At 34.5% G+C, this 72,089-nt stretch overlaps 1 protein-coding gene across 1 annotated transcript; it reads left to right on the top strand.

The window, feature by feature from the left end:
- The first annotated feature begins 4,806 nt into the window (after positions 1–4,806).
- LOC142350472 (uncharacterized) lies at positions 4,807–53,716 on the top strand. Its single transcript, XM_075402325.1, has 4 exons — positions 4,807–4,877; positions 20,651–20,732; positions 44,944–45,098; positions 53,432–53,716. The coding sequence occupies exons 1-4, from the start codon at positions 4,841–4,843 to the stop codon at positions 53,467–53,469; spliced, it is 312 nt and encodes a 103-aa protein (XP_075258440.1). The 5' UTR covers positions 4,807–4,840; the 3' UTR covers positions 53,470–53,716.
- Positions 53,717–72,089: the final 18,373 nt, after the last annotated feature.

The raw sequence follows: 72,089 nt of genomic DNA on the forward strand, positions 1-72,089 counted from the left end.
GGAAGCACCTTTTGCGAGATAACTGTGTCTCAGCCCAAAAAGTGTAAACTATATAACGAAAATAATAAATAATTTCAGATGCGCCTTTTTTCCAAATGCTGTGCAGTTTTCTCACTATGCTTTCCTTCAATTGGAATTGTCAATAATGCGGTAATGCGACAAGGAAACAACATGAACTCATAAATTATGCAATTATGCTCAAAAATAAATAAAATTGAAAAGGCGTAGTATCAAAATAAAGAGACCACTAGTTGAAAATATAAGTTATGGACATTTATTTACAAACCACAGGAAATTGGTTCCACATGTTTCTACTGAGACTGCGCCCGAGGTTGAGAGAAGTAAGATAAATTAAGGGCAAATTTCAAAAATTCACCGATTTTTTCTTAAAAGAAATTTATTTAAAGTCATAACAGACATTAGATAACAACTAAAGGAAGTGTCGATGTTCATTTATACCTCATAAAAAATATGTTTCTCTGACTGCGGACTAAAAGTAATTGGGCTACAAAAATAATAATAAATGAAAGCAAAATTCAAGAAGTACATAATAATTTTTACGACAATTGGTTAGAGCCATAAAAACAATGAGCTTAAACCTGAAACCGTGATATAATCTCGTTGCGGCTCGTTTTTTGTAATAAGAATCTGTAATTATTTGAGCTCTTTTTTGAAATTCTTGTAAGTAAACTGAAGTTTACATTAAAAAAATCTTTTACATAGCGGAAATATTTTGAAAAAAAATTTTCGCCCCATTAAAATATAAAACATGGTTTTGGTCTTAAGGATCCATGGCGAGATCAAGATCAACCGAGATGTGGCTGAGCGTCTAAAAAACACTCATATGTTCAAATTGTTCGAAAGAGATCAATTTTTTCACAAAAGTTTTCACAAAAGAGCTTTTTGTATAACTATCGAGTTCAAATTTGCAAAAAACTAAAAATTCAGAAAACTCTCAACGCCATTGGGTGTACAAATAGCTGGTTCGTCAGCTTAAACAGACTATGGCCGCAATTTTAAGGTACTTACGTCCAGCAAATATAAAGCAAGTCGGCTAGAAAAGCAAATTTGATCCGAATTTAGTCCTGAAAAAAGTCGAATATCGAAAAATTTCGCATAAATTCTGGCCAAAAACCTCAGATCAAACAATGCAACAACTGTCCTCTATCTTTAAAGATAATTACACTACAGGTAACAATTTGAGCAATTTTTTAGCATAATTGACGAAAATTCTGTCAAAAATACCGAAAATGTGAATGAAAACAGCTGAAATACGTCTAATATTCACAAAAATTCAAACCTCGATATTTCTCTATAAAATGCGAAATTGAAAAAATCTTTTCAATTCCGTTTTTTATGCTGGACGGGCTTTTTAATTATACCACTCACAGCTCATTACGATGATTATATCGATCGGCCAAAATTGTCCGACCAAAAAAACCCCTTTGAGTATATAGTTCCTCCCACACCAAAGTGGGTCAGAACGATTAAAACAAAATAGTTGTAGTAGCCAAGAAAGCTGTTTCTTGTAAATATATTTCAACGCAACAAATGCTTTAGTTGATCCTAGTTATTTTTGAAGGCAAAAGCAGAATTTTTGTTGTCCTGTCGTATTGTAAAAATCCAAAAAAAGACTAATTTTGAATTAGTCCCCTTTTTCAGAAAATTCAATGCTTGCAATAAAAAATTGTTTCATTTGGAACCTAAAACACTTTGATTGGTTGTTGAAATTACCGTAATGAAATTGTCAAGTTGAGCCCAAAAAGAACCATTTAATTGATATCACCAACTGAAGGCAGTTAGTTAGCACTGGTATTTTCAAAGTAAAAACTAATAGCTATAAGGTAATTCATTAGGCAGACCCAGTCTAATTTCATTACCCTACTCGAGATCTGGAATTATTAAAAGACCGACTTAATATATGGAAAGACTATCTTCGACGGATATTGGTTATGAAAAGAATTTGTCTGGACCCAATGTGATGTCCTGGACTTTGACTGGAACTAAAAACAACCGTCCTAGAATTCGTCCGGAACTAAAACATACGTCCTGGAATTCGGCTGGACAAAAGCGTGTTCTGGAATTTGGCTGGATCGATATCAGTTCTTCTGGAATTTGCTAGCTCATCTTTTGAAACACAGAAAAATTAAATTGTCGCAGAAAAACAGAATTGTCGATAGATTATTGAACTTAAGAAGGTGAGGACATGCTACAAAAAATATCATTTGGTCAATCAAAAGATTTGGTTCACCCGGGTCAAGGGGTAACCGCTAAAAATCGGTAAATGATGTAAGATAAGCGGTGAATTTGAATAAAAATTCTAAGATTTGCGCTAAATGCAAAGCATGAGATGAAAAAAAGACTTGAGAGCGGTGAATAACGTTTTTTCACCCCGTATGCGTTGACAAAATTGTTTTCACCGCTAAAAATCGCAGTTCTTACAAAAATTCACCGCTAATCTAACAAAGTTTCATCATTGGAAAAGTAGTATAAAAAACATGCAAGAATAGCGCTGAATAATCAGCAACCTCGTAATATTAAAAAAGATATAATACCTTTTATAATATTACCAGATTACAAAATGTTGAACATACTGTCAATAGAGGATCACCTTAATGGATAGATAATCAGCTTATGGATAGAAGATAAGCATAAAAACAAAAAACCAAAGATGTTTTAGTTTCAGCCATATCTGAGGACATTTGCTTTCTTACTTTTGTTACTTAGAAGTATTAAAAAACATTGATCTGAACAATAGTTTACTTTTTTCACCTGCCCTTCTGTAGGTAATTTTCAAATTTCGCTAATCTATAGAGGCTTTTGTTAGTTGTTAATAGATATATAAACAACAGACCAGAAATCAGATAGGATTTCAAGCACAAGTTGAAAAAAAGTTGTCATTATTAAACACAAATGATGACAAAAAAATCATTAGCTACAAATTGAAGCGTCCAAAGCAATCTCCAACGCCTCCAAGCAGACTGCCGAAAGAGGCTATTCAAAACATCAATTTGATGAGATCAGAAATCAATTTGATTGTTTACTGACCTCAAGTGGTTTCAAAAAATTTAAAAACAACTAATATTTTTTCAAGCAGTAAAATAAATTTGGATTTGCTCATAAGTCCTCCATTCGACTAAGCTAAAAAAACTGATGCTTTTATAAATAGCTTCAAGATACTTAAAGCCTAAAAAAAAGAAATGAATTTATTAAACAGCTTCACTGAAACAACAATGAGATCACTGGCAATTTGACGAAGAGAGAGAGAGAGAGAGAGAGAGAGAGAGAGAGAGAAAGTACAAAACGAGGACAACAAAAATGGACAAAACTTAAAACATCACAGATACTTTTTATTAACAACTAATGTCAAGTTTGGTAAAATCTCAAGATAAAAAGAGAAGTCTCAGTTTTGAGTCCTTTGTGCCACATATGAGAGCCAACAAGGGTATGAATGAGACTAAACAGAAATTTATTGATAAAATTATATACTAAGAAAACAAAAAACTTTACAAAAAGGAAAAAAAAACTGTTTTTTTTTCTGTAAAAGAAGTGGTGTCCGGGTGGCTAAAAAAATAAAATAATAATATAAATCATTCAAGTGATTCTTCTATTTGTCATCAAAGAGCCGATTGGACATTTATGAAGTAAGAGAGCAATAACAGTCACAAGAAAGGAGACCAAACTAAAAAAAATCACAATTACTTTTGAAAAATACGTAGATCAAAGGTTCTTTATAATGTCAAAATCGGATTGAAACTATTGGGCAACGGCACTCGTTCCTATTTAGAGATTCAATGAGAGCGTTCAGTACCGAGAATAAAAGACAGGATAACAAAAAGGCTGCAAAATTGGATCGTACTTAAACGTTCTCAAAAAGAGTTTTTAAAAATAGAAAAAAAATGGATAATTAGTTAATTGTCCTTAGACAAAAATTGCAACGCTAGAATACATGAAGCACCTTCTATAAGCAGTTGTGAAATTCAAGACAAAACATTGAAAAAAGTTTTGCTCAAAAGCCGAATTTTGTTTGCACATTGTTTTCTCATTCTTTGTAAAAGCAGGCTGAAAAATTCACGGCCTAAAAACTAGTTATTTTTGGTTTTCCCTCTTTTTAAAAAGGACAGCGCACCGAAACAATTCAAAAATCGAACTTTATAACAAAAAACACAAGAAGGCTGATATTAGCTCCAATAGACAAACCTTTGAAACCTTCGAAAAATGCGAAAAAATTTGTTCAAGGTAAATACGAAAAAAATGCGAATAATGCGAAAAATTTTAAGTCGAGAGTTAATTGGATAATGTTGACATATGTCTTAAGTAGCTGAAAAATAGATAACACGCAATTGAAACTGGGGGGGGGGGGGGGTTGGGGAGACTATTAATTTCCCCCTTTGCTCCCCATTACCCCCATTGCACCCCTAATCTTGCATCCCCCCATTTGACATTTCCCCCTACTCTTACATCAGTTTGTGATCAGGGGGGTTAGTTCGACACGGGTAATTATGCTTTCTTAAAACAACTAAAAGCCCTAGTAAACTCTATTAAAACCCTTTGCATGACGACTTTTGATATTCACGATCTTCAGAGAACGATAAAATTTTGTCTATTATTAGCCTATTCATTTAACCTTTATTGCTTAAGACAACCATGGAATCAGATATCCATGCTCAAGGTCGGAACACAAACAAGCTCAACACAGTTATAAACAAATAATGAATAATCTGATTTAAATAACAAATCAACACTTACTTAAAACTCAAGGGTTCTTTGTTAACAATACTGAGGTCACAAAAGTACAAAGTTACACTGTTGCTTCACAGTAAGTGTTGAGCTATCGACGATGATGCCGCAAGTTATTTTCCTCGTTTTCCTTGTAGGTAAGTCATGTTAACGTTCCCAGTGTACCATTATAGGAAATTGAATAGGAAGGTGCCAGGACAGAATACCCCAAGCTAAAATACCAGAATTATACTCAATACTTTACTCAATAGTTGAAATCATCATAACAACTATTTAGCATAATAGTACCTAAGGGAGAAAATTTTTAGCGTAATATAGTATATTTACCAATCTTTAAATGTAAGACATGTAGTTCATTTGGCTATAGCTCACGGGCCAATGAAAGGATTATTTTTGTAAGAAGCAGCCTATCTTTAGCAACTAAAGCAACATAAAGATAGACAATTAAACATACACTGAATTATGATTACTGAATGCTCTGTGGTTAGTAGTATAAAAAAGTGACTAGAACCGCACCAGGGGGGGGGGGGGACGGACACTTTTCGAAGCCTGATTTTCTCGCCCAACAACACCAGGGTGGGACACTTGAAAATTTTGAAAATCTGAATAAAATGTCCACCCTATTTTTTCGCCGAAATGCAATTTTCAAAAAAAAAATTTTTGTCCTTCATATGGGGGTGGACAAACACTTGAAAAATGGGGTGGAAAAAATTTTTGTCCATTTTTTGGTCTAAATCAATGTGAAATGTTATGAAACATGTTTTGTGAGTAAAAAAAAGCTGTCGGAAAAACTTTTTACAAGAAATGAAATTTTGGTCCTATAGAGGGAAAAGAAAATAGGGTCCTAAAAACTTCAACGCAATTTCACTTTTCATCAATATGCGAAAATGTGAAACACGATTGGTGTGATAAACACCAACATTCGTCTCACCGCCACACCTCAAACGCTCCGCTAAACATCAATCATTTACGCTCAACACATAAATAACCAAACACACACACACACACACACACACGCCACGCACCTACACCAACCACACCACCAAACCCCACTCCAGCCTTCACACACACACACATACGAACGATCCTACACCAACGAAACCTAACCACAACCCCCGAACCATAGCATACACACGCAAACAAAATTTCATACACCCTTCCGCTACTACATGCACCAAAACGCACGGGACTGTCACATAGTACAATTGATTATGAAGTTAATCGATAAAAACAACAAAATAGTCAATCTTTATGCAAATTTTGTGCATATGAACTGTCATACTCTACATTATATGAAAGAACATATGCACGAGCAAAAAAAAGAACAAAAAACTTGAAAACTTTCCTGTGGAAAAATTTGCAACCTTTGTTTCTGATAATGAACAAATATATATACACATACATGAACACACAAAAAGTAAGCACAGAACTTCAATCTTGCATCCCATAACGTATCTCGCAAAAAATGAATAAAGTAGAAGCTTGATTGTTAGACAATGAATAATTACAAATTGACATCAGAAGTCAACACTATTGCAAATGTTTGTGTTTGTCTGTTTGCTTAAATATTTGGCGAATATCGTACTAAGTTTTTTTAATCCATCGTATTTGTTTCCTGGGCAACTTGTTATACCCTGTTGTAGTGATTCTGTATTGTGATGAGGTCCGTATTGTCTCAGTGCTGCTAAAAATTCCTAGTCTTGATAGTTTTGAAAATTGATTGGAGGGTTTACTTAGAGGATGATTGGATTGGTTTGGTTTTCGCAAGCCGCAATTCAAGATTTTTGATTTGGTTAATTGACCAACCGTTACCATGTGATGAAAAGTTGTTCAATGCTAGAACCATTTGTTCGGTAATTTCATAAAAAAATTTGTTACGTAATCCAGGAAAATCTACGCGTTGAGATTTTGAATTTGCTAAGATTGTTATATGATCAGCCAAAGTTTTCGGAGATTCTTCGTCCACTGGTTTTGTAAGCTCTATTGTTGCACAGAACTGAGCTTTTTGTGGTTGCAATAGGGTGTTAAATCGAATAGCATTTTTGATTTGGTTTTGCTAACCGCGCATAAAACTCAACAGATCATTATCATTGTTGTCTACCGAAATATTGTATATTTTAAGAACACCGCCGAAAGCTTTCTCAGAAGCAACAATTTCATCTGATTCGTCAACTTTTCAGCCCGCTGTCCATACTGGTAAACCATGAACTTTATTCATGTGCTCAATGTAGGATGAGTCATCCACAAAAAAATTATTGCAAAAAAGACAACAGCGGGGTCTGAATGAGAGATGATTTTCTCTCATATGGTTCTAAAGTTCAATAACACTGCTACCTTCATAGCCACATTCATGGCATACAAAGCTATTGTTTTTGATGTACTGTTTATGAACAGTTTGTTTGTGGCGTCTAAGACTACGCTTGCTAGAAAGCTCCTTGTTGCAAACAGTACACTTATCAGTCTTCATTAATGCTGCCTAATTGACAATGAAATTCGACTGCATAATAAGAGAATCAGCAAGTTTCAAACCGTTTTTGGATTTTATTTTATTAGTAAAACCCAAAATTTTAAGAAACGTTTAATAAATGAGTAAACAAAATTCAATGTAGTCAGTGAAAAGCAATTTGGCAAATGAGAAAAAATGTTTGCGGGGATTTACTGTTGTTCTTTGTTTAATCATCCAATCAGAGAACGTTTTTGTTTTGTTTACAATTGATAAAATTACTCTGAACACATCATCAAAAATTTCTTCCGCAACTCTTATGTCAATATTGCAGCGGCTCTAATGTTTGCAAAGTTGTCTTCTCTGTGTATTAGGCAGGTGTTATAGCAACAAAATTTAACGCTTGTTTAATCAACATACTTTTTCCGTTCTGGTTATCTTTGTTTTTAACAAAAGTAGAACCTTATTACAAAATTATTAGTGGGCAGAAAAATGGATTTTCTATCATCATTCATTTCTATCATGTGTTCACTGTAGACATTTTATATTTGCCAGAAAAATTTATATAGACAAGAATTTGAAAATGTTTGCTATCATCAACATGGAGTTGGCAAAACTCGTGTTCGAAACTGATCAATAAAAAATTGCATAAATATAAAATTTGAAGCGTTACAAATATAAAACTACGAGAAATTACAGACAGTAACAAAGTGTTTTAAAGGCGAGAGAGTTTGATGGCCTTCTTTGATGGAGCGTAACAATGAGTTAGAGGTGGCGTCTCATCTTCAACTGAAAAATTGTTCGAGAGCAAGGGAAGCTGTTTTTCTGGCGTTCTTGTTGAATCGTTATACAATTGAGATGACTGATCAAAGGCCCAAATTTCTGATATCTGCTCCTCTTCTTTGAGCTGTCCGAGCTGGTTTTCCCAAACTTCGATAGAATCATGGTCATAATCTTCGAAAAGTTTTCTGGTTCTCTTCGATAAATTCTTTAGATCCTCTCCCATTTTTGTTTTAATAGGCGTAATGCAACCATAGTAACGCGGAGAATAAGGAAAATCAATAACTGTTGAGTTTTTCTCGGGCGTTTTTTTCAGCTGAAATATATCGTGCTGTTTTTTATAATCGACGATTGGTTTGATATAATTTACAGGGATAACAAAGCTGTTATCACTGCGCCATAAACCCGTGTTTTCATCGAACGTTTCCTTCACCAATGCGACATTCTTCTAATTGTGGCATGTACGAACCGGTGTCCAGTGTTCGAGTTTCAGAATCGTTGGTTTTTTTTAATTTCTAAATATTCAGCGGCCATAATTTTCAAATAAAAAACCTTTTCAGTAGTATGCGGTTTGTAACTGGAAACTAAATATCAGTTTTCGAAATAATATCTTAGCAGTGAAAAAGCAAACTGAACAACTATAACGGTGAAAAATTTTGTCAAATTGGATAGAGTTGAATTTCAGTTACAAAATTGATAAATAGGAACTGAGAAATAACGGAATGATAAGAGTTAAGAATAGAATGATTTGGTTTTTTGTTTGGAATGCAGATTCTTTGCATAATGTATAAATATAGAATTAAGTCATCTCTTATTGTAAGGTTTTCTATAAGCGCGCTGAATTTTTTTTTGATATGTATAAAACAGTTTCCATAAGCCGAACCAGCTTATCCATTGTTGATGAAAAACAACTTGCTGTTGACTTTTTTTGCGTTGGTTGGTAATTATGATAAAGTTTTTTTTAAAATATGTCTTATAATGCTTAACGCGGCGGTGTTGCATCAAAGAATAGAAGGTGCCGAACTGCCTTGAACAATTGTGACATTGAATGCGTTTGGCAGCAGGATAAACTTTCCCTAAATTTTCCTAATTTAGAAGGCTTTTTTCGGAACTTCCATCTTCACGAAAGACAAAACTAAACTGTTAAAACGAGTAAATTTTGAACCAGTTACGGCTTCCCCTGTTTTGTTTACAATTTAAAGAAAAGCTGAAGCTGCTCAACTTTTGTTTGTTCAATGTACCACTGTCCATACATGTAGGCGTCAAGCTGCGCAATTTGTTTACAACCAAGTAAACTCTGCTTAAGCAAGCCAGAATTAAACTGTTATGGTGAGCATGTATTTAACCAGTACAGCTTCTCTTGTTTTATGTAAACATAAAAAGAACGCTGACACCGCTTAACTTTTGTTTGACCAAGTTTACCACTGTCCAGACATGTAGGCGTTTGGCTGCGAAATTTGTTTACATGCAATTAATTTCGGTCCAAGAAAGGCAGAAATAAACAGTTATGGTGAGCAAGTATTTAACCAGTTACAGCTTCTCTTGTTTTATGTAAACATCAAAAGAACGCTAACACCGCTTAACTTTTGTTTGACGGAGTTTAGCGCTATCCAGACATGTAGGCGTCAGGCTGCGAAATTTGTTTACATGCAATGAAACTCGGTCCAAGAAAGGCAGAAATAAACTGTTATGGCGAGCAAGTATTTAACCAGTTACAGCTTCTCTTGTTTTATGTAAACATCAAAAGAACGCTAACACCGCTTAACTTTTGTTTGACCAAGTTTAGCGCTGTCCAGATATGTAGGCGTCAGGCTGCGAAATTTGTTTACATGCAATTAAACTCGGTCCAAGAAAGGCCGATTTAAACTGTTATGGTGAGCAAGTATTTAACCAGTTACAGCTTCTCTTGTTTTATGTAAACATCAAAAGAACGCTGGCACCGCTTTACCTTTGTTTGTTGAGGTGTAGCATTGTCCAGACATGCAGGCGTCAGGCTGAGAAATTTGTTTACATGCAATAAAACTCGGTCCAAGAAGGGCAGATTTAAACTGTTATGGTGAGCAAGTATTTAACCAGTTACAGCTTCTCTTGTTTTATGTAAACATCAAAAGAAGGCTGGCGCCGCTTTATTTTTGTTTGTTAAGGTGTAGCAATGTCCAGACATGTAGGCGTCAGATGGGGTAATTTGTTTACAAGCAATTTTCTTTTCTGTAGTCATGTCATTCTGTGCAAATGTTTCAGATCAATTAGTTCGTTATCATGGGAGCTGTTTTATCTAAAGACGCTGAATATAGCGACTTCCATTTAGAATTTTTGGTGAGCGAAAAACGACTTGTGAGGGTTGCCGTGAAAACCTACAATTCTACCGGCACTTAACTATCACTGAAAATATTCAAACGTGAGAGCGAGCTAGTTGAGTGGGAGTTCAATAAAAAAAATTACTCTGTCGGCGCGGGAGTTAATCTGATATGTTGTAGTATTGAAAAGATCAATCAATTGGTTGATACACCTGTGTGATTGATTGACTCTCTTCTAAGACCTGACTCAACTGAGGACTCAAAGCATTCGGGCAAAAGACTGGGAAAATCGTTGACACCATGTGCTAAAAAAATCAAAAACTACAATCACAGTCAACGAAGATTGCAACTAAAATGATGCTTCATTTTTGCTTATTCTCATTTTTGATTCATTAGTTAGTTAGTTCACTGGCTATAATAGCAATTATAATGGTTGAAGCTATGTATGAGAATAGTCCTGAATAATTTAAAAAGTTTCAAAACGATTCAAATATACAATTCGTGAGAACGAACCGAAACTGGAAAATTCTACTGAAGAGAATTATGCCTACGGTTATCATTCATCTTCGGCATCTGTGGAAAGATGCACTTCTGGTTCTAATCATTATCACGTTATATACAAAATTGGCGAGCAAGGTCATAGTTTGTTCGATTCTTTGTATGTTCCGGCGGCAATACATTGTCTGGTGACTTGTTTCAAGATACCTTTTTTCCTTCAAAATTTAATTTAAAGAGGTACCATTATTTCTCGACTACATGTTGCTGTGGAGTATCTGTCGAAGTCAAATCATCCTTTAATCAACAAAACAAGGGAAGAACTTCCTACATAATGCAGCGAGAGCATGATCGCAACAACAGCAATTGCTAAATCTACATCAAGCACACATTCTACAGTTCCTGATGTTACTATGGGACGGTTTTGTCAGTTAATGCTTGGCGAACATTCCGCTTCTATCTACCAATCTATAGGTATTTTACTGAGCGGGCAAGGGAGCTTCGTCCGGGATACTTCACATTATTTGCTAAAATTTCGGTTTTGTAAAAACTCAAATGTGTAAAATGTGATGGTTCTGAAAACTTAATAAACTTTCATTCCATATATTTTGAAAAATCTAGTATTTGCAGCTCATTTACATCGGGTACAAAAAACACTTTTCACTATAGAAACAATAACCAATATATATGCAACATAAACGGCAAAGTTCTGATTCTGAAGACTGCAATGGAGATTGAGTGTCTCGTCTGTGTTCCTTAATGTCTATCATCATTTCCATGTTTCTGCACATTTGTAGCCGGGAGAAAATATGCTTGTATATAGTTATTGGTAATGCCAAGGAATCTGCGAAAAACAATTTGGGATATGCATATCATTTAGAAAGCACTACACAGTGGGTTCCAATAAAGTTGGAGCGTGATGTGTTAACAATTATAAATAAATTAAAGGGCAAATTCAGGGGGTAATTATCGGCGGCGTAAACATCGTGAAACCTAAATTTCAAGTGCTTGCACTTTTTGATTCGAAGTGAAATTTTATCTTCGTCCAATACTAACCGTTAATTGGGAGAGCGTTCTTAGATGTGCTTTTTGCTGAGTCAATGTAGATAGTAGATGCTTTTTCTCCAAGAAAAAAAAATTCAACGCTGCATCAAACTTGAGTTCGAGAGACAATGATGAGTTTTTGAGCTCTGGATGAATAAAGTCATGAGTTGCCTCTTGAGTGCTGGTCAGATCAAATACCATTATATAATGGTTTGCGAACTCACTCAGAGGTATTCCTTGGCCATTTTCTATATAAGCTAATGCACTCATTGAATTGTAGTGCAACCTCTTGTTATCATTTGTTGACATTGGAGTTCTAGCCGTCGCAAAATCATTTCGATAAATTGTTATCTCTCCAACTTTTTGATAATGGAAAGGATCAGCGGTGTTGGTACCGATGAATGCTGTACCAACGCATAATGCATCAATGACTCTTCTGATTGGCTCTTTAGTGAAAATATCCTAATGTTTCCAGCTTTGTTGGCCTGTTGTAGCCAAGAAAGTTTTGGTAATTACTTCATTGTATCGGTAAATTGCCGGAGTTTTCAAAAATGTCTTCTCAATTGCACCTACAACATTATCTGACACCTTCATCTTCCTGATAAATAAATTAGCCTCATCTATTTTAACGTTGTAGTGTTTTGCTGGGACCTCACTGATGGCGGCCAGGTCATCTTGAGATCTTCTCATTGAAATGCGTAACGTAACTCCACTAACCAAATGTTTCTCACATGAAAAGAAATCAGCCGCCAACTTTCCATATAACGTTATGCGTGCGGATTGTCGCACTGTTCTTTCTCTTATATCTGATGTTGCTGCTGGAATAGTGCGGGGATTTTATTCATACTCATAGCCCTGACATTTTAGCCAGGTTTTCTTTGCGTCTGCACCGTGAGAGAATTCAGTTTCTATGAAATTTTTGTGTGCATAGTGTCCATTAGCTTTTGAAATTTTGATACCATTTGCAGAAACAGTACAGGCGTCAGAAAGCGAATCAAGCATATTATTTGCAAAGTATGGAAGATCACTTGCATTTGTGTCACCATGTGTGTAGCGCAAATCCGTTCCATCTGTTTGAAGTACTCGAAACTTGTTCTCCAGGTAAATTTTTTGCAAGTCAATAAAATTGTTGCGATCACCAACAACTTCAAATTTCAATGAGGATCCTGAAGGCGAATAAAGCGGTCCTGTTTTCTGCTCGAATGATTGATCAAATGTTACCAGTAAAGGAGGTTTTTTAAATAAGTCTAAAGAACTGTGAGTGGCTTCCGATGGCATTAGAATATTAGTTCGCATTTTTCACTCGCAAGAAAAAATTCAGACGACCTCTTTTTGGACGGGGTTTTCGAGAAATGATTCTTGTGGTTGAGATTTCTCGTTTTTAGTTTTGTCTCGTTTATTGTCGTCTTTTTCGTCTAATTTTTTTACGACCTGATGCAATACGTGATTGAAGAGATCCACCTGTTTGTTTGCGAACTGTTTTGGCTACTGTATTTTTCAGTGCTTGTTTTGCTGACTTTCTTTTGGTTGCAAGTTCTACTAACTCTGGTGCTCCCTGAACCAATAAATTACGACCAATCTTTTCTGCTGCGGGCCAAAGAAATTTGCGTGCTAATGGCAGAGCAACTCTTCAATACCTGCAGCAAGGGCTCCAAAACCGCTGCCTCTTTGTCTGTAGTGTCCGGAAAAATGCAATATTGATTGAGATGCTTGAATGCTATAGTATGCCTCCATATCAAATAGTTTTTCGAAAATTTAAACTGACTATAATTTTTCGGGTTCCAGTAAAAGGAATTAGTTTTCCAGTTTCGTTTCTCAACTCTACCTAGATGTTGTGAATGTTGTTTGATAATATTGGCTTGTAATCCAAATTTGTGTAGGACTTGTGGTGTATGCGTGTCACTGTGTTTATGCTACCGTTCCTCAAACGTCTTTCAGACTCAATGATTTTTATTACCTGAGCTGTCACGTCACCAATGTTCTGATGTTATATCAATGTGTAAAAAAATTAACTGTGATCCGCAAGTAATATCAATTGGAAAATCTCCAACATGTCTGTTCAAAGAGTTGCCTGCATTTTCTGACTTGTAACCAATATGAATTAAACCATGATTCGAAATATCTCTTATTCCTTTAAAACCAAGAATACTGGGTACTTCTTCATCTTCAAATAAAAAACCTTCGTTAAGTTCAAATTTCAAAACTAAATTTTGCGTTACAGTGTCAACATCATAGTGAAACTGTTTCAATTGAGCGATTCGAAAACTTTCTTACAGAAACTCTTCTGAACGGTTTTATATACCTTTGCAAATTCTTCGAAGTTGTCCAGTGCGATTATGTGAATCATCAAGTTCAGCGCCAGAACTGACATACGCAACTATTTCGGCTGAGTTTACATTGCCGATGTTTGATGGAAATGATACTGAAGCAAGGGCAACTTGCCAATCTCCATCTAACTGTAATGGTTGGGCGAGTAGATTTCAGAACCTTGCAATAGTATTATTGGTAAAATTTCCCATTGATGCATTCGATATCAAATCAATAGTAAATTCTTCATGAAAACTCATGTTTAGTCTTAGACAGGAAGGACGTTCACTTGGACTAATTCTGGTTCATAAAATTTACATTCAATTATAACGTTTTTTGCTGCTATAAGGTTGTATGTTGGCGGACTGAGGGTGGCAACCTTGAATACTGTGAAGACTTAGTCTGTGTAACTTTGTTTACAACCTCTCCTAAATATTCCGTCTGGCTATGCATTCCGAACCAGGTCTCCTTCTTCGTATTTTGGCTTGTACTTTTTTGTTCTAATAGCTAGGGATATTAGAGACGGGTCATGTTTTTTGAAAGTTTTTTTAGGTGCAATTTTGGTAACACGATTAACACGACTGTTTATAGTATTTACAAACTGTGAAATTCCTTTATATAAGTCCAAGTCCACTTTTCCTGGAAGTATTTGTGAACGGTGTTTTTGAGCGACCGAATATTTCTCTCAGCAAATGCCGACTTGGTTTCGTTTTCGGTTTCATGTAAATGAATCTCCTTCGCATCTTTTGCACATAAAGCCTTCTTTGGTTGCACCCTAATGTATCGCGATAAAATATCAACAGCCACCAGTAAATATTTGACTCCATTGTTGAGTTAGGCACCTTTATCCATATACGCCACATCGACAGACCAGATTTTGTTTATTCTGTGTGCAACAGCTTTCAGTCTCGGAAAATTTTTTCTGAATTGATTGTATTTTGTTTTTGGGGCTTTTGACTGAAGGTATTGAACAACTTTGGATCTTGGTAAACCGCTGGCTTTCTTCAAATTAGCAATGCTACCAAAAGCTAGACTACCTTTTGTGTATAATTTCTTCAATTGTTTAACGTGAGAGGAAGTAACTTGCCTACGAGCTAGACGGTTTGATTTTGTCTTTCGCATTTTCAAAGCTTCCTTCATCGTCGCCAGAAGTTTTTGATTCTTCTGTTCTCGAGACTCCTGATTCTTCGTTTTCTGGTTCATCCTCAAACAACTGTAACTTTTCGTTTAGTGATAAGGCAAGAATTTTTTTTGCGTATGTATTAAAGGTTAATTGTGAACTGATATCTAGTAAAATCAGGACTTTGTAATGTTCATGCGAAAGCTTAGAGGTTGTTTGTTGTAGATCGTAAAGAAAATCTATGACATGAAATCCCGTGCCTGACTTATTAACCATTAGTCTTGATGTCTGATCCAGCGATAGAGATTCTGACTCTTCTGTTTTTTCCGATATTATGCTCGCTTTTTTCATATTTTCTTTTGTCAAGGTGTTTGATATACCTCAAAACTCGCTCCTTGATTTCAAATGAAACTTTTGTATCAATTTTGTCATCTCTAGTCTCATTCAACTCATCTTTGACATTCTCCAAAATATTATCTGTCTGTTTTTGTGTGTCTTGTTGCGTGGTGGAAGGTGCTGGTGGAGACTTGCTTCTTTGCAACAGTGATATTTGTTTTGCTTTCTCTCGGACATCTTTATTGTTGAGAAATTGAGCAGTTTGAAGTTGTTCATTCGCATACATTTGGCGAGGAATTAGCACAAACTCTTCAGTGTGCATTTTGCTCCCGAAAAGCAATACAAGGTAACGCAATGAGTTTAATTAGACGGATTCCAGAATCTGATCGAAAAAATTTGATTCTCTCGCTTTTTTCTAGTCGCCTGTCCACAAAATCGAAGTTTTTTAATTCAACTTTATTGATTGGTACAACTCCAGAGAGTACGTTCATCACACAGTCACTGAAAAACCAAATGAAATCGCCCTGATGTAAGATTTCTATTTGAGCTGAGTTCTCATTCCTCTTATTTGCTCATTGCTTGAGCATAAGCAAATGTTTCTTTTTCATTTGTAATTGTTGTAATAACTGCTTCAGGGGACGAAATGTAAAAAATAGAAGGATCCGGTCCAATTAGTTGTGATGAAAAACGTAAACCCTGGCTGGTTTTTGGGTCGAGATCAATCATCAAATGCTCCGCAGTTGCTAGTTTGTATGCTTCTTTTATCAGTTGGAGACAATTCAACTGTTTTCCAGAATATTCAATTTGTTGAATGTCACGAAGCGACTTGAATAATATTATGTGTATTGTATTCAGATCAATGGTTCTGGACCATTTGCTTTGATGAAACAAATAATTCTTGACGTATATAACATGTAGTTTGCGATGACGTCCTGAGGTTGCTATTTTTACAAATTCTTTGTCGTTGAAAATTTCTTCACATGAATCCTCATAGATAAGCAGACAGTGCGATAAGTTTATTGTTATATCTAAGCCTGAGTATTTTAGAAACCCAATCACTGGTATAACTCGTTGCATATCTTTGAAAAGTGGCTAGAACTCTTTCTAAGGGTAGTAAATTTTCTCAAAACGTGGATAAAAGGTCGAACCTTTTAGCATTCAAAACAATAAATCTGTTTTACCACAACCACTTGGTCCTACAATTGACATGAATACCCTGTCATGTGTAAGAATAACTTTGTTCAAAGTTTGGGATTAGGTAAAATGTAACCAACTAATCTTGATAAGAGAGCAATCAAAATTGATTTCTCTTCACAGCTTTCTGATAATAGAAAGAGCATAGAGAAGCAACGAATGATCATTAAGACAATGATCAATACTCACTTGAACAAAAAATATTACTTCGGACCTTGGCACTGTTGAATTTGAACAACAACGCCATGGCGGCCTCTCCTGGTTGTTTACATCAAAGTCTAAATTACTGATACCAGCGTCAGCCTCGTCTCTTTGATTCATTGGAGAAAAATAATTATTTGAAAAGTGGATTGAAACAAGATTGTTAAATTTTTGAGTTACTCACTGGGCAACTGTTTCATGTACCAGAAGTCAAACAAATTGAAACCTTTAAAAGACTTTTTATCTCTAGTTTATAACAAACGGTTGATGAGTCGTTTTCCTCGAACGATGGTTGATTGAAGACTTTTTCAATTTCGAGGTGCTAAAAGACATATAACCGCAACTCATTCGGCATCTCATTAAGTGATAGCTCACGTTCTGGTGGTCTTTTTGTCAATCTAAATTGAAGAACTTTTTGTGCCCATAGCTTCCTACTTGGGATCCGCTGCTCTTTTGGGGACTGCATAGGCTTCTGGTTTGTTTTGTTCATAGCCATAATTGAACTGATACCGATGTTCTTGAGCTCTCTGTTTATTTTTTACATACAGTTGGAAGTGATAGGAAGTATCTATCACGGTCAAGAAAGCCCTAAAGCTGTCAAGCTCGTCGGGAGAAAGAGTAATGGTTGCAAAATAACGTTTTGCTGCTGCGCTATAAAGCGAGTTGTAACGAGGTTGTTGTGCTGTCTTTAGCTTATTGTTGAGATAGTTCGCTCGGTTCTGTTGATCACTTGAAAAAGTATGCTGTAATGGTGGAGAGGGATCCTGAACTCTGTTGAATATTACAATACGCTGATCGTCAAGTGGAGTCAAGCAAGTGAATATATTCAAGTTGTCTAACAGATAGGTTGTTAAAGTTGCCGTGTCTTCTCTGTGCATCACTTTGTGTCCACTGTGAAAAAATTCTTGCTTTACGTTCCGTTCAGTGATTTGTTAATTGATCGTTTGTTGAACAAAAGTTTGAATGAAGATAACAGGAGGGTACTTGTTCTTATGATATTTTCTCAATTGGGGACAATTTAGATCCTCCAGATTATAAACAGTTTTTGTAAAAACTTACTGAGGAGCTCACTACTTTCAATGCCTTTGCAAAAAAAATTTTCCAGGTGAATCGGAAACTGGAACTCAGACGGATTGCTTTCAAATCACAGTAAGGTATATCACCTTCGTCTCAATCAAGACCATGTAGGTTGTTGGTCAGCCAAATATAAGTTTGTCTATCGTCTGCAGGTAAATCAGTGAATTTAAGTGGTGTTTTGAAAAATATTGTATCGTTGTAACTCGAACACAAAATGAGTTCTTTTATAATGAATCCAAGTGACTTGAGTTTGAAACCTTCGAAAACTTGTTTTCCTGTACAACTCTGGGTTTTTTATCAATGTGTATGTATGTATGGATGTATGTATGTATGTATGTATGTATGTATGTATGTATGTATGTATGTATGTATGTATGTATGTATGTATGTATGTATGTATGTATGTATGTATGTATGTATGTATGTATGTATGTATGTATGTATGTATGTATGTATGTATGTATGTATGTATGTATGTATGTATGTATGTATGTAAGTATGTATGTATGTATGTATGTATGTATGTATGTATGTATGTATGTATGTATGTATGAATGGATGTATGTATGTATGTATGTATGTATGTATGTATGTATGTATGTATGTATGTATGTATGCATGTATGTATGTATGTATGTATGTATGTATGTATGTATGTATGTATGTATGTATGTATGTATGTATGTATGTATGTATGTATGTATGTATGTATGTATGTATGTATGTATGTATGTATGTATGTATGTATGTATGTATGTATGTATGTATGTATGTATGTATGTATGTATGTATGTATGCATGTATGTATGTATGTATGTATGTATGTATGTACATAAGTATGCGTGTTTGTAAACGCAATTATGTGGGTTTGTATGATGTAAGCATATTCCTATTTATGAGTGCACATATATACATATATATATATATATATATATATATATATATATATATATATATATATTTATATAAATATATATATATATATATATATATATATAGTTATATATATAAATATATATTTATATATATATATAAATGGATGTATGTAGATACTTATTTGTATATATATTATCGATCTTTCATTGTTTTTACGTGGTCATAATTGTAAGCTTGAATTAAAGCAGGATGGCGCAGGGGAAGCGCGCTGGGCCCATAACCCAGAGGTCGGTAGATCAAAACTATCTCCTGCTCAATCTTTTTACATACATTTAGAATTTTAGATGCATGTATGTACTGCAGTTGAAATGTTTTTTTTAAGAAAAATTGCTGGGACTTTATAAACCATTAGAGCTCTCCGATAGTTCTGGGTTTGTGTTTGGGTGTGGTTGGTGTAGGTGCGTGGCGTGTGTGTGTGTGTGTGTTTGGTTGTTTGTGTGGTGAGCGTAAATGGTTGATGTTTAGCGGAGCGTTTGGGGTGTGGAGGTGAGACGAATGTTGGTGTTTATCACACCAAACGTGTTTCACAATTCTCCTATTGATTAAAAGAGAAATAGCATTGAAATTTTTTGGACCCCATGTTCATGAAAATTTTACAAGTTCTTTTCCCTCTATAGGACCAAAATTTCAATTTTTGAAAAAGTTTTTCCGACAGCTTTTTTACTCACAAAAATTTTACAAGTGTTTTTCCACCCCCATATGAGGGACAAAAATTTGCATTTTGGCGAAAAAAAATAGGGGGGACTTTTTATTCAGATTTTCAAAATTATCAGGTGTCCCACCCCGGTGTTGTTGGGCCGATAAAATCAGGCTTCCAAAAGTGTCCCCCCCCCCCCCGGTGCGGTTCTAGTCACTTTTTTATACTACTGTGGTTGTAGAATTGAATGATAGTTTGTTAAAAGCTTTCAAAATAGTGTAAGTATTTTAGGCCTGATATATCAAGCGCATAATTTATCATTCTGTCGGTGTAGATCTACATGTTTAAGTCGATCTGGTGCAGTGTAAACAACGTTTGTTTAGCCTGGCACAGGGTTGGTCTTGGATCTGTTCGGTCTGACCCATAGAAACCAAAGTCTGTACGGTTAGCCGGTACTTGAATTTGGGTGTGTTCGGTATGAACCCCTGTCCACGATCCAAGTCCGTCTGGCCCATGTCTGTTTGGTTCGGTATCTCATTAAATTATCCACTGAAATGATCAAAAAAATATTCTTATCAGTTTTGGAATAAAAACTCAACGGAAAAAACGTCAGCCCCCCCCCACGGAAATAAACCCCTATTTGACTATTAAAGAACTGCGCATTTAGTGCGTTTGGCAAGCCTCGCAGGCCATGGCCATGCTTTAGTTGCCCGTGCTGGAACTTGATATGGAACAATCGAACAAATTATAGCGACCCAGAGTCAATTTTAAAATGGGGGTTAATTTTCGTGGGGGTTTTATTTCTTTGGGGGATGGATTATTTCTTTGGGGATTTATTTCCTATCTAAATTTAGGTGGGGGTTTCCCGCGTGCTTTTATTTCCCAAACCCATGCTCATAATATTGACCGCTAATTTATCGAATTGCTGAACAAAAAGATCAAAGGAAATAATTTGGGTATTATGGCATTAAGTATTTTGGCATTGTGTATATTGCCATGTAACCACAAAAGAGTTTTGTCAGTTAAAATTTGTCTTTTCGCAGTGAGAGGTCACAACTGGAAGTCGTTAGAGTTTGTCATTCCAGATAGATCAACTGACCTCGGTCGCAAGTGTCAAATATTCAGGTCAGAGCTCATGGAATTCATCCTGCAGGTCCAGATATGCAATGAACAAAGTTTACAACTTTTTCAACATCCCGAGATTCTAAGTTACCTAAATAGTTGTATAACAAAATTTGGTTTCAAGAAATTTCATTCAAACAACAAACGCCAATGAATCCTACAAAACACTATATAGGTGAGCTCAGTCACTCGAGTATATTTCTGGCATGAGACCAGCGCCCTGATTTCATTTCAATTGCCTATGTAGGAAAAAAGTTGGTGAAAACTGTACCAAAAGTGATGTAGAAAATTTAGCAGGAATTATATGCTGCGAAAACGTTAAATGTATATAACTCATATTAGTATGTTCAAGCTCTTCCAAGTCCAAAGCGTTACCAGCTTTGTAATTTTTTAACTGGTTTTAGAAACCAAACTAACGAAGATATCGGGAAATCAAGAGCAGTTACAATTATAAATTTTGTTATAAGAATCACATAATTTTGAAAACAATTAATCAAAATAAACAAAAAAATTTTAAACTATTACCAGAAAGGTATAACATCATTGCAACAAGACAAAAATCAATTTCGCAATTCATAAATTCTACACAATTCAGTTTAACTGAAAATTTTGTAGATTTGAAACCTCTCAGAAAAGACAATGTCTAGTTCTATAAATTTCAAATATTCCCGCTCTTCTGAAAAATGCATTTTTGTTGCAGAAGAGTGAACTTCAATTTTTCGTTCAAAGATTTATCGATTCTTGCTAACCGGATATCTTGTGGCAATTTGATCCGAATTCATTCTAACTGACAAACAATTGAATTTGTACCAAGCTCATTTTTCTATATGTTTTTCACTTTGATAAAATTGTTGAATAGAACTAATCAGTTTATCAAAAATAACACCTCCAGCCTAACTGTAATTTTTGCAGAAACAAACCGTCATTGACATTTTGTTTCTCAATTATTGCATTGTAAATTTTTTCTACGAAAAAGTCAGAAAACAGCAGAAAGAGTTTTCTTGGTCAGCTAAAAATCAATGGCCAAGTTTTTCTTAGTTTTGTTCAGCTGATTAGTAAACACAAAATTTGCATCAATTTGCAGATCAGGATATGAACGGTTTTTCTGTAATCTTATTGCATGCCCGTTATATTCAATAGAAGCCATTTCAAGCTTTGTGAAGAGCTTAAACTGTCTGATCAAAGTTCTATGTTTTTCCCATATATTTTTAAATAAGATCAAAAATTTTCATTTAAATTATTTTTTTTGTTTAGAGCAAACGATACATAACATAAACAATTTAGAAAGATAGTCTCGTCTCCTATTGAGTCAATAATTTCCGAAAATTTGTTTGCTTTCGTAATCACGCCTTGTCCTCATTTGGCTTGAAACGATTTAAAAAAATTGATGCTTTTGTAGGAAATTCCGGCAGATTCAATTTTGTAGCAAAAATTACATGCGAAATAGAGTTGAATTTGCTTGAAGGAATTAAAAGAATGCTATATCTTTATTTTGCTCTGAATTGACGTAAAGGGTTTCAAATAAAAAAGTATCTTCATTTGTTGATGAGATGTTTCTGTGAAAATAAAAGATTTTATCTGAACAATGCTTGTCATATTTCTGTTATTTGGTTAAATAGGTGGCGTTAAAGAACTTTTGAAAACATTTGAGTAACAAAATTAAACAAATATTGTGTGATATCAAACTCATCAATCTTTTTAAAAAGTGCAGACGTGAAGTAACCTTAATTTAGTTGAACAGTGGTCTCTTTTCATTAAGAAGAAATTGGAGGCGCGCATTTTTTGGGGGATAAGATTAATCCAACAAAGCTGATATTTCTCCTTGTCCTTTTCTAGAAATCTTCAAGGAAATCATCAACTAGGAACAGTTTTTTCTCCCCGCTATCAATTGATTTTATATGATTTTCCAATTTTTGCTAGATAATCTGAAGATTCAAAGACTCCATGGCAAAAATTTTGATTGAAATTTTACGCTTTCCCAATTTTTTTAAAAACTTTTTCCACTTTCGGTTTTGATTTCATCTAATTTTTTTCTTTTTTAGCTGTATATTCTCCCTGTTGAAAAGTTTTCACTGATTCTTTTGTTGGTCGGCTGTTTATTTGAGAGCAAATTGTTTTATAACTTTGCTCTCCCGTTCATTACTGTTTATTAAATAATCTAAATTCTATGAAATCTCCAAATTCGTGTATCAAACAAGGCAAATTGTCAATCAAATTTTTTGAAAGAGAAACAAATTGTGTAGGTTATGTAAACAGAATTGGCTTAGAAAAGTCAAAAAGAGCAATAAAATACCGATATTGGGAAAAATTTTCTCCAGCTTTGATTGTAAATTGGCTAATTACTTGGTTTTAAAATTCTTGATTGATCTTGATAACTAAATCAGCTGTATATCTGGCAGAACGTTTTAACAATTGAGATAGCAACATAGTTGCATTTAGACACGAATAATCGGGTTTTCACTTTGGCCCAACGAAGCTACGACATATCGTGTTTTCAATTCATTGGTAGCACTCATTTTGTGAGATCTTTTAATGGAAGAAAATTTTATATTCTTAAAGTTTTAGGCCGCATTTTAATCATAGTTTAACCCACGCAACTTTATACAAAATCAAAGTACACATTGTGACCTGTTTTTGTTTCGACCCCTCTCGAGGGGGGAGGAACTATATACTCATGGATTTTTTTTGTTGAGACAATTTCAGCCGATCGATATATTCATCTTAGAGAGTTGAGACTGTTATCATTAGAAATCTTGTCCAGCATAGAATGTGGACAAAAAAAAGTTTTTTTGTTTTCGGTTTTTACAGAAAGTTATCGAGGTTTAAACTTCTGAGAAAAGAAGAGTAAATTCCGTTGTTTTTATTAACATTTTCCGGAATGTTTGTCTAAATTTTCGCCAATTTTGCTAAAATTTGTTAAATTTTCGAAAAATAGTGCTGTTTATTTTATTTTTACGGACAAACAAGAAAAGTTGATAATAATGATTGAAATTTTTTGTCAAATCTGTAAATTTTTCAAAAATCAGACTTTTTCATCAAAAACAGCATGAAATAAGCTTCTTTAGTCCACTTTGATTAAATTTGCCGGAATTACACCCCCAAAACAACACTAATACATTCTTTGTAGACTAAAAAAGGGGCTTTTTTACTTCAAATTCGATCGAGAGTTTTCTGTAACTAAAAGTTTGCCGTTTTATGCAAAATTTTCTCGTTGATTATCAAAAACGCAGAAGTTTTATTTGAATTTTTAACTAACAAATTATCTATATCTATATCATTCAAAAAAATTAAGTGTTCCTACTGGACGATAAGAATTAGCAGGGCCAGTTCTGAACGAATCTTGGACTGTTACAATCCATAAAGAATTCGGATTGTAATCACTCGGTCTTCTTTTTTAAAAAAAAATTGATCCTTTTTATATTAAATAAAGAACAGAACATATTAAATCAAAGCTCAGGAGTGATAGCTCCAATTGGCTTCCTAAGCAGTTTCAAGCTAATGGATTTAGTTTTTTCCTCAAAAGCTCATGATCGTTTTGACTTTTGAAAAAAATTGATTTTTAAATAAAAGATGGCTTAATGAACTTTTCCCCTATTTTCTTAATTTTGTCAAAATGTAGCCTAATGTAAGCAAATAAAGAATGCTTCCTCTGTTAACTGATTTAAAATTTAATATATATTGCAATTTTAAGCCTGAAATTATTGTTTTCTGGCTTTGATACTACTAGATTTCAGAATTTTTTCATTTTCAGATAATTGCTAGTTTTTCACGTTTTCTAGTTTTGTCACAATATCACATGAATGATAGTTCTCAAATCAATTTATTGCTCTTCACAATAACGCACAACTGAACATATTAAAATCGTGAATGAATTACATTATCGTCTTAACGGCTTCGATACTTCTTTCTCGAAGAATTTAATTGAATTTTTTAATTTTGTCTTTAATTGTCATTTTTACTTTGCCGTTTTAGCTGTATGAAATTTCCTGTATAATGACAGATTTCATTGGTTCTTCATGAACAAATAAATGAGGCAATATTTTGATATTATTAGATAGCTGATGGCTTTCATGATTTTGAAACCAATTGTTTTCCAAAATACAAAAAACTTTTGAACTTCGCAATTTTGTTTATTTTATTGTCTTTTTGTTACCTGGTCTCCTTTATTACAGGTCAAATATGAAATAATTGGTGTCAAGAGAAGGTGTCAAATGAGAATGGTGTCACAAAACCTAATGTGTTCAAAGAATTCGTTATGACATCACTGGCTTCGACACTGGCTTCAACAAAAAAAGTAAAATTATTTGTTTTTTGTTATATTTGAATTTCTTTTTGTAGACGCAAGACAATTTCTGGATAATTGCAGGTCTCAAAAGCTTCCGTTGGACGAATAAACGAACCTATTTTTTAATTTATTTTTGTAATTAACGGCTTTCGTAAAATACTTTGGAAGTGCTTTGTTTCGAAAAAAAAATCAGAAATATTACTTACTTTTGCCCTTTTTTGTCTGCCTGCTACCTAGTCTAATTAATAAAAAGCCACATACTACATTATCAGTGTTTGAAGAAGTCACAATTGAACATATCTTGAGGGCCAAAATATGGCTAAACGGCTTCGACAGCGTTTTCTGGTAATTTTAATCGAACTTTTGTTTGTTATCTTTTTGTTGTTCTTTTTAGCCGCTTAAAAAATTGAATTAGGGCAGGTCTTACCGCCCTTCAATAGAAGCATTGGTAATCATAAAATTTTGGGATGTTTTACTTGATTTCTAACGGTTTTCAATACTTTGATGTTAATTGTTCTAAACAAAAAATAAGCGAGTTTTTTAACTTTACTGTTTTTGTTTTGTTTTCTGTTTTTGGTTTAATTGTTACCAAACCTTTTTTTGGACTGTTCACATATCTCTTCTGGTGATTTATAAGTTATTTTGTGCAGTTTCAGTTTTATCTGATGGTATGTTCACTTTGTTATTAAGTTTTTTTTTCTAAAACGGACATAAATTTTTTGAAATAATTAATGTTTGTTGTTGTTGTTTGATTTTGTTCTTTTTTCTTAACTCGCTTTCTTAATATTGGCATATCGCAACAGTCTAGTGCATCATTTTTTACTCCAATGAGTTATTTTCTTTGGAGGCTATCTTTTTGTTCATACACAAATTTTTTTTTTTAAAATACTTGTTTTTGTTTTTTTTTGGGTTTTTTTGGGATTCCCAAAAATAATTTTTGGGGCTTTTCTATCTGTTCCTCATTTGGTTGACAATTATACCAAAATTGTGGATGAGCGGGGTCGGAACCTTATGTGCGATCGCACATTAACAAGCCTCCTTGTTAATCTTAAAAACGCATTGAATCTGTGCTTAACATCTAAAATTTTTGGTTTCCACATTTGTGATATTTTGAGTTACTAATCGAGAATCGATTCTGGTCACTGAGTACCCCGAGCTAAAGCAATTTCCATCGAGCTCATTTTTGTCAGGAAAGCAAAAAGAATCAAGTGAAAACCTCCAATTCATATATCTATTGCAAGCATTACCTACGCTCCGCCGTTGAAAAAACATATTGGACAAAATGCCTGCAAGTCTTCATCAACAATGTTTGCAAATAATCTCTCTTTTCTGGTTTTTAGACGAACTCAGAAATTGTTTGTTAGTTGAAACAGGTAGATTCATCAAGGAGCCTACCCAAATTTGGGGCAGACCACGTGGTTAAAAGCGGCAATTTAATACTAACGTCATGCAATAGGCGCAGAGGATCTCATGAAACGCATTGAGAACATTTGAAAGCAACTAAAAGGGGACTCTTGGTAATGTGCGTTTGAACAAGATATACAACCCATTTGCCAGTCTTTCCAACCGAAGATATTTTAATGAAAAGTTTGGAAAACAAATGCTGAGAATTATGTCTGAAAATTTTTGATTTCTCGAAGCAAACAAAAAAAGTAGAACTAAAGAACTAAAACTGAGAAGAGTTAGTCAGTTTTTCAGACCTACAGTTAAATATAAATTTACACGAAAAAGTAAAGAAAACCTAAAATTAGAACAGCAAAACATCGTTTTGCATTCAGTCGTCAGTCTTCTTAGTTTCTATATGATTTAAGATTTTAAGAACTCTGAACAACGTAGCAAATAGACTAAAACCACAACAAAAAACCTCAGAAATTTGAAAGAATAAACTTTTCTTTTTTGCTTCGGAAAAAGCTGACAATATAAAAACTGATTTTGAGTTTGCCGACCCTCTCTGCTTTGTTTTCCAGTGTGTGCTGCCCTATAAATAATTAAAAAGAATTTGAGGGATTAGAGAACAGATAGCCCATGAAAAGTTATGTCTATGCCAGTTATTTCTCCACAAACTCAAAAACAAAAGTGACAAAATTTCTTTGCAATTGATTTGAACCGTTAAAAAAACAAGGTAAAATAATTTGTCTCACTTTCTATAACACTCAAAAATAACTCTCTTCTGACATCTCAATTCTTTTGTTGAGTTGAAGAAATGGCTTCCAGCGAGAAACTCCTACTTACCCTATAAACTGTGGCATTGAAAAGCTCCGGCAAACTTAAATGAAATAAAATAACTGTTTTAGAAATTGCGATAAGTGCAATCTGAGCACATTTGACTACTCAGAACATTTTTAGAAAATTCATTGAGATTACAACAGAAAATTTTTTTAACAAAAAGTTAACTTTCTCGAAAACTCCAAAATTGAATTTTTAGAAAGAAGTTTTTGCAAACATAATGATATCTTTTAAAAACGATTATTTCTAACTCTATCGTAGCTCAGGGCAATCATCAATTTAAATTTCAACTCTCTATCTCAAATCAAAATATGTAAAATATTTTTTCTGTGTTTTGACATCTTCCCGCATTTCTGTAGCACAAGAAGCGTTTACAAAAACTTCTTTTTTCGGTAAGAACCAGTCGTTAACAAAACTAATTCAACTTCCTGCGGTTCCTTTTTTCCGGTTCATTTCAAAGTTAATGGTATTTTTCACAAAAAACTATTTCTAGCATTTCTTTGCTGAGGCCAATCATCAAGTTAAATTTGAACTCTCTATCTTAGATCAAAATATGCAAAACATTTTCCCTATGTTTTGAAATCTGCCCACAATTCCGTAACATAGGAATTGTTGAAAAAATCAGTTTTTTCCATAAAAACTGGTCGCGATCAAAATTAATTAAACTTCCTGATTCATTATGTCTTCTGCTTTTCAAGTCTGCACGTTTTATTAAATATTACTAAAAAGGCCAGCTGCCATTAAAATTTTTAAAAACATTACAAATTGAGTTAGGTATTTGGGGTTTCTTCATGCCCAGTTTTTTTTTCAGTGAGAATGAACTGTGGTATTAAATTGCGTTGGGGCTAATTTTATATTGTAAATTATTAAAAATTTAATCATGCACCGAAATTACATATGAACTGTCTATTACCATTCTTTTCTTTTCAGACACTGCATCATTCAAGTTCCTTATATTCCAAAATGGAGAATTACAAAAGTTGGCCGGAATAGGTCCATCTAGTTTATAAAATAACTTCACTGTAACTCCAGATAAAACAATAAAAAAATTGCCAAGCCCATAGGCTATCGAATCTAAGTTTAATGCTTCATCCTTTTTTGTGAATTTGCATAAAAGAGCAGTTAGGTTAGAGGTAGCCTTGAAAAGATTGATTGAAGTTAATATTTCTCTTACTGTACAAACCCACAAAATTTTTGCCCCTCTTATGTAAGGTTTACCATGATTGGAGGGACTATGCGCCATATGACCACTAAACTGTAGGCTTATTTTCTGTGTGAACAGGAAACTGAGGGTCTATAATAATGAGAAAAAACATATGACTGCAAACAAGTGAGAAACAAGAACCGCCAAAAACAATAATGGAAAATTTTTCTCTTGTCATTGATGTGAATCTTAAAGAAAAACAAAATAAAAAAATTGTCTCACTTTCTTAAGCGCTAAAACAAATCTCTCTTCCGACATTTCAATTTCTTTGAAGTTAAGTTGAACAAATGGCTTCTGACGAGACACGAGTACTTACCCTAAAAAATGTGGCGCCGAAAAGCTCTGGCAAACTTCAAAGAAGTAAAATGATTGTTTTAGAAATTGTAATAACTGCAATCTGAGCAGATTTCACTACTCAGCACTTTTTTCTAAAAGTTTCATTGAATTTACATTAGAAGAGTTTACATACCAAAAAGTTAACATTTTCGATAAATTATTTCCAAAACTGAATTTTTAGAAAAATGTTTATTTCAAACTTAATGGTGTTTTTCACAAACAAATTATTTCTAGAATTTCTTAGCTGAGGCCAATCTTCAAGTTAAATTTGAACTCTCTATCTTAGATCAAAATATGCAAAACATTTTCCCTATGTTTTGAAATCTGCCCACAATTCCGTAACATAGGAATTGTTGAAAAAATCAGTTTTTTCCATAAAAACTGGTCGCGATCAAAATTAATTAAACTTCCTGATTCATTATGTCTTCTGCTTTTCAAGTCTGCACGTTTTATTAAATATTACTAAAAAGGCCAGCTGCCATTAAAATTTTTAAAAACATTACAAATTGAGTTAGGTATTTGGGGTTTCTTCATGCCCAGTTTTTTTTTCAGTGAGAATGAACTGTGGTATTAAATTGCGTTGGGGCTAATTTTATATTGTAAATTATTAAAAATTTAATCATGCACCGAAATTACATATGAACTGTCTATTACCATTCTTTTCTTTTCAGACACTGCATCATTCAAGTTCCTTATATTCCAAAATGGAGAATTACAAAAGTTGGCCGGAATAGGTCCATCTAGTTTATAAAATAACTTCACTGTAACTCCAGATAAAACAATAAAAAAATTGCCAAGCCCATAGGCTATCGAATCTAAGTTTAATGCTTCATCCTTTTTTGTGAATTTGCATAAAAGAGCAGTTAGGTTAGAGGTAGCCTTGAAAAGATTGATTGAAGTTAATATTTCTCTTACTGTACAAACCCACAAAATTTTTGCCCCTCTTATGTAAGGTTTACCATGATTGGAGGGACTATGCGCCATATGACCACTAAACTGTAGGCTTATTTTCTGTGTGAACAGGAAACTGAGGGTCTATAATAATGAGAAAAAACATATGACTGCAAACAAGTGAGAAACAAGAACCGCCAAAAACAATAATGGAAAATTTTTCTCTTGTCATTGATGTGAATCTTAAAGAAAAACAAAATAAAAAAATTGTCTCACTTTCTTAAGCGCTAAAACAAATCTCTCTTCCGACATTTCAATTTCTTTGAAGTTAAGTTGAACAAATGGCTTCTGACGAGACACGAGTACTTACCCTAAAAAATGTGGCGCCGAAAAGCTCTGGCAAACTTCAAAGAAGTAAAATGATTGTTTTAGAAATTGTAATAACTGCAATCTGAGCAGATTTCACTACTCAGCACTTTTTTCTAAAAGTTTCATTGAATTTACATTAGAAGAGTTTACATACCAAAAAGTTAACATTTTCGATAAATTATTTCCAAAACTGAATTTTTAGAAAAATGTTTATTTCAAACTTAATGGTGTTTTTCACAAACAAATTATTTCTAGAATTTCTTAGCTGAGGCCAATCTTCAAGTTACATTTGAATTCTCTATCTTAGATCAAAATAAGCAAAACATTTTTCCTGTGTTTTGACATCTGCCCGCAATTCTGTAACACAAGAACTGATTGAAAAATACTTTTTTTAATAAGAACCAGTCGTCAGAAAACCTTTTTAAGCTTTTTGATTCACAATAACTGTTCCGTTTCTCAATTCTGACGTTTCAATAATTAAACTTAAAAAATCAGCTGCCGTTAAAATTTTATTAAACATTACATATTAAATTAGGTATCTGTTGTTTTTTGAGTTTCCTTATGCTTAATTTATTTTCAGTGTGACTTTAATGATATAATTGAGTACGTTCAGGCTAATTGTCTTTTGTATTGTCTTAATACTTAAATCATACACAGAAATTAACTCTGAATTGCATAAAACCGTTCTCTGATAATCCGATACTACGTGATTTAGGTTGATTATCTCCAACAATGGAGAGTTACAAACGATGGCCAAAACAGGTCAATCTAGTTTACAAAAAAACTCACTGCAGTTCAAGAAAAAACAACAAAAATTTTCCGAGCCCTAGGCATAAGCTATCAAATCTAGGCTCAATGCTTAATCCATTTTTATCTTTTTGCACAAACTGCAATTAGGTTAGAGATTACCTTGAAGAGACTGATTGAAATTTGGGTTTCTCTTATTGTAGACCCCCCAAAAATTTATTGCCATACTATGTTACATCTACCTTGACATACGCTATAGGACTACTCAATTGGAGGCTTATATTCTACGGGAACACGAAGCAGAGGGTCTATAATAATGAGAAAAGAACGATTGACTGCAAGCAGTTGAGAAACAGACTGCAGAAAATCAATAGTGAAAAATTTCTTGTTTGCCATTGATGTCACCTCTTAAGAAAAATAAGGTAAAGTAATTTGTTTTAGTATCTAAATCACTCAAAAGAAACTCTCTTCTAACATCTCAATTCTTTTGAAGTTGAGTTGAAGAAAAGTGTTTCTGGCGAAAACCTCAAACCTACCATAAAAACTGTGGCATTGAAAAGCTCTGGCAAACTTAAATGAAGTAAAATGACTGTTTAGAAATTGTAATAACCGCAATCTGAGCCCATTTGACTGCTCAGCAGAATTCATAGAAATTTCATTGAGTTAATTTTTTAGGAAAAATAACTCTTAAATTGAACTTTTAGACAGAGGTTTTTTCAAGCATAATGGTATCTTATCATGCACAGAACAGACCCCCCACAAAATTATAGCCCTATTATGTTTTGTTTACCATGATGGGCTATGCGCTATATTACCACTAAACTATAAGCTTATTTGCTGTGTGAACAGGAAATTGAGGGTCTATAATAATGAGAAAAGACACTTGACTGCAAACAAGTGAGAAACAGGAACTGCAAAAAACAATAGTGAAAAACTTTTTGTGTCATTGATGTGAATCTTAAGGAAACACAAGGTAAAGTAATTTGTCTCAATTTCTCAAGCGCTAAAACAAAAATCTCTCTTCCGACATTTCAATTCTTTTGAAGTTAAAATGAACAAATGGCTTCTTGCGAGAAACTCGTGCTTACCCTAAAAACTGTGGCGTTGAAAAGCTCTGGCAAACTTCAAAAAAGTAAAATGACTGTCTTAGAAATTGTAATAACTGCAATCTGAGCACATTTCACCAATCACCACATTTTTCTAGAAGTTTCATTGAGTTTACAACATAGAGTTTACTTACCAAAAAGTTAACATTTTCGATAAATTATTTCTAAAGTTGAATTTTGAGAAAGATGTCTTTTTCAAAATGAATGGTATTTTTGACAAAAAAAAATAATTCTAGCATTTTTTAGCTGAGGCCATTCATCAAGTTACATTTGAACCCTCTAATTTAGATCAAAATAAGCATAACATTTTTCCTGTGTTTTGCCCGCAATTCTGTAACACAAAAATTGTTGGGAAAAAACTTTTTTTATAAAAACCAGTCGTCATCTAAAATTTTAAAGCTTTTTGATTCACTATACCTGTTCCGTTTCTCAATTCTGCACATTTAATTAAATAAAACTAAAAAAAAGTCAGCATCCGTTAAAATTTTCTCAAACATTGCATATTAAATTACGTATCCAATGTTCTTTGAGTTTCCTTATGCTTAATTTATTTTCAGCTGACTTAATAAGATAATTGAGTACCTCCAGGCTAAATTTCATTTGTATAGTCTTAAAACTTAGTCATACACAGAAATTAACTCTGAATTGCATAAAACCTTTCTCTTATTATCCGATAGTGAGTGATTTAGGTTGATTATATCCAACAATGGAGAATTACGAACAATGGCCAGAACAGGGCAATCTAGTTTACAAAAAAACTTCACTGCATTTCCAGATAAAACAACAAAAATTGTCCAAGCCCATAAGCTATCAAATCTAGGCTCAATGCTTCATCCATTTTAATCATTTTGCATAAAATGCAGTTAGTTTAGAGATTACCATGAAGAGACTGATTGAAATTTGGGTTTTTCTTATTGTAGACCCCCCAAAAATTTATTTCCATACTATGTTACGTTTACCATGACATACGCTATAGGACTACTAAATTGGAGGCTTATATTCTACGTGAACACGAAGCAGAGGGTCTATAATAATGAGAAAAGAACGATTGACTGCAAGCAGTTGAGAAACAGACTGCAGAAAAACAATAGTGAAAAGTTTCTCGTTTGCCATTAATGTGAACTGTAAAGAAAAACAAAGTAAAGTAATTTGTCTTAGTCTCTAAATCACTCAAAAGAAACTCTCTTCTGACATCTCAATTCTTTTGAAGTTGAGTTGAAGAAATGGTTTCTGGCAAGAAACTCATAACTACCTTAAAAACTGTGGCATTGAAAAGCTCTGGTAAACTTAAATGAAGCAAAATAACTGTTTTAGAAATTGTGACAATTGCAATCTGAGCGCATTTGACTACTCAGCAGATTTTATAGAAATTTCATTGAGTTAATTTTCTCGGAAAAATAACTCTTAAATTGAACTTTTAGACAGAGGTTTTTTCAAACATAATGGTATCTTTACATGCACAGAACAGACCCCCATAAAATCATAAAATTATAGCCCCTATTATGTTACGTTTACCATGATGGGCTATACACTATATGACCACTAAACTGAAGGGTTGTATGTTATGTGAACTTGAAGCTGAGGGTCTATAATAATGCGAAAGACTCGGAAATTGTTCGCAAAATGAGTCATGCAAAAAAATATTCCATCAAACTCTCAAGGAGACCTTCGAGCCACCCGATGTCAGAGACGTAAATTTGATAATAATGAAAAAGTGAGAAATCACAATCACAACCAGATAAATCTAACAATATATCTGATCTGAAACAAAGAGTTTCACTAAGTCAGACGGACACATTCGAGGACAATTGTCAGTTGTCAATTTTATTCTCAATTTCAGTATCTAACTTTAATTTTCATTTTATTCCCGAATATTTTTTTCCAGCGTTAAAGGAAATTTCTTTAGTCTTGATAATGACAACTGTATTCCTCGCGTTATAAAGGAATTGTGTGGTAGTAGAATTGTTTCAATGAACTTTCAAAAAAATATATATACTAGTGAGATTCGAGCTCAAAATCGCCATCTTCGATCGATTACTGGGTTATGAATCTCGCTAAATTTGGTATCGTTTCTGTGTTACACAAGGGACATTTTACCAATTTAAATAATTTAAGTACACATTGCAAAGTTATTTTTCGTTCACTTAAATGTAATTTTACTTCCACCTGAGAGGAAGTTATTTGTTTAGATCGTTCACACCTCCCACTTTTATGATTTTATTTATTCATCAATCTTTTTATAGTTATTTTAAAATTCAGTTCCCATAACGACTCTCTTCTCAGCCGATATTTCAACTCAATTGAATTGAACTACTTTCCAATTCCCCACAGTTCGTTCACTGTGGAATTCGAACGGTTTTCGAAGTTAAACAAGAAGTGTAAAAGCATACTTCTAGTCTAGCCGGGATTTGCAAAGCGAACCCCGAAATTCAAAAAATTTAACCCATTCGTCTCGTGATTGCTAATGCATTTTCAAGTATTACATGGCGCAGTCAACATCAAACGAATTCGAGCTACTTGGCATCGAACCATTTTGGGACGAAACCACTCTGGAATCATCCCTCCGATGTGAAAAATGGCGTGTGATTTTCAGGCTTGCAATACTTCCAAATAAAGAATCTCCAGACTGAAGTCTCAAAGAAGCTCCGCCAATTAAGATAATTTTGTCTCCAGAGCCGGTTTACGAGGAAAACGTCAAAAAGAGCACACCTCAGAGTGAATGCGATTGCAGGGTAAAGAACGAACAACTGAACTAAACGTGGATTAGTAGCTGTCAGAAAGTAGAAGCTGCAGAGATATTGTGTGGGGACCCTTCTTAGAAAATATATTATAGCGAAGCGTTTTCCATGTCCTCTTGAGTCTTGGTGCAGAGGGATGTCCAATCTTTTGTTGTCAGGAATCGATTTTTGAGATCAATCCGTCTGGGATCTCCTCGATGAAATCTTAACCAAATAACGTAACATTGTAGTTGATAGATACGTTTTCTCTACCAGAAAATATCTGAAAAGAGAATCAAATGAAACTTTTGTTGACGTCTACGCAAATTGCTTTTGAATTACAATCTCGTCAGTCATGAAGAATCAATATTACGAGATATGTTCATCGCCAATGTTCCCGACGGAGAAATTTAAAATGAACTGTTAATGCAGAAGGACATGTAAAATCATAACCAACTGAAATAGGCTGGATTAATTGCTTGAACAGTCAGCATATCCGGAACTAATCCATCAGTTAAAAATCGACAAACTCAACAAAATATTAAACAGATGTCGACGAATTGCCTACCCGGGTTGGGGTCCCATAGAATCCCATCGATGGATCATGGGAATTTCAGAGAAATCCATCGATGGATCATTGAATGTCCCATTACCATTTAACGCTGGGCATGGAAAAATCATGGAAATTTCTGATGCCGGGTGTGTTGGGGGGGGGGGGTGGTACAATCAATTTCTCCCTTGCATCGGTACTCGTTTCTGATGCCGGGTGTGTTGGGGGGGGGGGGTGGTACAATCAATTTCTCCCTTGCATCGGTACTCGTTTCTGATGCCGGGTGTGTTGGGGGGGGGGGGGGGGGGTGGTACAATCAATTTCTCCCTTGCATCGGTACTCGTCTGCCTGCATTCTGTAGAACTCTGTACTCTGTAATAACCCCCCCCCCCAACCCCCCCCCCCAACACACCCGGCCGCATTGGAAATGCTCTTTTTAGTGACACGTTCCTGAAATCTACAAAAAAAGAGCATTTAGGGGCACGTAACTGCATTTTATTAAGAAAATCGACAAACATGTGAGATTTTCGAAAATTTCATATTCATGGATTTTCTATGATCCATCGATGGATAAATGGATTTTTTATGATCCATCAATGGGAAGTTAGGTTTAATGAAATTACACTGATCCATCGATGGATCTAGAAGTCACTATGAAATAACAATGACCCATCGATGGGGTGCACTGGGACTCCAACCCGGGTAAATTGTTGCAATGGCAATCACAAATTTTGTCAACAAATCTATTGGCTACGAGCTCCACTTGCGAAAGATTTGCAAATGCTCTGGAAGAAATTATTTAAGCAAAATTGGAGTGACCACTACAACTGTAAAATGTAATGACTTGACTGCAGAAAAGGTTATAGTTACAGTTGTAGTAGGCGGTTATCGTTCCAACATTGGAAAAGATCTGTTGCCTATTTCGGTTTATCCTTCAATGAATTAAAAAAGTAATTAACCTTAGTGAAAATCATTGTACTCAAATGCAGTTAGTACTCTAAATCAATGTACTTTAAAAATTCAGACCTCAATTCACTCATTCCAAGTTCTGGAGAGTCAAAAACACATACAAAGGTGCGCCCATCTTATGAAACCTTCACTCCGACGCATCAAAAAGACCGAAAATTCCGATTATTCTACAAAGGCACCTTAAGTTATTTTTCAAATCAAATGTCCTTAAGAACTTGAGGACAACAATCTTAGAAAAAAAATTACCCAAACGTCAATGTGAAAACCGAAATTAAACGGCTAGATTACATTTTACTCAGTCAAGTACTTCGCCTTTAGAATCCATAGTATTCGATATTCTCACTCTCTCAGAACTTAAAATTTTAAACAGATAGGACCTTTCATGGGTTTGGTACAATATTTGGTTAAATTTCTACAAATTTTATCATAATTGCGTGACCCTTGTTGTCCACTCCTCAAAAACAGGCTTAAAAGATAAGTCTGGGTGGGTTACTTGAGGCATATTTCAAAAACAGGCAAATGCAACTAAAACAAACACCACAACGCAAACTTGGAAACTGGGTCAAATGAGATGCATCCTGCACAAGCTTCGGAGCCGGAACTGATCAACGTTCTCTTACTGGTTGCAAATTATACTACTTGTGTCACGTTTCTTCAGCAAAACTGAAGAATGATAAAGTGATCATGAAGTAAAACTTCTTGGAGTGGTTTGGTCTGTTGAATACTTCAAATATTATTTTTCTGGAAATTTATCGATTACGAAAGATTGTACCTCTAACTTACCATATAAAAGTAGATTAACACTTTGGGTAGATTGGTTCTTAACATTCGATTTGAGCATTGAGCACATACCGGTTGCAGTCAAAGGTTGCTGGTAGACTACATTTTGCGTCAGCCAAATCAACAACCAAAAGTCACTACGATATACGATGAGGAAGTTGTAATTAACGGTTGAAACAATTAACAGCATTTGTGACAGAGCTGTAGCAGTTTAAACGCACTCTACAGCAACATGTCAGTAACAACAATTTAATGCCGTAAACTGATCATATTATTTTCGCGCCGTGAGGGTTAGTAGAGTAAATACCTAAAACCTGCGCTTTCTGCCTTAAGCTGTCGTGCTACTCAGTTTAATCAGAATAAACATGCAAAAAACGCTTTTCCAGCAATCTACAAATTCAATCATGAATAGCGCCGTTCGGTCACCCAATACTCCAACCAGCAATGTCAATTGTGATATATTTCACTCAACCCCCAACTCGACTATAAATGCAACAAAGACCTCAATCAATGAAGTACCATCGTCGCCAGTGATCGAACTTTCATTTGAAGAAGTGTTTGAGATCAACTTGACCCAAATTTTTACCAAATCCTTTGTCTGCTCTGAAGTCTAAGGTTGCAGTCCCTAAAGAAGTTCGCGGTTCTGTTCAGCAAAACAATGAACAACGCTGCAAACACGTCATTCCATATCTACACTCATTCTGGCGCCATCTCTATATGTCATTTTGGGATGCTTATGCCTCAAAAAGGATTTGTCATCAACAATTTCAACCGGAAACTTTCAAATATGACTCATCTTGTTATGGTCTCGCAGTGTTGGGGTATGGTCTCTCTCTTTGTTAATATTCACGTTGCAATATATGTATCTGGAGTTTCTGACAAAATTGCCAGCTATAAATCCTGTACAAATATAGGTTAGAACCTCAAATCCGTCAAAGCGATGTCTCAGTGGAAATATCATGAATTGTGCTTAGAACCCAAAGAGGAACTTCAAATCAACTTTGGAGCTCTAATTACCAATGAAAAAAATTAAAATATCTGTTTCCTAGCATGTAGAGCTAGATTTTCTAAGTACCCAACCAAGGAGGTGTTCAAAGACGCAAACAACCCAAATGGTAGGAAAATTTTTGGAAGAACACATACAAAATCACGGCAACCTAGAAGTAAACAATCAAGACAGATGTTGAATTGGAAGTAAAGTTAAAAATTTCTGTAAAATTATTAATATTAATTTTATAAAGGCACCTCTGTAAATGATCATAGAGCAATTGGTTTATTTGAACTTTTCATAAAAACAAATAAAAGGAGCTAGTTTGTATGCAGTTAGCATCAAAGGCAAACACAATTGCAGTAAAAAGCTCATTTAGGGCTGTAGTTAAAAGACAACAAATGTCCAAATGGCACACACTTCCAAGCACAATTTCACAGACCACCAAACACTCTACATTATTAGTAGGCAAAGTTAGTAAACAATCTGAAAGCACTGATCTCTTATTTTTAAAAATTTTAAATCAGTATGTAGACTATGATGCTGACTCTTTTGCTAAATACATTGTTGAGAGAGCAGGTGGATCAACGCTGAAAAGAACGGTATCATGGTAGAAGAGGCCATGAACAAATCCCAAATAGATGCCAGCAAAAGTTTGGTTAGTGAACGTAATGCTTCGGTATCCAGATTTTTAACTCTGATGTGGTAGGTATTTTATTCGCTTGATCTTAATTACCACACTAGAGCTAAACCTATATTATTGTATCGGCCTTAATTGCGCGCTAGAATAAGTCTCACTATATGCTCACAATGTTCTTTGCTAATTTCCAAATCTATGTGTTATTTGCTAGAAAATAAAATTGGTTAGATACAAAGGTTAATTAGTAAATAGATAAAAATGATAGAGCACAATTGGGGGTTAATTCCTACTTGAAAATATGGTGGGGTATCTGATCTTAATCAAGAAATTGAATCCATCTTACTGCTGGATATGAATAATAATTTAACTCTATTTTTGTTAGAAAATTGGCAGACTTACAATTGCTGCAGATAGTCCCGCTTAGCGGAGAAAATAGTGGTTTCGCTCTTAGAGCAGAGAGAGGAAGAGAGAGAAGAGAATTTTTTGGTTAGATTTTTAGCGTCTTACTTTCGCGCTGGTTGAGTTTTGGTCTGATTTCCTTCAGCAGCAAAATCTAGTCTCGTGCGTGTTTATAATTGAGTCAACACGACTAAAAAATCACAAGACCTATGACTAGCTCCGAATCAATTCCTAGGTCATTCGTGGAGCCGACTACTACTTCGTCTTTAGTCATATATTCGTTTCAGAATTGGTGCTGAAGAGCGGCCTGGATAGCTTCAGTATCCTTCACGTATTACGCGTATTAATAGCGGTGGTGAATCAGCCGGTATGGACCGCTGCATAGTGTATTAAATAATACACAGCAGTATTTGGCTATGAATAATGTATTCATTCACTCAACGCAATTCACGCAGCATAGCTCTCTCTTAATATTCCGTCAGTTTAGACTAAGTCTAAAGTGTTCACAAAGTCGACGGTTAAATAATTATACTCTCTGTAGTATCGGTAATTGCGGCGGCAATTATCCAATTAGCAATACTACAAGATTCGTCATACATGCCATTTTGATGAATCCGGTTCCGGTAACAGAAAAGTCCCTGGAAGTAAAATTCGCTCGGGAGACGCTCCAAAAGACTCCTCAAAGGTTTGTACAGAATTCAGCACAAAGCTTTGAGGTGGCCATCAGTACACAAAATTTCACCCACGACGTCAGTCATAGAAGAGCTCGGTGTACCCGAAGTAATTTTCAGGAACAACGACAAGGCTTTGTTTAATACAAAAGCCGACCGAGAGACCATTTTGTGGGTTTACGCTCAAAGACGTCCACATACATACCAGAAAACGACCGAAGAGAAAAATAACCATCATATCAAGGCGTTGTAGAGAAAAATATATAGTGGATATCAAGATTCGCCATCCTCACGCAAACAACATCGTGAGCTCCAAAATTTTTTTTAAAAAATTGACGGCACGAAAGCTACTAAACCCTGAAACTTTTTTTGTTGTTGTCGTGTCAATTCTTCGACGACTAATGAAGATAGAACTCCCTCTAATATTTCAGGCCTTTAAACTTCGACTAGCAAATGCAGCAAAAAAACCACCCATTTATCACGGTTACGAACAAAAGCGCTACGTTAGCAACGTTGAAGAAGCTGTTGGGAGTCTTCAGGCGAAAAGACAACGTCAGACAGCAGACAATCCAGTATTGTCCACAGTTCATCTCAAAGAGAACGCACTACTTCTATATGAAGAGAAGGGCTTTGAGTTGCACGTAGATACCCCCCCCCCAGATCCCCCAATTTGCCTTCCGGAATACAGATCTCCAAGCGTAGATACCCCCCCCCCCAGATCCCCCAATTTGCCTTCCGGAGTACAGATCTCCAAGCTACGACTATGTTGATAATGAGGCGATAATTAGTATGGCAGTATCTATAAATTACTGCTTTTTTTCTGGTGTTTGGTGATGAATTTTTTGTTTGAAATGAATTCTTTGCGCGAGCAATTCGAACTCAGTTCCACAATGGACATTTCTGGGGCTAATTAATCAATTTGTAATAACAAAGCTTTGCAAGAATTTTTTAATTATTATGATCACTAGCTATGATAACGAGTACATATGTTGATTTAGTTATGATAACGGGCAAATCTGGTTACCGTTAAAACTCAAAGTTTTTACTATTTTATATCTGTTTGCATCTTTCAATCTTCTCACATCTGTAAATATAGTTCATCTTCAGTTGCAATTTAAATTAGTTTGTTACACTATTTAAATATTTCTGAAGAAGGACATGTGATTCACAAGGACTTTGTACCAAATGAAATTATTTAAACTGGCCTTGTAAAAATATTGCTTGTTCATTTATATATAAATGAACAAGCAATATTTTCACAAGGCCAGTTAAAATCATTTAATTTGGTACAAAGTCCTTGTGAATCACATATCCTCCTTGTAATATATGTAATTTAATCTCCATTTGAGAGGACTTTATTTGTTTACATTAATCACACCTCCCTTTTTTCTGATTTTAGATATTTACCATTCTTCTGATAGTAATGCTAGAATTCAGTTCTTATCTAGACACACTCTCTCTCTCTCTCTCTCTCTCTCTCTCTCTCTCTCTCTCTCTCTCTCTCTCTCTCTCTCTCTCTCTCTCTCTCGAGCCGATATTGCAGATCATAGGAAACGCAATACGTTTTCACGTCTCGACAATTCAGTGTGGAATTTCAACGGCTTTTCAAGTTAAAAAAAATTTAAAAAGCATACTTCTTGTCCGGCTTGCATTCGCGAAACCGAACCCGTTTTTTACAAATTACTCGCATTCTTCTCGAGAATTATAAAATATTTTTATCAAGTATTACTGTTTTTAAAACCCTTACTAACAGAAAAATCTTCAGAGAACCCAAAACAATATACCGTAATTAAGTGAGCTACTTTATAATTGTTCCAACTCCTCTTGAGGGGGGAGGAACTATATACTCAAATGGGTTCTTTTTGTTCTGTCAATTTTGGCCGATATATTCATCGTAGAGAGTTAGATGTGAGTGGTATCATTAAAGAGCCCGTTCAGCGTAAAATATGGAATTAAAAAGATTCTTTTCGAATTTCGTTTTCTCAGGAGTTATTGTGGTCTAAATTTTTGTGAATAATACATCGATTTGCGTTATTTTTATTAACATTTTCCGGAACTTTGGCCTAAAAACTCATCAATTTTGCTACAATATATAAAAATTGTAAACAAAACACTGATGATTTTAATTTTGAAGACAAAATTATTGTTGACAAATTTGATTTCAGTTTTTTGGCAAAAAATTTCGGCTAAAAATTTCAAAAATCAGACATTTTCAACCCGAACTGCCCGAAATAAACTTCATTAGTCCACTTTGATTAAATTTGCAGGAATTACACACCCTTCTACACAATCCTCTCCGCAACTGGCACAATTTTTGTAGACTGCAAAAGGAGCTAAGCCTACTTCCACTTCCATTGAGAGTAGTCTGGAAAATTTTCTATTTTCTGCTAATTTTATTCTATGATTATCAAAAACGCAGCATCTATTTTTAATCTTTTATCTAACAAATTATCTAGATGCATAACATTTTATTTAAACAATTGAATGTTCTTAGCGGACAAACAGCAATGGCAGGGCTGGTTTTGGTCCAATCCTGGACTGTTACAACCCAAAAACACTTCGGACTGTAATTAGTCGGTCTTCTTTAACAAAATAAAATATGAGCTTTTTTATATTAATTAAAGAAAGATAAATTCAAGTCAAAGCATTGTGTCGATAGATACAATTGGCTTAATAAACAGTTCCAAGTTATTTTATCAAGTTTCTTTACATACGGTTAAGATTTTAATCATTAAAAAATATTTAATTTTTAAGAAAAGGATGGCTTATTAAACTCTGCTACAACCATTTCTTTTTAAACTTAGTCACCTGTAGCTTAGTGTCAGCGGAGAAAAAACGCTTCTTCTTCTTCTTCGTTTCTACTGAATTAAACTTTAATCTTTTTAGCGCATTAAGTTATGGTTTTCTGGCTTTGATAATACTAGGTTTCAAATATTTTCTGATTTTTAGGAATTGGCCCATTTTTTACGTATTTTTCTAGTTTTGTCACAGTCTCATATTATTAAAAATTCACATATTACTTTATGGGCGTTTGATATAAGGCACAATTGAACTTATAAAAATGTTTAAAGGCATGGATTATAGTTTCAACGGCTCCGACACACCTTGAAGAATACTTTCGCGTTTTAAGTTTTTCTTTTAGTGGTATAAAATTTCCCGGTTTTGACAGGTGTCATTGTCTTTTTTGGTAATAAATGAGCCTATATTTTGATTTTAATAGTTATCTGATGGCTTCCATGCCTTTGAAAACATTTGTTTTAAAAAAAAACATTTTTTAACTTTTGTTCTTTTTTGTCTATTTGGTACCTAGTCCCATATCACAGGTCAAATATTAAATTATTTTTGCCAAGGCAAGATGCAAGTGGAAAAATTCTAATATTTTCAGAGATTTTGTTGTGCATTTACTGGCTTCGACACAGGTTTTTCGCACAAAAAATTTATTCTATTTTTTTGTTTTGTCTAATCTTGACGCTCTTTTTGTGGACGTAATACGCATTCTGAATAATTACAGGTCTCAAGGGCTTTTTCGGACGAATGAACGAACTTATTTAGATGTTTCAATTTGTCGCTAATGACTTTTATGACTTAAAAGAAATGTTTTCGAAAAATACAAAAATTTTACCTAATTTTGTATCTTTTCTCTCTTTTTTTCCTAATTATTACCTATTCTCATTAAAAAGAGCTTGCATACAACATTACTGGCGCTCAAGGAAGACTCAATTGAATATCTTTTGAGGAGAAAAATATGTCGTTACTGCTTCGATAGCGTTTTCTCGCAAGTTTTAATTGAATTTTTGTTTTTTGTCTATATTTGTTGTTATATTTATAACCGCAAAAAAAATCGTATGAAGACAGGTCTCAGTGCCATTCTTTAGAAGCGTATGTGATCAGAAGTTTTTTGGATGTTTTCAATTGCTATCTCATGGTTTTCATTACTTTGAAACTAATTGTTTTTAAGCAAACTTTTTAACTTTTTTGTTTTTTGCTCTTTTTCTGTCTAATTGTTACCGAGCCGTCTTATGGAGTGGTCCCATATCTTTTCTGGTGGACTACAAGTTCTTTTGTTTAGTGTCAGTTTTATCTGGCGCTATTTTGACCTTGCTAAAAAGTTTTTTGCTAAAAAATGGATATTAATTTTTGGATGTAATTAATAATTGTTGTTATCGTTGTTTGATTTTGTTGTTGGTCTTGACTTGCTTTCTTGATAATGGCTGATATCAGCAAAGTTTTACTCCACTGAGTTATTTGCGTTGGAGGACATCTTTTTGTTCATACACCTTTTTTTGAAAATTACTTTATTTTTTGAGGGGTTTTCTATCTGATCCTCATTTGGTTGACATTTATGCCCAAAATGCGGATGAGCTAGGTCGGAACTTTATGTGCGGACGCACATTACCGAGCCTCCTTGTTTCTTTTTTCTTCTCAAACAAGACAACTTAATGCTATTCTGTGTTTTCTCGCCTTCACATTTGGTTTCAAATGCGCATGATTCTTCTGCCAATGTGAGTTAGTCTTATTAAGTACATCTTTTTTCTCCCGTTTAAACCCTAATTATCTGCAAATCGCCTAAAAGTATAGCCATAAACAACGGAACGGGGTTTTAATCTCAAATCCAAAACTGACCAATTTATTATTTGCATAAAGATAGCAGAATTCCAAAATATGGTGATTTTGGTTTGTTTTTTATCCACCCTCTTGCGGTTTTTGCCCTTACCGGCTGGGCTAGTATACTATATTTTTGCTCGCGCTAGTTCAATGTTGAGACCCAGATACATAGCATACTGAATTTTTCCAGCAAGTTGAGACTTTTGAAAACAGATCCAACAGCTTTTTATCTTTTTTGGCTATGGGATTTGACATATTAAATAGTGTGTTTAATTAAGTTAAAAAGGGAAACAATTTATTATTTATTAATGTATAGCTTGACAGCTATTTCAAAAACACCGAAGTTCGCTAGAGTGGCTAGAGAGCACATATCTTGAACCATACTTAGCACGAGCTGCTTGCTACATCGGGTCTAGGAAATAAACCCCCACAAAAAATTCATCACCTAATTTTCCATAAGAAATAAACCCCAAAGAAACTAAAACTCAATTTTTAAAATTAAATTGCATCCTTGATAATTTCGGTTGTGATAGTTTCATATCGAGTCCCACGGGGTGCTAAAGCTTCACCCGAGATGCATGGCGAAACGTGCTAAATGCGCAGCACTTTATTAGTCAAGTGAGGGTTTATTTTGTATTTAAAATTAAATGTTTTTTTCGTGCGCTTTTCTCTTAAAAAGGTGATATCTCTCCTTTTAAATTAGTTTTCGAATGAACAAATGTCAGTTTTAGCTCCAACTTCTGTCTTACCACATTTCGTGATAGAGGATTTGAAAAGACGGATAGGAATTCATCCATTCTAGCCGACGCACTTCAGTTCAGAGTTTTAATTGAACCACAGTTCAGGAGGATCAACTGGTTTTCCTTCTCACCTGACGATAAACAAAGTGAGTTTAACTTAGTAAACAACTGCTTTTACCAAGTGTATATATTCGCAGCCATCACGATATTAACAAGATGTTACCAAGATATTAATTAACAGGAATATCAAAGGAAACCTAATTGCTAATTAATCGAATTTATAGTCCCTCAAATAAATCATTGATGATTAAGACATATATTGCAGATTAGCATTTAACGAATATCATTCTTTTAAATGTTTGATCTTTAAATTAAGCCGCAACTATTTTCAGACTATCATTTCGCCTCAAAATTCGCGTATTGAAACCCTTCAAATGTTTGCTTTTGTTTCCAATTTTCTTTTTTTCTTTTTCATTAGTGGCGCATTACTTCTGAAAGCGGGTGACTCCAATTACGATTGACAGCGAGCGATTCACTATAGCAACTGACCATTTCTTTACCTAGCTTAGCACCGGTTGTTCTTTCCATTTGCATAACGTGATACCGAAATTGAGCACGCGGACTTGTGGCCTAACTGTCTGAAGAAAAGTGAATTGAAGAAACTTCAATTCTTTTTCAACTATTTTCCGGCAATCTCTTCCGGAAAATCCAAAGTCTAAGCTCTATTGTAGAAAAAAGTGGCTATCAACTCAGTTGGCAATAGCTAAAGAGCTAATAACTGCATATGAAAATTTTCATTTGACATTCGCAAATATCTTGTTGAAAATGGTTTAAAATATTTTCGAGCCTGGTGCATTTCTCTGCATTGAGTGGCAATTAACCTAAAAGTATACGAAATTAACCTAAAACTAATTTTATAAGGAATTAATGGAGCCTTTAGCAACAACGTGGATTTGTTAAATCAATAGCCGAACTTTCGTGTCTTTCCTGTTCTTATCACCCCTCCTCTGATAGCAATTTTCACGATTTTTAGTATTCTAAAAATCACCCCGCCGGCCGTTTGATAGCAATTTTCACGATTTTTAGTATTCTCCCCTTCATATTTCTACTTATATTTAAACTTCCCCTCCATATTTCCCTGAAGACCAGAATTACTATGTGGGTCCTTGTACAAGTAATCAAGCTTTCATTACGTGGGAAAAACAACGAGATCAGTGATCAGCTGTTTATGGATGATTCAACGGACTGATTTTACTGTCACTATTTTAATTGACATTGAATATGACAACTTTCTAAATTTCATTGCCGAGTTTCTTTTAAAATTTCGTTTTAAATCTGCTGGCTAATTTCGGATCTTTTCCGTTTGTGCAAACCCCCCCCCCCCCCCCCCACGTTATTGTCCCAAAGTTTCAGAGCACGAGTACGTGGTAAATCATTATGTAAAAATATGGCATATCTGCCTCTGAGGGTTGCAAATTATATGCACCCACTAAGCTGGGGGGGGGGGGGGCTTAAACGGAAACGATCCCTAATTTCTCTTGTCCAGAAATCTCTATCCAATTGATACTGAGGCCACTAAGAGGTTGCACGAGCTAGCAGACGGCCTGCTCTTTCAAGTGACAGAAAGATTTCATTGTGCCTCCTTCCCAATCTTTTAATCTTTTGAATATCAGCTGCTTGAATTAAAAACAGCAGCCGTCTTCCAGCTCTTGCAATGTCTTTGTGGCAGCTAAGATGTCTAAGTTGCCATTTGTTTTGGGAGAAAGGAAATTTGCCCATTGCTATTATCTGATCTGCACGTCCTAATAGCGGTGAACTGCGGTCAAGAATAGCCGATAGTTATTCTATAGTTTCGTTTGCCATGCCCTTTTGCATATTTCTCGATAAAGTTTTTACATGACTATTAGGATCTATTCTGTTTCGGTCCCCCCAGCTTAGTGAGCATAAATCTTTTATGACCCCCAGGCGCACGTGCTATTTTCTTACGTAGTAACGTGTTATATAACAACATATAATTTGTAACTGGGGGTCATAAAAAACACGGGGGGGGGGGGGGGACAGAATAGATCCGACTATTATTTAAACTTTTTTCGTTCCACTTCAAGACTTCGGGTTGGTGGCTCAAATTGTTGACTATAATCCACACTACTTTGACGGCAAATGCTTGATCTTTCTTGCCTATATTCCTGATTTCTCCAACATTGATGCATTCTACTTTGGTTCTAATTTCAATCTTCTACAACGTTTTGTCACGATATTTCATGCGTCCGATTAAATTTTTTGCTTAGGTGCTTCCCGACGATTACTACTGAATCATAGAAATCTGAATTTCGTAGTCTGAATTTCTCTCTCAAGTTAGGTGATGCACTGATCATCATTTTGCTCACACAAGACATTAAATAATAGATTTATCGTATCAACCACAACTAACCAGAACAAACTAGTCCTTTTTATATAGCAAGAAAAAGTACACACTAAATAATGTTCAGGTAATTTTACCTGAAAGAACAACTTAACCCACCTTAAACGTTCAGGTAGTCTCTTTCCTGAGCTTGACTGAACATACCTTAAATTTACCTAAAAAACAACAGAAAGTTAAGTTAAAATTACGTAAACTTACTTCAAAAGACTCAAAGTAAAAAAAAATGAAACATATCTGAATATCACATTAAAAATACCTTAATTTTAAAAATAAAATAAAAAAAATTAAAGTAATTTTACCTTTAAAATTAACGTGAAAATTTAAGGTTTTTTTAAGGTAAGTTAAGGTTAGTTCAGGTGAAAGTTCATGTGGTGCCCCCTTTATTTATCAGGTAAATTTAGCGTTTTTAAGATCTAGTTATAACATTTCATTCAATTTAAATATAGTAAGGGGCGATAGCAATCAAGTTTCTTTGTGCGGTATTGGTCCATACTGTTGTAGGGAAACATTTTACAACCAAGTTATTTAAAATTTTATATGTATAAAACGAGGTTCAATAATGTGCGATCGCAGATAAGGTTCCGACCCCGCTCATCCACAATTTTGGCAAAATTGTCTACCACATGAGGAACAGATAGAAAAACCCAAAAATTCAAGTAATTTTCAAAAAAAAGTGTATGAACAAAAAGATAGCCTCCAAAGTAGATAACTCAGTGGATCAAAATATGATGAATTCGATTAACGATATATGCCAATATTAAAAAAGCGAGTCAAGACGAACAGCGAAATCAAACAACAACAACAAAGAATAATTACATCAAAAACTTTATGTCCGTTTTATAAAACAACACATAAAAACAAAGTCACAATAGCGTCAGATAAAACTGAAACTAAACAAAACAACTTTCAATTCACAAGAAAAATTACGGGAGCAGTCCGTAATAAGACTGGGTAACAATTAGACAATAAAGAACAAACAGAACAAAAACAGTAAAGTTGAAAAATTCGCTTATTTTTTTAAAAAAACAGTTTATTTCAAAGTAAGGAAAAACCATTAGATGTCAACGAAAAAATCCCATAGGTTTACAATTGCCAATGATTCTACAGAAGGGATTTAAGAACTGTCGGTTTTCCATTTCTTATGCAGTTACAACAAGAACAACAAATAGACAACAAACAAAAAATCAATTAAAACTTGCCAGAGAACGCCTTCGGAGCCTTAAAGCCATACTTTGGCCCTCAACAAAAGTTTGATTGCACTTTCATCGAACACCTATATTTTAATATGTGACCTCTCATTTATAAAACTAGGTAAAAAGTAGACAAAAAAGAAAAGAAAAGGCAAAATTAGGTAATACTTGTTTTTTTTCGAAAAAATATTATTTCCAAATACATGAAGCTCTTAAATAAAAATGAAATAGTTATATAGGTTCGTTTATTCTTCGGAAAGAAAGTTTTGAGGTCTGCAATTATCCAGAATTTGTCTTACTTCTACGCAAAGAACGTCATATATAACAAAATAAAAAAAATTCACTTTTTTTTGTGACAAACCAGTGTCGAAGCCGGTAAAGTCATAACGAATTCTTCAAAACCATAAGAATTTGTGACACCAATCCCTCTTGAAATCGTCCCTTGACAACAATATGGCCATATTTGGCCTGAAATTAACGAGACAAGGTAACAAACAGAAAAAAATGGAACAAAATTGCGATAGGTTTTTTTGGAATTTTCAAAGTCAATGAAGTCATCAGCTATCTATTAACATCAGAAAATCAGCTCATCTAATCTTCCAAAACAATCAATGAAATCGGGTCATTGTACAGGAAAATTCAAACGACTAAAAGGACAAAGTAGAAACGACAGTTAGAGACAAAATTTGAAAATTCATTTAAATTCTTCGAGAAATTAGTGTCGAAGCCGTTAAAACCGTAATCTTTATCTTTAAAGATTTTAATATCATCAAATTAGCCTTATTTTGGAACGCCAATGATGTGATATATGAATTGTCAATAACGTGATAATGTGACAAAAGTAAAACTGAAAAATGGGCAAAAACCTAAAAATTGAAAAGAATGTAAAATCTAGTAGTATCAAAGCAAGAAAACCATAAATTAGGACAAAAAACGGCAATAAAGATTGAATTTGGATTGATTAAAAAGAAGAAGCATTCGTTCATTGCTGACACAAAGCTACAACTGATCAAATTAATAGAAAAATGCAGGCAAAGTTCAATAAGCTTTTTTTAATCCTAAAGTCAAATATTTTTATTAGTCAAAACGACCATAAGCTTTCATGTAATAAACCCGATACATAAATTTGGAGCTAATTAGGAAGCCAATTGGACCTATCACGAGTGAGCTTTGATTTGAAATGTTCTTTTAATTAATTAATATAAAAAGACCGAATTTTTTTCGATAAAAAAGACCGACTGATTACAATCCGAATTTTTTTTTTGGACTGGAACAATCCAAGATTGGTCCAAAACTAGCCCTGCTAATGCTGTTTGTCCATTAAGAAACCTCATTTTTTCAAATGTCATAGATATAGATATTTTGTTAGTTAAAAAATTAAAAATAAATGCTGCGTTTTTGATAATCAACGAGTAAAGTTAACAAAAAACGGCAAAGTTTTAATTACAGAGCACTCTCAACGGAAGTTGAAGTAGAAATAGCCCCATTTTGAGTCTACACAGAATGTGTTAGTGTTTTCTGTGCGTGCACTTCCTGTAAATTTAATCAAAGTGAACTAAAATTTTTATTTCGTTCTGTTTTTGATGAAAAAGTCTGAATTTTGAAATATTTAACCAGAATTTTTGACAAAAATATTAAATTAAAATTGCCCACAGTATTTTTTTGTCCCTAAAAAATTAAAATAAACAACCCTTTCTTAACAAATTTTCACAAATTTAAAATTTTTCAGTTAATTTTGCGAAATCTTAGTCAAAAATTCCAAAAAATTTGAATAAAATCACTGGAATTCATTCTATTTTCTCAAAAGTTTAAATCTCGATAACTCCCTCTAAGAAACGAAAATAAAAAAATCTCTTTAACTCCATACTCTACGTTGGACAAGCTTTCTAATGATACCAGTCTCAACTCTCCACAATGAATATATCGATCTGCTAAAATTATCTGAAAAAAAAACCCATTTGAGTACATAGTCCCCCCTCAAGAGGGGTCGGAACAATAATAAGATTATACTATATAATTTTTTGTAAGTGCTGCGCTGGGATTGTTGAAGAAAACATTCCTAAGGGTCACAGTCCAATCTTACAGCGCGGGTTGAGGAACTGCGTTGCGGATATATTTACGCTGCATGCCGAGCAATCTGCTGAATTCAATTTTGTAGTGTATTTGCTGTCTCTATAGACAATTCTATTTTTATCTTCGCGGCAAATTTTTCAGACGACACACAGTGTTTGAGGCGGACTCTGTTTTTTTTAGAGGGCGGTTGCTGTAATTATCAAGTGTCGCAATACATAATTCAGGGTCATTCCAGAGGCGTCGATCCAGAGCAGTATCTCAAAAAAGTCACCAACTTCAATCCTGACAAACGTGTTAAGCTCAACTGGGTGAAGGTAAGGGGTCGCATCCACCAATGAAAAAACATAGCCGGAAGAATTCCGGAAACGACTCGAAGGAGAAAATTGTCCATAATAATGACTTAACAACTGGAACAACTATTGTGAAGCCTAAACCTTCACAAATGCCATAATAAAATAAGCAGGAATAGAAACGGCATTCAAAAACAAATTGAACAAAAAAAAACTAGAAAAATTTAATGAGTTTTTTAAATAGTACAAGGAAACATAAAGCCGAATAAAGTCCCTTTGCAATTAGAGCAATGAAAAGCTCACAAAGCAATGGGCAAGTCATAATAGGCTATGAAACCTGTCTAAGATTTTAAAAAAAAGAAAAATAGCAAAAAAATAGGAAAAATGGTTAAAAATTTTTCAATTTGCCTGTCATTTTTCTTTAGCAAAAAATGTTTTATACCAACAAAACTTTAATCAATTGGTGTCTGAAAATTCCTCATGCGAGAAACATGCTTCTAATCAAATCCCACTTAAAGCAGTAAAACAACAAAACATGCAAAAAATCATTAAATTTTGTCTAAAAATCAATAAAACTGATCAAAAACCTCCAAATTAGCATTAAACTGAAATTAACTACTTGAAACCTTCAATTCCTATCAAAACAAGGCTAGAACTAATACAATATCATAATCAAACCTCATAACCATCAAAAGTTGCAAAAAAACTGCTTTTAAAAGCCGCACGTGAACAAAAAATTTCGCTCGCTTAGAGAAATTTTTTTCACACATCAATTTCTCGCACTCTCAAAAACAGTGCTATGAACAAAAAACCACTCTTTTTTTGCTCCACTCTTCACTTTTGTTCAGCTCCAAAACCACTCCAAATTTTTTCACGCGTTTCATTTCCCGCTTCAAAATTCACACCAATAAAATTGATTTAAAAAAGGACTTCTCCAATACTCCTCTTCGAGTCGTAATAAAATATCTGAGACGCGCATTCCAATGATCCCAATACAATCAGGAACTATAGCTAGTACCAATTTTTAGAATTCTAGTCTTTAAATCACTTTCGAGTCCTGGTGTCATTGCTAAAGAGCATAAACGAGAGATAGCCGACTTTTCTCGGACGATGTTCGACACCAAACATCGATCCCTGCAATCAACTATTTAATGCAACTTGACATCGCAGTAATGAATGCTCTCATACCGTCCTATTACCTCATACCGTCCTATTACAACCGTCTTCTACTGAATTTTGAAGATTTAAGGTAATACGTACATTAATAACCCTAACTATTTTCATCAGTCAGTTTCCGGGATCGAGATTTCAGATTCCTACGTGGATATATTGTGTATAAATCCGCCGCTGAATGAGTAAATTTATGCATGAAATGTACCTGTGACTGTGTTGAAAGTTCAGTTTGGGCGCTGAATATGCTGATTAAAATCATTTTCAGCGTTTTTCAACGAATATGCATAAACTCTTTAGAACTACAGCACATTTAAAAAAGTTGGAAATCACCGCTTTGAACACATTTCCCATCAATTCCGCATATTCTTAGGAAATTTTAGAATGAAATGTAAAGGAGCTCAAAATGTATAGACAGCATAAAGCATAAAACTATCAAAATTGTATTAGATGCTCTGGTAGATTCTGGAACAATTCAAGTTTCAGCAGAACAATCTTACACCGCTATGCCAGGTTGAAAATGCTGAACTAATGTAAGAAATGCAATAACAGCCGTTGAAACCAAAATTTTCATTCAATTTTCAAAAAGGCCCGGATTTATTTGAGAAATGCTTTAGAAAATCCGCAGTGCTTACGGATAATTATGCACACTATAACCACTGAGAATTAATTGTTCAGTGGTCCTCAGCGTATTAAATAACAAATACCTCGACCCGGGAAGAAATACGTGCTACATTTCCATTCAATCGATTTACCCAATTTGAGCTTCCTGGACCTCCGATGTTTCAATTGCAACACATGGGGGAATATCGGCTAGCTTTTAACTACGGCACTGACAAGAGCTCTAACCCCACAAGTTCCATTGAGAAACTTGAAGAGGATCAGCATTTGAAAGCTAGATTTCTGTTGTACCAAAATATGATTCCACAGTAAGAAAACACTCAAATGAGCTGGAAAGCATTTGCCCAAAGAATCGTATATCACTCTATAAATGTAGAGAAGGTCACAAATTTACATCACACAGCAAGAGCCACGTTTTAACACGCACAACAAACACAACATCAGGAAATATTATATTAATACAGAAATATCAGTACATTTTGCATTGAAAAAGTTTTATAATGCAGGTTTCCGGAATAAATTTATTGGTGTATCAAACTAATTCTAAAAATAATTACGAAGAAACAAGAATTTTTAGAATGCTATTTTTGACTTTTTAAACTTAAGTGATCTTAAATTGGCAATTTGTTCAAAGGTACGCATAAATAACAGATTAAGTTCTAAAAATTGTAAATTTTGCTTTTTGGACGCAAGCGTAATCTATACTGTTTTAGGCATACTTCCTTCCCGATCTTTGCTTGAACGTTATTGAACAAGTTGGATTTGGCTACGGTTCATTCAGGATTCATGGCTTGTTAGCTCCAGAAATTGGTCTAATTTTCCCTCCACGATACGGAAAAGAGTTGATCGTGTACTCCCGCGCACAAAATCTCAAGGAACAATTAACTTTCAGATGGTTTAAAGAGACTTACATTTGCAATGAACAAAGATGGGCCTGTCAGAACGGAAAGTCTCGAAACATTTCAAAGCCGTTCAATACGCAAGATACATTACCAATATAGCCAAGGACTGGTGCGACCAAACGATAGCCCATTTTGGTTACATTTGTGGAATTCTTATTAAGAGATGGCGGTCAAAGGTTTCATAAGTCTTATCAATGAAATTATAAATTCTTTTATCAGCTTTATTCTTTTAAGAAATGGATCTTAGGAGTGTGCTTCAAGAAGCAACTGCGTGCTTCAGCTGCAATTAGCAAGCTTTAATTTTCGCATCTATTCTGATCGGGCCCGTGTTTTTTATGGCCCCACTTACAATTTTTTTTCATATAGAACGTTCATATGACAACGTGTTATAAAACAAGTTTGCCTGGGGGTATAAAAAGTGCCAACTAAGCGTGGTGGAATAATCATATTTTATTTTCTCTGTAGTATTTCTCATATGATTGCTTCCAAATAAAACTGTTCTTTGTCTGTATTTTTTATTCTAGTTATTATACCTCCCCCTGTACAAAAGAAAGAGTTCAAATGTATCTCACTTTCGGTTCATCAAGCCACGATTTGCATCTTAAGCCACGCAATGTATTGATTCAGCTTAAACAACATTATGTAAATAGTAGTATCAGTTAAAAAACGAAGAAAAATGGTTCTATGTAGTTTAGAACTATTTTAAAAAACGCAAACGAGTCGATATCAAAACAAGGATGCTCGTTAATGTGCGTTTGCAGATGTTTCGATCCCAGCTCATCTACATTTTTGAGTTAATTGTCAACCAAAGGAAGAGAAAATCAAAAATAGATGTTTGAGTTCAAAAATGGCTACACAACCAAACTACTAATTGAATTACATGTCATGCCTCATTACAGCGCTCACAAGATTTTCCATTAAAAAGAATACGAATAATGACACGAAAATCAAAAAACAATCAACATTTTTCCAACCAAATAATTTCAAAAACTTGAAAAACATTAGCTTTTAACAAAAAAATTCATGATAAATTTATTAAAAAGTGATTGCAAAACCAATATGACCTACCTTTGATTAGTCGAAGCCATAGAAACGGAATAAAAATGCAGAAAAATTACCAAAAATTTGCAAAAACACAAATTATTGAAGCCATTAAAATCATTAGCAATTATCTGAATTTTGTATTGCAATTGTTATTTATACAAATTCAACTAAAATCATACCAAAATATTAAGTTCACTCGGGCCACATTTGAAAATCACTGGGATCTTATTACGCGATTATGCTAAAAGAAGAGAAAAAGAAGAACAAATATTGACCAATCACAGAACTTTCATGAAAAAGCATATTGTCCACCAAATAAAAAATCAGTTACGACATGATATCAATAGGCAAGTTACTTTTTGATTTACAAGGAATTGGATGGGACCTCTCAGCGATGGGAATAAGTTAAAAGTTGAGGAAATGCTGAAACACTGAAATGTATAATCTTTGAAAACGAATAATATCAAAAACTTTAACACTATTCGCTATAACCTGACTGCTTAGAGTAACATCATTCGTTCAATCCTCACAATTAGAAGCTCATGAGACCAGTCATCATTTTACGGCTACATGAATAAAAAAACAGGCGAAAGAAACAAATTAGAGAAAAAAGTCGAAGCCATTAAAAAAACGAACTTTTCATTAAAAACTTTTAAATTAAAATATGACATCAAAAAATCAGCAAGTATTTATAAAAAATATTAAAACCACGAAATTTTTGAGAAAAACAGTATTATCAACGCCATTATATTCAATTGCTTTCAAAGGAAGTCAAAAAATAGGCTAAGTTATGCCTCGATGGAAGACAAGTATGTTTGTCATCCGTAAGTTATCAATAAAACAACTCATTAAATCTTATGACTATGAAAACAACAAAAAAGGCAAAATCCAATATTTCAATAGAAAAAAGCAAGAAGAAGGCGTCGAAACTATTTAAACTACCAACTTTTTTTCAGAAAACAATCAATGATCCAATGACCATTGAACGTCTTCTCTAAAAAACTGAGAACTAACAATATGTGGACAATGTGAAGATTTCAAAAGAGACCAAAATTACGAAAAAACAGCCAAATAATATGAAAACTCGTGGCATCGAAGTCATAAAACCGATAGCTTGAAGATAAAATCGCTACCCAGATTAAAATTGTTTTCAGTAAGAGAAGGGGCGTCTTGTCGTTACTGAGACTAACTTACAGTTAACAAAAATAAGTATAAGATTGGTTAATGCTCAAAAAAATTCGAAAATAATTTTTTAAAGTCTTAACAGCTATCAAATTCAATAGCTCTATACCTCCCCCTGTACCAAAGAAAGAGTTCAACTGTATCTCACTTTCGGTTCATCAGGCCACGATTTGCATCTTAAGCCACGCAATGTATTGATTCAGCTTAAACAACATTATGTAAATAGTAGTATCAGTTAAAAAACGAAGAAAAATGGTTCTATGTAGTTTAGAACTATTTTAAAAAACGCAAACGAGTCGATATCAAAACAGGGATGCTCGTTAATGTGCGTTTGCAGATGTTTCGATCCCAGCTCATCTACATTTTTGAGTTAATTGTCAACCAAAGGAAGAGAAAATCAAAAACAGATGTTTGAGTTCAAAAATGACTACACAACCAAACTACTAATTGAATTACATGTCATGCTTCATTACAGCGCTCACGAGATTTGCCATTAAAAAGAATACGAATAATGACACGAAAATCAAAAAACAATCAACATTTTTCCAACCAAATAATTTCAAAAACTTGAAAAACATTAGCTTTTAACAAAAAAAATTCATGATAAATTTATTAAAAAGTGATTGCAAAACCAATATGACCTGCCTTTGATTAGTCGAAGCCATAGAAACGGAAAAAAATGCAGAAAAATTACCAAAAATTTGCAAAAACACAAATTATTGAAGCCATTAAAATCATTAGCAATTATCTGAATTTTGTATTGCAATTGCAATTGTTCTTTATACAAATTCAACTAAAATCATACCAAAACATTAAGTTCACTCGGGCCACATTTGAAAATCACTGGGATCTTATTACGCGATTATGCTAAAAGAAGAGAAAAAAAAGAACAAATATTGACCAATCACAGAACTTTCATGAAAAAGCATATTGTCCACCAAATAAAACATCAGTTACGACATGATATCAATAGGCAAGTTACTTTTTGATTTACAAGGAATTGGATGGGACCTCTCAGCGATGGGAATAAGTTACAAGTTGAGGAAATGCTGAAACACTGAAATGTATAATCTTTGAAAACGAATAATATCAAAAACTTTAACACTATTCGCTATAACCTGACTGCTTAGAGTAACATCATTCGTTCAATCCTCACAATTAGAAGCTCATGAGACCAGTCATCATTTTACGGCTACATGAATAAAAAAACAGGCGAAAGAAACAAATTAGAGAAAAAAGTCGAAGCCATTAAAAAAACGAACTTTTCATTAAAAACTTTTAAATCAAAATATGACATCAAAAAATCAGCAATTATTTATAAAAATATTAAAACCACGAAATTTTTGAGAAAAACAGTATTATCAACGCCATTATATTCAATTGCTTTCAAAGGAAGTAAAAAAAATAGGCTAAGTTATGCCTCGATGGAAAACAAGTATGTTTGTCATCCGTAAGTTATCAATAAAACAACTCATTAAATCTTATGACTATGAAAACAACAAAAAATGCAAAATCCAATATTTCAATAGAAAAAAGCAAGAAGAAGGCGTCGAAACTATTTAAACTACCAGCTTTTTTTCAGAAAACAATCAATGATCCAATGACCATTGAACGTCTTCTCTAAAAAACTGAGAACTAACAATATGTGGACAATGTGAAGATTTCAAAAGAGACCAAAAATACGAAAAAACAGCCAAATAATATGAAAACTCGTGGCATCGAAGTCATAAAACCGATAGCTTGAAGATAAAATCGCTACCCAGATTAATATTGTTTTCAGTACGAGAAGGGGCGTCTTGTCGTTACTGAGACTAACTTACAGTTAACAAAAATAAGTATAAGATTGGTTAATGCTCAAAAAAATTCGAAAATAATTTTTTAAAGTCTTAACAGCTATCAAATTCAATAGCTCTCAACCGAAGCAAATTAAAACGCTAAACTATGCCTCGATGGTAAGTCAAGGATGTTTGTCATTTATAAGTCATCAATAAGACATCACAATAAGTCTTATGACTATGAAAACAACAATACAGGCAGAGACCAAAATTTCAGTAGAAAAGTGCGAAAAGAAAGTCTCGAAGCCAATTAAACAATAAACTTTTTGCTGAAAATTTAATCTATGACCACTGAACGTCTTCTCTAAGAAACTGGTAACTATCAATATTAGGATAATTTGATGAGATTTCAAAAGCAACCAATTTACGAAAAAATATCCAAAATTAAAAAAATATATATGAAAACTAGTGGAATCAAAGACACAAAACAAAATTTATGATTAATTCTGGTTGTAATAACTTAAAAATCACGAAAAGCGGTTTAAGATCCGCTAATGTTCAAAGAACTTTTTCTAAAATTGTTTTTGAAATCTTATTAGCCATTAAATTCAATAGCTCTCAACCCAAGCAAATTAAAACGCTAAGCTCTGCCTTGTGGGGAAGACAAGGATGGTTTTTACTCAAGCAATCAATATGACATCACAATAAAAAGGTCGGTTAATGTTCAAAAAAATTTTGAAACGTTTTTTAGTCCTAAAAGACATTACTTGTGCACTCACTATATAGGTTCACTTAATGTACATAAGGAACTCTATTGCACTTTTAGATAACAAGTCTATGCCATAAGACTCCAAAAAATTATTGAAATCACAAAAGAGAATATCAAAATTTAATTAAAAACTCGAAAAAACAGAGTCAAAGCCAAAAAAAACATGAGCGAGTCCTTGAAAACAAATTTTTTGCTGATTGGGCATCATTTGACTAAAATGAGATTTGTCATTAACGGAACCTTGATATAAAAAGAGACTAGTCTCTACGTGACTTAAAAAAAACAAAAAAGGGAAGTTCTCCAAAAAAGCAGCTCTCCAATAGATTTCGATTTTTTTTACTGATGGTAAATTTCCCTGAGACCAGAACTAGCCTTTTATCGCCTTTCGTCTCTTAGGAACACAAAATTGATTCATTCTTTGGCTTGAAATGTAATTTTGAATTCATATTTATAGAAAAAATCTTAATTCGAAGAAAAATCACACCAAAAGTGAACAAAATCATGCCAATATCCCGTGTTCACACAAAACTTCAATCCTCGATAACAACTCGAAAAAAACGAATTTCAAAAAATCTTTTTAATTTCGCATTCTACACTGGATGAGCTTTTTAATGATACCAATCATATTTATGTACGATGAATATATCGATCTGCCAAAATTGACTGAACAAAAACACTGAGTATATTGTTCCTCCCCCTACAAGTGGAAACGGAACAATTAGTCTCTGTGATATTTATTTATTTTATAACTAAGCAGCAGTTTTATAAAGGATACCGCAAATTTTGATCAATAAACTAGAAAGGAAATTAACGCTATACAAAATTTTTTAGCTAAGATTTACTGTTCAAAGGAGACGATATATTGGCGAACGCTGCAAAACTGCACAACCAATTTTTAACAAAAACGATTTTTATCGAGGCTGTAGTGCGCTAAACCTTACCATATTTGGTCTCATCTCTTATTACCTCGTCTTTTTTGATATGCACCCCTTCAACCAATTTAACGTTAAAGAAAATGAGCTGCTTCCGAAAACTCTTTTGAACGTAGTGTCTTGAAGTGCGAAATTGTAATTAAAAAGTTTAAAAAGAAGCAAATGAAAACCTGAACATAAAGCAGTCATCAAATTAAAAACCAAAGAGCTCTCATTTGTTTTCAAAATTCAATTGTGGGTATTTTTTACAAATGAAACAAGGAAAAAATTGTTGAATCGAAGTGCACCGGGCTGCAACTGTGCTTGTTTTATATAAATACGTTTGTTTTGGAAAAATGTCGGGGTTTAATCCGGAAAAAAACTTATCCTGCAGATTGCTGAAAAGTTTATTTCCAGAACCCCGGTTGTGGTTGAAACAAAGAAATAAACAAATTGGCTGCTTTCACAACGCAACTTTAAAAAGCATGTGTATTTTGATTGCATTTGGTAGAAGGGGCTTTTATCTGCTTGATGAAATTACGAAACAAGATCCCGATCCAGCAATGTTGCGACTAAGAAACCAAGACTAATTCAAAAATATGCATTCGAAACAGTTCAAATGATTTGATTTCTAATGAATCGCTGACTTTTTACAATTGCAAGCATTTGAATTATAATGGGACACTGCCTCTTGTTTTCAATTCCGTTCGTTAATGTTGATGTTAAAATTTTGCGTCAAAAAGTAAGTGAAGCGAAGAAACGAGCGGTTTCAAGATGTGAAAGTTGCGCACCACTTTTTAAGTATAGAGCAAGTGTTTAAAAAAGCCGAGGGTGTTTTCCCGATAGTGTTTTTTTTCACTTGCGGCAATTGAACTGATATTATTTCCGCTGTTTTTGTCTAGTTTTTTTCTTAATAGGTTTCATAATTTTATTCTAGTCAAGTCTATGTGTTTTATTAAGTAAACGAAAACTCATTAAATAGTTCAGGACCCGTCGTGTAACATTTTTTGTTTTTTTTTTGTAAATGACGATTATAGCAGTAAAACTCGAGAGGAAGTGTACTCATCATAGGTTGGGTTTCAGCGTCAAACATTAAGATTCTAATTTTAAACTAGACTGAAGCAACGGTGTAAGAATTACAATGCTTTTTACGTGCGGCAATTTGACTTTCAAACGATTTCACTTTCACATTTTTTAATCCCTTTCTAAATTTGATTCCTACTGATTTTGAGATCTAATATTTTGCTTGCTCGAGGAAAAATCCCAGATCTATATTTCAGGAAATTTCTAGCTGTTTATTGATTGCATTTTCAAATGACTCGTTCATTATAGTTTGTTTGGTGTAAAAATTATCTTTTAATGCAGATTGAGCGAAACGATTGGTCAGAGAAATCAGATTTCACGCTAAATATTGAAAGCTGCAAAAAAGCAGAAAAAGGGGGCCAAAGATCCTTGTAACAAAAGCAGCTAGGCAAAAAGTTTGCGTAAAAAATACAAAAATAATTGATTGAAACGTCCTTCCGGAGCAATTAAATATCAGTTAATTTTTCGTTGTCGTTCAGAAGAATTGCATTGCTTATGCGTTTTCAATGTGATTTGTGCGTACTCCTCGGTTTTGTTTATTTGCAAGCTACATACTGGAATAAAATAACCGAGAGAAAGGTACAAAAGTAATACAATTGTTGACTTGACTTAGGGACTTCAATTTTTGTCAGTTTTTATTTTGCATCTAAATGATACCCTCTACCATCAATTTCACTATGTTTTCTATCAACCAAAGCAGATTACTACATTCTAACTGATTTCCCTGAAAATGCATACGTCTCTGATCTTACCAATATGCGATATTGTAATGAAAATTTGCGTCAAAAAGTAAGTGAAGCGAAGAAACGAGCGGTTTCAAGATGTGAAAGTTGCGCACCACTTTTTAAGTATAGAGCAAGTGTTTAAAAAAGCCGAGGGCGTTTTCCCGATAGTGTTTTTTTTTCACTTGCGTCAATTGAACTTATATTATTTCCGCTGTTTTTGTCTAGTTTTTTTCTTAATAGGTTTCATAATTTTATTCTAGTCAAGTCTATGTGTTTTAGTTAGTAAACGAAAACTCATTAAATAGTTCAGGACCCGTCGTGTAACATTTTTTGTTTTTTTTGTAACTGACGATTATAGCAGTAAAACTCGAGAGGAAGTGTACTCATCATAGGTTGGGTTTCAGCGTCAAACATTAAGATTCTAATTTTAAACTAGACTGAAGCAACGGTGTAAGAATTACAATGCTTTTTACGTGCGGCAATTTGACTTTCAAACGATTTCACTTTCAAATTTTTTAATCGCTTTCCAAATTTGATTCCTACTGATTTTGAGATCTAATATTTTGCTTGCTCGAGGAAAAATCCCAGATCTATATTTCAGGAAACTTCTAGCTGTTTATTGATTGCATTTTCAAATGACTCGTTCATTATAGTTTGTTTGGTGTAAAAATTATCTTTTAATGCAGATTGAGCGAAACGATTGGTCAGAGAAATCAGATTTCACGCTAAATATTGAAAGCTGCAAAAAAGCAGAAAAAGGGGGCCAAAGATCCTTGTAACAAAAGCAGCTAGGCAAAAAGTTTGCGTAAAAAATACAAAAATAATTGATTGAAACGTCCTTCCGGAGCAATTAAATATCAGTTAATTTTTCGTTGTCGTTCAGAAGAATTGCATTGCTTATGCGTTTTCAATGTGATTTGTGCGTACTCCTCGGTTTTGTTTATTTGCAAGCTACATACTGGAATAAAATAACCGAGAGAAAAGTACAAAAGTAATACAATTGTTGACTTGACTTAGGGACTTCAATTTTTGTCAGTTTTTATTTTGCATCTAAATGATACCCTCTACCATCAATTTCACTATGTTTTCTATCAACCAAAGCAGATTACTACATTCTAACTGATTTCCCTGAAAATGCATACGTCTCTGATCTTACCAATATGCGATATTGTAATGAAAATTTGCGTCAAAAAGTAAGTGAAGCGAAGAAACGAGCGGTTTCAAGATGTGAAAGTTGCGCACCACTTTTTAAGTATAGAGCAAGTGTTTAAAAAAGCCGAGGGCGTTTTCCCGATAGTGTTTTTTTTCACTTGCGGCAATTGAACTTATATTATTTCCGCTGTTTTTGTCTAGTTTTTTTCTTAATAGGTTTCATAATTTTATTCTAGTCAAGTCTATGTGTTTTATTTAGTAAACGAAAACTCATTAAATAGTTCAGGACCCGTCGTGTAACATTTTTTGTTTTTTTTTGTAACTGACGATTATAGCAGTAAAACTCGAGAGGAAGTGTACTCATCATAGGTTGGGTTTCAGCGTCAAACATTAAGATTCTAATTTTAAACTAGACTGAAGCAACGGTGTAAGAATTACAATGCTTTTTACGTGCGGCAATTTGACTTTCAAACGATTTCACTTTCACATTTTTTAATCGCTTTCCAAATTTGATTCCTACTGATTTTGAGATCTAATATTTTGCTTGCTCGAGGAAAAATCCCAGATCTATATTTCAGGAAACTTCTAGCTGTTTATTGATTGCATTTTCAAATGACTCGTTCATTATAGTTTGTTTGGTGTAAAAATTATCTTTTAATGCAGATTGAGCGAAACGATTGGTCAGAGAAATCAGATTTCACGCTAAATATTGAAAGCTGCAAAAAAGCAGAAAAAGGGGGCCAAAGATCCTTGTAACAAAAGCAGCTAGGCAAAAAGTTTGCGTAAAAAATACAAAAATAATTGATTGAAACGTCCTTCCGGAGCAATTAAATATCAGTTAATTTTTCGTTGTCGTTCAGAAGAATTGCATTGCTTATGCGTTTTCAATGTGATTTGTGCGTACTCCTCGGTTTTGTTTATTTGCAAGCTACATACTGGAATAAAATAACCGAGAGAAAAGTACAAAAGTAATACAATTGTTGACTTGACTTAGGGACTTCAATTTTTGTCAGTTTTTATTTTGCATCTAAATGATACCCTCTACCATCAATTTCACTATGTTTTCTATCAACCAAAGCAGATTACTACATTCTAACTGATTTCCCTGAAAATGCATACGTCTCTGATCTTACCAATATGCGATATTGTAATGAAAATCTTTGACAGATCAAATACGACTGCCAATCAATTTATGCAAGTTCTGCACACAGGATGAATCAGATTCGATTAGAAAAAAAATTGCAAAAATCACAGCGCAAGCACGACTAAAAATTTCACTATTTGCACGAGTGTGACATTACTGCACAAAGTCAGCGATCGTATATTTGGAACACCCCCCTTAAAAATGTCAAGATTGTTAGGATGCAGCATCATTTGGGGAAACAATTTCAGAAGCTGAACTAACCTGAAAAAGTTGGCTGGGTAATAGCTGCTAGGGTATGGGATCCAAATTATTCAAGAACACACATATTCCAGGGTCTATGAGTCTGTACACATTCGCTCAGTGAAAACAATTTTTTAAAAACTAAATTTGCTGGACATCTCAAATAACATGTTTACAAGGCTCAAAATCAAATCTTATTGCACTGAATTTCTGTTAAGGGCACTTGCTCAAAACCACAATTTCACTTGTCGTGATCTGCAACTCTAACGCCAAACAGCTCATCGTAACGCAAACTAAATATCATTTTCAACACTAAACAGCACAAATTGCTATGACCATCAGGATCACTTTACAACTTGTAACAAATGAATATTTCACACGGTTAAAATATTAGTAATTGCAGTTTTGAATTTCTGTTGTGATTCAGCTTTCAGAATAGTGGTCAAGCAACTTCCTTCGGTTGAGGTTGCGGTCCTGTGGCATTGGGATGAGTAAGTGGCCTCCTGAACAACAAAATATGCGGCTCTGGGTTGTGATGAGCATAATGAATCCACCCTGGGCTCATTGTCACTCCAATCCTGCGCCACTCAGTTTCACTTAACAATTTATTCCGAGGCAAACTAGCAGCAATTTGCTTAGGCAAGATGACATGGCGATACTCATAAGTGCTGTCGTAGTACTTCTCTGAATAATAAATTTCTTTCATGGTTTCAAACGATGCGAAACTATCTCACAAGGCTATCTGAAAAAAGAACATTGCACAATTTCAGGCACAATGATAGAATTTACTACTCATTTTTCGGATCTATAACTTGCGCCGAAGTGCAATTTTGACATACAAAATGTTATATAACCCATATGTATCTGGAGGCCATTGAAGGCCTTGAGACAACTAGGGTTCTTTCCCATTATGGCCTCTCCGCTTAGTGGTCAAATAACCTATTCCCACCTCCAAATCACGGTAATTCTACCATAATGAGGGGCCACAAAAGGGGGGTGAAATTTTTCCTTTAACTGGCTCGATTATACAAATTCTTTATTACACAAAGTTCTCAAAGCATGCAAACAGAAACTTGACGAGTGTTCGTGTAGTAATCAAATGTCCTGCAGGAAAATTTCAGTGTTTTGTAACATTTTTTTAGCATTAAAGGGGGGGGTTTGCTTAGGGGGTCCGCGTAGGACAATCCAATGGATGAGTAGTGATCCCCTACTATGAGACATCTCTGCATCGTATATAATGTTAAAGACAAGGTAATATAACGCTTTTAGAGCTGCGTCATGAGAAATGAATTTCTATATAACTTAAGTTGTTATGAATCTAGTCTCCCCTCCCGCACGATGGCACTGCAAGAACTATGAATGTCAGTCGGCCGCTTGGAACCACGGCACCCTCTGAGGCATATGACAGCGCTGAGCACGAGAGCAAAACTTATTCTCCTGCGTATGTATGTTATTGCGTCCGAGTATGATATGTCTTCCTTTTCTTTATTTTTCTAGCTAGGTGTTTTATTGTGCGCGCTGCGGTCCTACCCCCCCCCCCCCCCCTCTGCAGGAAAACTCGAGCGAAACTCTTCGCGGCTTTAAGTATTCGTTGCTCACATTTGAGGCACTTCAAAGACATGATATTTGTACGCCTACGGAGTTTTTCGGGCATTACTTGGCAACTGGGCTAAAGATCTTTGTAGAGAAATTGTCAATTAAAACTTAAATTGATTAAAAAACGAAGGTTTTCAAACATTGCGATTATCGTCAGGTTTAAAAATCAAATAAAATCATTTACAAAGTATATAAACTTGTCTTTGACTCTTATTCTAAATGAGTTAAAATAACAACAAAATTTTGAACTTCATAACAGTTTAAATCACATTTACAATAATTTATTTACGCTTATTACAATAAACTTACTTCAATCTTTACTCCGGAGTTTTTGAAAAAACCGGGTGTATTGTTTTCTATTCCTGAAAACGAGTATTTTCTTCCATTCCTATCTGTTTTTATTTTCTACTTGTTCGGGTTGACAAAACTACGCATTAGCATGTATTAGAAAAATTTTTTGAATGTGAAATTTTTGAAGCTAGAACTATTCAAGCTAACTCTATTCATGCAACCTAGCTTCAGATATCCCAAGGTCCGCCATGAAATGATTGTTAAAGCTTGCAACGACAAATGTTCCTTTTAACTGTAATGGGATCTGGTATGTAAAATCAGATGGTCTGGCTATGGGTGCATCATTGGCTGTAATACTATCAAACTTGTGGGTGAAATCGTTTGAGGCATCACTGCAAAAGTCGTAGCTCAGTAAAAACATCTCCAGATCCGACCAAAACGGGGCAAGACTCTAAAGAACAAAGACTCTAAACGAAGAGTGACTTTCTTAGGAAGAGGAGTAGAAGATGAATCATGCAAACACTGGTTTCATGCAAAATGCATAAAGATAATGAATGAAGAATACGCCAAGATGCAGGATGTTGTTTGGATTTGTACTTATTGCAGCAATCAACAGACAGTGGGGTTGCATGAGGAGGTGAAATTGTTTTAAAGGTATGTGGATGATATTATCTGCATGGTTCGTGGTGACCCGGACGAGTACTTAAACATTGTAAATTCATCACACAACAATCAGCAATTTAACTTAGAAAAAGTTAACAGGGAAAGGTATTTCGCTTTTCTAGACATTAACTTAAATGTGAGCATTAAAGCAATATCACCTGTCATTGGTATCAAAAACCAACTGACACTGGAATAATACTGAATTTTTGCATCTGTGCACCACTTCAGCATAAGAAAAATGTGATTCAAGGGACGGTTCACAGGGTTTTTAAAGCAACCAATATTTGGTTGGGCTTCAATCAGGCTCTTGAAAAAAAACAAAACTCGCTGGACCAAAAATCAGTATCCAGAGGAATGGTCTTCAATACTAGTGAACCAGTCTTTAGAAAAGATAATAAGTGGCGGTAAAGACAGATTGAGAACAACACGAAAAGAGCATCAAAAAAACAAGACTAGATCCTATGATAAGCCAACAACTTTTCTACAATACAGAGGCAACCTTACTCAAAACTTTGCAAGCAAATTGGAGATTTTATGCGAATTGCAATTGGTTTTTATAACGCAGAAATTAAGATCATGCCTCCCCACCCTGAAATAATCTTTCTATAGAGAACTGAATCCCACGTGGGATGTGAGATAAAAGGTAATGGATGCGGATCCATCTCTGTTGGGCAAACAAGCAGGCATGTTATCACAAGGATAACAGAACATCAAAAGAAGGATTCACAGTTGGGTCAACATCTGCCTGAATGTTGTGGCGCCAGGAAGGACATAGAATGGACAATTCTGGACGCCTGTCGGACAGTAGAAAAGCTAATGACTATCGAAGCTATATATATATATATATATATATATATATATATATATATATATATATCAGCAAGCTGAAGCCGGCACTAAACACACGCGATGAATAAAGGGGCCGGGAACTCACGCTAAAACATTAGTTCAAATCATAATTTTGACTAGATAAGGATTCATAGGGCAAAAAACATTTTGTGCATGACAAAACAGAAATTGCGAAACCTCCAAAAGAGGGATACTTAGGGTTAGGGCAAATTCGGAATAACCCTGAAAATACAAAATATTGCCAACATCAAAAAATCCGGAATAGGAATGTTTTTAAAGAAATTGATAACAGATGAAAACATGAGTTGTAAATAGGCTAAATATTGTATTTGGAAAAAATTTTCGAATAATTTTTTAAGAATAAACCCTAGAATTGTTTTATTGTGGTCTCAGATAAACGTAAATACATATTCTTTTTCTCTTTTAACAATATGTAAAACAGTTTTAAACTGACGATGAACGTAAAGTTCGAAAACGTTTGTTTTAAATATCGGAATTAATTTTAATTTGACAAATTGGTTTCTTTTACGTAAAATTTTTGTATTTGAATTAAAACTTTAATGTCAATTTCGACCCGGTACTCTTCATGCGTATTTAATTGCGGTTTCAGCTTTCTGATATTGATCGCTTATTTTGTCATCAGTTTTTCAACTCCGAGACATGCATCTAGGCATTCCCATTCAATATCATGCGCCGTACATTCAACGAGGTATTTTCCCACAGAAAATCCTTCTTTTGATGCTCCGAAAATCCAGTGGTAAGATGTGGGCTGGTTTAGCCAACATAGATGGAACTGCAACCATTACAGGTAACTTTAAATACCACATGGGATTTAATATTCTCGTCAAAGGTTATTTCAAAGTGGGCAAACAAGTTCTTACTTTTCTTGTTTTGGAATTGAATTGAATATCTCAAATTTTTCTCAGTTTACACACAAAATTTTGAGCGTTGTTTCCTCTGTATTGAAAAAACACCTCGGTTTTTAGTTAAAACCTTTAATCTCATTTTTGTTAAAACCTTTAATTGTTTTGTGATGTTGTTCTTTTTTTTGGAGGGTGTAACCTTTTCATTGTGACTATTTTATCCAACGTCTCATTAAAAATACTGGATCATCACTCAGTTGGATACTGATTTTGAGTGCAGATGTCTTGATTTTTCTTAGGAGCTACATCAAAGGATTGAAAGCGCTTGGTTGCATTATAAATCCTATGCACAGTCCCCTGAGTCAATTTTTTTAAATGATTTAACGGTGCACAGCTACGGAAATTTTGGATTATGGCGTCTTTGTGGCGTTTACACATGCCTCACGGCTCTACCGATTAGACGTTACGGTTTCACACTAACCAAGTTTGAATTTAGAGACAAGTTTTGTATTAGATAACATCGAGTCCAAAAAACGCTCATCAATTGAGCACGCGGTGAAAGGTTCAACCTTTTACAAGCTCTACACTGTGCAAAGTGTGGGTTTACAGACATGTGACACAACGAGATCACGGACACCTTTGCTATGATCATGCATGAAGTTTGCTATGCTGTCGAGTTTGAGCCCACACTTAAGTTGCTTCAAGGCGAGTCCTTTATACAGAAAACCACTAGGACTGGTGAAAAAACCCTACTAGACATTAAAGCAATTGTCCTATAGGGGTCCAGAATCAATTGTTGTGAGGCATGTGTAAACGTTTTGAAGGTATGTTTTTGCCCTAACTTTAACAAATGGGCATACTTTCTAGCTGTGGTTACCTTAAAGGTGTCATAGGCTTTCTAATCGCCTATTACAGATCCCAGAATGCGGCAGTTGTCAACAATTTCCTCTGCCATCCCCTCATACAACCAGAGAGTTTTAAGCTTTGAAGCCTCTTTTTCTATTAACTGACACTCTGGGGCGTTCACGGTGTTGTTAAAGTAACTACCACAATCAGTTGTTTGGAGAACAAGAGTAAGCCCTCCAAAGGTCCTACTCCACTGCTGTCGTTTGCGTATTTTTTTTGCGACACGTGCAAATTATGGACAAGCCCGAGAAAATGACGGTTGACAACTCCAAACAAAGCCACAGCAATGGGTTCTTCTAGAGCTGTGCCCTCAAGGGACTGCAATGTTTTAAGGGACTGCAATGGTTTACCTGTATTGTTTGAACTGGACGGGGTTGAATATGAGTTTTTAAGAACAAAACTCATGATGGAGCAAAGGCTTTTCAAATTCTCAACTGCCAAATTACCGTTAAGCAGTTGAGCGCGTTTTTTGAGTCTAATAGCAGAACAGCCTCTTTTTCAAGTTTTTCATATTGTGAGTGCAGAAAGTGAATTGCGCGTTCAATTCCTCACTTTTGGCCTGTTCTAAATTGTGTGTTGCTGCCCGAGAACCGTATGTTTTTTCTTTACGCTTGATGATGAGTTTGCCTATGTTGCGACAAAGAATTTCTCCTGAGCCAATAGATCGAACACCGGGGTTTTTGTATAAGAGGATTAGTCTGCATCAAAAGTTGTACGCATCAAATAATTTTTCTCACTTGCCAGACGAATAGTTTTTTTCGTTATCGTTTTGCGCTGTGTTTGCTGAAACTTCTCTGATACACATAAAATTTTGCCTCCCCTTGTTTGCGTCTAATTCGGAGGGTCCGTGGCTACAATGGCTTTTCAAGGGTGCCTTATTAACTGCTGATGCGGATATTTTCCCGAAGATTGCAGGGTGGTGAGGGATTGACTAAAAAGTGTTTTCGTCAACTATGTAATTGAGGTTTACTTGGGAAGGAGTCGGGTGTTTCGCTATGAGCAACTCATATACAGTTTTTCCGTTAATTGTACCGTTTTAATGATCTCGGATGTTTGTTCACCAGCGACACACTTGATTTCTCTAGAACGTTTCTTGTTCTTCGTGAAATTATTGAATTGTTTCACTTCATCAATTTGGCAGTTTTTAGGGGCCTAACGAAGATTATACAGCAGAGCTCTAGCTTCCAGAAAAGCTCGTTGAGGTGGTCATGGCACCAAAGCTGTAGGCGTTGGGCAAAGGTCTTGGTAACCGTCTTGTCGTTGGTCAATTTCACTCAAGGGAGAGCCAGGTGGGGGAACATAGCGGCAACTTTCAATAAAAGTTCTTCATAGATGCCCTTTTCTGCAATCAATCTCGGAATTTCATCAAAACATTCAACGAAATTTTGTCCTGCTTTGTTTTTGTGTAGAATTATGAAGTATGCCCTCAGGGTTAGATCTCCTTATGAATTCTATCAGTCTTATCCGCGTTTCCTGGCAGTGTTTGCCAGATGGTTTCATAATTTTTTTCCTTCGTTTCTTCTGCGTTTTGAGGGGCCGTTGCAACTTTGGGTCCTTCATTGGAGTAATCAGCAACAACTTGAGCTTTTTGTGGCTGTAAAGGAGTTGTATGGCCTCGGTTTGCGGTACAGGAGTCAGTGATCGAGGCTGTAGTGCGGACATTGAAATCACTTGAAGCTGCTTTTGAAATACATCGCGGACATTGAAACCCGGGAGGGTGGTCAGCGGAGCTTTTCAAACCACTGCGCCTTACGTGAAACCAGCCGAAAGCATTGCAGCAAACGCTCGCGTTCCTTAGAAGGGTTTAGCAATGACTGGATTCACTTCGATCAAGAAAGTGTTTGATCAAAATGTCACGTCCGTGGTTGCGGTACATTGCGGGAGAAGAAACTGAACTCACCAAGAAGCAAAAGTAAAAATCACAAATAAAGCATTCGAGCGGATGATTGATTGCCATAGTATGAGAAATCTAACTTACTTTTAAAATTGACTAATTTTCCAAAAAATTAATTATTTTAGTCAGAGATTAAATAAAGCCCCACAAATGCACAAAAAAATGCTGGTCTGAAAAAAAAGAAAAAAATAACTGTCAAAACGATGGTTTGGTAATGAGGATTTCTTTGGCAGTTATCGTGACCAAAATTTGGACGAAAACTTTCGAAGGAAAACATTTGAAAGGAGCAATACGAAAAATGGGGAAGGTTGTTTGGAAAAGATTTGAAAGTGAAAACTCAACAACTGAAAAACAAATTAAAAGCAAAAAGTATTTGAAAGATAAGTAAATTACATTATAAGACGACACAAGAAATTTTCTGCAACTAGGAGACAATTTGCAAAAAAGTTTCGCATTCACAATGAAAAATTTCATAGAAAACATGAACTAGCCTTCCTGGATATGGCAGTCTATTTTAAAGATCATTGAAACGTCTCTTTCAAAAGGTATCAGAAGCCAACAAACACTGGAAAATTTCTAAATTTTTGTAGCTGCGCTTCCCTTCAGCATAATATTGTAGAGGATACAATCCAAAGTTTTTTTTCAAAGTGCAACTGGCATTTTTTGGATGGAGCGCTAAAAATCCTTGAATATATAAGGCAAAAGAAATCATAAAATTGGTAGTCAGGCATATATAATTTGACAATTGAAAAATTTTTAGGTGACTCTAAAAGGACCGCAAAAACTTAGGGGAGTCCAAACAAACAAAAAGATAAAGCATAAAAATATAACCATATTTTTCTTATAGCATAGAGGCCAAATTAGTATCACATTTAAAGATATCGCATCGTACAGTGATCTAAACAACACAAAAACTAAAAACCTGCTTACAATAACCAAACTCTAGTTTTGACCAGCATCTAAAATCGCATGTGATTTAAGAACTAAAATGTAGTGGATGCAATTCCACCTATGTCGGGCAGACATATACCCACGCGGATCGCAGACCATGAAAAGGCGTCACCGGTAGATCAGCATGTACCTCAATGTAGTGGCACATCACGTGCGCTTAATCAGCGTATAAGCTTATAACAGATTAATGCAATGTACCACAAAAGCTCATGACTGGAAACATTGTTTATAGCACAAAGGAAGTCATTGCTGAACAAGCGCAATGAATACCGCAGCAAGGAGTTGACATTGAAATACTTCTCAGCAGTTGTCGAGTTCTCAATTCGAGATTTACATTCTAGCGAATCAAACTTTGAAATGTTCCAACGTTGGCAAAATGGTAGAGTCAATAAGAATATCAAAAATGCAAGCTCACCAATTTTGAGATAAAA

The sequence above is a fragment of the Convolutriloba macropyga genome, chromosome 1 (genome assembly GCF_964194025.1).
Source record: "Convolutriloba macropyga chromosome 1, txConMacr16.3, whole genome shotgun sequence".
NCBI lineage: Eukaryota > Metazoa > Xenacoelomorpha > Acoela > Convolutidae > Convolutriloba > Convolutriloba macropyga.

Coding starts and splice junctions, on each gene's coding strand:
- LOC142350472 (XM_075402325.1), top strand. CDS start 4,841: ATGATGCCGCAAGTTATTTTCCTCGTTTTCCTTGTAG. Junction 20,733..44,943: donor CGCAAGTGTCAAATATTCAG/GTCAGAGCTCAT, acceptor TGTCAGTTTTAG/CTCCAACTTCTGTCTTACCA. Junction 45,099..53,431: donor CTCACCTGACGATAAACAAA/GTGAGTTTAACT, acceptor ATACTGTTTTAG/GCATACTTCCTTCCCGATCT.